Source organism: Electrona antarctica (assembly GCF_951216825.1).
Source record: "Electrona antarctica genome assembly, chromosome: 5".
Lineage (NCBI taxonomy): Eukaryota > Metazoa > Chordata > Actinopteri > Myctophiformes > Myctophidae > Electrona > Electrona antarctica.
The window spans coordinates 43,103,180-43,175,268 of record NC_136810.1 but is presented as its reverse complement, the minus strand read 5'-3'; the positions used below and the strand labels follow the sequence as shown (position 1 = coordinate 43,175,268).

General features: G+C 44.3%; 2 protein-coding genes across 2 annotated transcripts in view; both read left to right on the top strand.

Annotated features, from left to right (window-relative positions):
• Window positions 1-6,622, top strand: part of LOC306924103 (uncharacterized protein) — a 45,500-nt gene extending 38,878 nt beyond the window's left edge. Inside the window, exons 10-12 of the mRNA XM_079502452.1 lie at window positions 1,059-1,190; window positions 4,275-4,387; window positions 5,664-6,622. Coding sequence (XP_079358578.1) covers window positions 1,059-1,190; window positions 4,275-4,387; window positions 5,664-5,676 — 258 coding nt within the window. The 3' untranslated portion in view covers window positions 5,677-6,622. The remainder of the gene's footprint in view (window positions 1-1,058; window positions 1,191-4,274; window positions 4,388-5,663) is intronic.
• Window positions 6,623-14,201: 7,579 nt separating this feature from the next.
• LOC306924091 (filamin-C-like) lies at window positions 14,202-61,329 on the top strand. The gene is made up of 49 exons (XM_079502430.1): window positions 14,202-14,918; window positions 19,855-20,103; window positions 23,493-23,590; window positions 25,368-25,518; window positions 25,925-26,043; window positions 26,982-27,059; window positions 27,194-27,356; window positions 27,962-28,162; window positions 28,636-28,743; window positions 30,351-30,488; window positions 30,677-30,803; window positions 31,241-31,377; window positions 32,218-32,411; window positions 32,955-33,068; window positions 33,496-33,639; window positions 33,809-33,932; window positions 34,206-34,366; window positions 34,917-35,007; window positions 35,254-35,426; window positions 35,571-35,688; window positions 35,997-36,259; window positions 36,838-37,116; window positions 37,595-37,720; window positions 38,068-38,260; window positions 38,475-38,648; window positions 43,111-43,273; window positions 43,838-44,166; window positions 44,942-45,065; window positions 45,500-45,656; window positions 46,108-46,297; window positions 46,982-47,005; window positions 47,159-47,400; window positions 48,058-48,157; window positions 48,316-48,456; window positions 49,068-49,196; window positions 49,635-49,808; window positions 51,064-51,231; window positions 51,686-51,889; window positions 53,160-53,312; window positions 53,880-54,002; window positions 54,529-54,786; window positions 55,411-55,692; window positions 56,122-56,259; window positions 56,597-56,712; window positions 57,348-57,480; window positions 58,081-58,257; window positions 58,568-58,786; window positions 59,265-59,495; window positions 60,104-61,329. Exons 1-49 carry the CDS (start codon window positions 14,537-14,539, stop codon window positions 60,289-60,291), a joined length of 8,268 nt encoding a protein of 2,755 aa, XP_079358556.1. The 5' UTR covers window positions 14,202-14,536; the 3' UTR covers window positions 60,292-61,329.
• The last annotated feature ends 10,760 nt before the right edge of the window (window positions 61,330-72,089 follow it).

The window sequence follows — 72,089 nt, the reverse complement described above, 5'->3', positions numbered from 1 at the left end:
TGTGGAGTTACATCATGGCAAGGTAACTACACAACTCAAACCTAAAAAGAAAGTGGTCTTACCCTTTAAGCGCAATGGATTCAGCTCACGGTATACCCCAGAGTCAGTTATCAAGTGATTTGAAAAGTCATGCATTTGTTGTAAAACCTTGAATGAATCAAAACCAGCACTCCCGAGCTCAAATGTGATGGGAATTGCTTCTTCTTTTTTTCTTCTGCCTTTATTGATAGATAGACAGTAAAGAGGGAGAGAGAGACAGGGGGAGACATCAAGGGGGCAGGCAGACTTTCCAACGTTGAAGCTCTCCTCCCTAGTGGTAGGAGGAGGGACTACAGGCGGACCCGTGGATTCATGACCGGGAAACCCCGTGCAGCTGGGCTTTAACATTGAGCGCTCGGTTGCACTTCCGCATTTGACCACCAAAATTTGGTGGTCAAATGCGGAAGTAGACGTTCTGAGACGGTACTTCCGGCAGTCTTCCGGGTGCTTCAAAACGCCACTGAGCAACTTCCACTGACATGAATAGCTGGGGGGGCGGAGCTTCGCGCCAGTTCAGTCTCTATTATATATATACTCTATGGGAGACATGCAGAAAAGTTCGTCATGAACAGGCCTCGAACACACAACACGCTGTCAGGCCAGAGCCTATCTGTGGCATGCGCCTGGACCGCTAGGCCAGCTGGCACAATGGATTCAGCTCACTGTATACCTCAGTGTCCACATTAGCCAGCTTTGCAGACCCCTTTCAATGCCATAGAACAAAAGAATGGATAAGATAGGTACCCGTCTGGGCCATGGCTCAATGGTCCAGGCACCTTGGCTGGTAATCCAGTCTGGCAGTGTGCCGCGGGTTCGACTCCCGATCCCGACGGCCTTTACTGCATGTCTTCCCCCCCATCTCTCTCCCCATTCCTGTCAGCCTACTGTCTGTCCCTCCATAAAAAATATAAAATAAAGGCGAAAAAAAAAAAGATAGGTACCCGTGGATCTGACCTTGCTTATATTAACATTTGACCGAGGAGCAGAGCATAATGTTTTTTGTCCATTTTGTCTCCCAGTGTGACGGTCTGAAAACAGAGCTGCAGGAGCTGCAGGTTTTGTTCGACAGCAGCCAGAGGGAGAGGGCTGAGCTGGAGGAGGAGCTACAGCGCTGCAAGGCGGAGCTGGAAAAGCTAGCTGGGGGGACTCGGGTAAGTGGAAAACACGGGAGCAAAACGTCACTGGATTCATGGATTAAAGTTTCAGTCATTTGGATTCCATAGAAGCCAGCGAGCGTGTCTTCTGTGAAAGCATGCTGCGCACACCAAAAAATAAATAGCAGATCTACGAGCTCACAACACGTCGCAGTGCGACATGTTGTGAGCTTGTAGATCTGCTATTTTCGGTCATTAGTTATTTTAAGATGAAAGAGTATTTCAAGTGATCAAACTAGCAGTAGAATACAAGTTTAGAAGCATCTTCCAGATACATGAATGGTCTCAGAAATGTCATGATTTCTTCAGCTGGTCTGGCCTAAAACATCATCATTACATTTTCAGTCTTGAGATTTTATTTTTGCTTTATTCGATGCACTGGATTGAGAATGTAATGTGTTAATAAAAAACAAACATTTTAGTTCACGTGTGCTTAGGAAAATTGTATTTCAACGCATTTTAGCTGCTCAAAGATATTAAAGATGGACTCAAATAAAGTTATTAATTAGTTTAATTGTATTAGTGGTGAGCACATACATGTTTCTAACCTATTCCTGATCTACTAACCTTGTTCTTTGCACTCACTGGTACAACTAATACACCCATACCATGTCTGTCGAACTCACATGTTATGTGTCTAAATCTTATATTGTAGTCAGTCAGTCAAGCATGTTTGCAAGTGAACAGACTAAGCCTGTCTTATCGGTATGTGTTTCTCTTGACTGGGGTTACTGCACTCTGTTTTTTGTCTGTCTTGTCCACTCTGTCACAGCAGTACTAGAACGCTCTTGTTCTAGATTAGAATAATGTCCTAATGTTGTTCTAATGAAAACACACGTAACAGCAAACAAACAAAAAGAATCACACCTGTGTGAACTGAGCGGTGCAACTATACACTAGCCTAGTAGCTCCTCCCTGGTGTGTGTGTGTGTGTGTGTGTGTGTGTGTGTGTGTGTGTGTGTGTGTGTGTGTGTGTGTGTGTGTGTGTGTGTGTGTGTGTGTGTGTGTGTGTGTGTGTGCGTGTGCGTGCGTGATGCTGCTCAACAGTGCCATCCAGCGGTTTTGGCGAGGTGTTGCAGCTGTCCGTGCTCAGACATACAGACACAGAGTACATACACACACATAGCTGCCTAATGGAGCGGTTAGGCACCGCTCAAAAATATTTTTTAGGAATAAAAGAAAATGCTTAATTTCTCATCAAGGCACAATTAATGAGTTTCCAGGGCCAAGAAGAGCCCATAATTCACTGAAGACATGAGAATGAAAAATGTCAATACATTCAGAGAAACTCTTGCAGTTACGTGTTTTTCCCCTCTGCAACGGTACAAATATATATAGCTTTGTCTTTGCGTTGTGTCAAATTGTCTGCTCTGTCCCTGTCCTCAATACTGTCCATGTTTTCTCAATGTCCATGACTTCGCAGTCTGTCTAATGAATGAATGTCAATATCTTAAATAAATTAAATATGTAAAACATTTGCATATACAGTATAAAACAAAACAATCACTTGTGTGTTTTAACACTGATCAAGCCAGCTGGTTCATATTTTTCATGTGACATGCATTGTCATCTCCAAAATGTTTCCTCTGAGCTGTGCAGGCGTGGAACAGTCGGTGCAAAACGTTTCCTCTGAGCTGTGCAGGCGTGGAACAGTCGGTGCAAAACGTTTCCTCTGAGCTGTGCAGGCGTGGAACAGTCGGTGCAAAATGTTTCCTCTGAGCTGTGTAGGCGCGAAACAGTCGGTGCAAAATGTTTCCTCTGAGCTGTGCAGGCGTGGAACAGTCAGTGCAAAATGTTTCCTCTGAGCTGTGTAGGCGCGAAACAGTCGGTGCAAAAATGATGCGGCTAAAAGTCAGCAAATACAACCTCGTCGTTGTTGGGCAGTAACCTTGTACCTCCATATTTCGTCTTCATAAAGTTTTTTTCGTTTTTCATATAGTTCGCCTTATGACAGTGTCATGCAAAAGTATGGAAAATGGACGATCTACAGGCTTACAATATGAGCAGTGAGTACTGGGTAGTGACATAGTAGTGACATAATGGCCTTCCCCAAAAAAATCTTTCTGTGTTTTATATATATTTAAAACACAGAAACCTGTAGCCGCCAGCATGTTTCAAAATATTGGCGCTAGAGTGCCTGCCGATATGGCAGATTTTACTCTGATATGGCAGATTTTCCCCACCAAAACCGGGAGGCATAATCTTCCATTCTTACCTCGCGCTGGTCACGCTAAAGTCTCTCTAGAAGCGTTAATATTCCAAACGAGGAGCATGCTGAAGTCAGAAATTAAGACAGAACATTGCCCATCTGGTCAAAACAATGGAGAGTTCCCTAGATTAGGATAAATACGAGCCATTCTTTCGGAGCAGCAAACAAGGAAGTGAACGGCAGTGCGCATGCGTGAATCAACAAGGAGTACATTGCAGAAGTAGAGGCCAACACCACCCCCCCCCCAAAAAAAAAGGCAAGGCAAAAATTGTGTTAAGAGCTTGTGACTGCAGTAAATAATAACTACGATCCATTGGTTGTTGACTCAAGGTAATTCTGTGAGTTAAATTTGATGCCACTTTAGCAAAACACTACATTTTGTGGTTGTGATCATACTGTAGGTAAACACTCTCTCTCTCTTTCCAAATGTAAGACTCAGCTTCATTCATTTGTTTTGTCATAATAACTCAAATAGTCGAGTAATGTAAAAGCTAAAAATGTAAAAATACTCAAACTAAAAGTACCACGAAGATGTACTTGAGTAAATGTACTTAGTGACTTTACATCACTGGGTATCTGATTATTTTTAATTTGGCATAAACCTTTTGCATTGTTCTATTTAGGAAAAAACTAAATGCCTCCCTCCATCGCTGCCCTGACCTCACCCTCCCAACCTCAAATGCCATAGCCATATAGTTCCTGCATTCATATTTTTGTGTTTCATAATGACTTATGGTGGTGGTTGGTTGTTGTTGTTGCTCCATCCATCTATTCACTCCCTCATTCATTCCTTCCATGTCCATGTTCCTGTTGTGTGTGTGTGTGTGTGTGTGTGTCTGTGTGTGTGTTTTTTTTCTTTTTGTCCTCCTCAGAGCTTCATCCATTCGTCTGAGCACCCTGTTCTCTCCATCCCCTTCATAGGAATGATTATAATAGTAGCAGTGGTTTGGTGCTGGTTGTCGGAGCTGGCGTCCCAGAAAGCAAGGTACGGGTGGGGATGCAGGGATCATCAACATGTCCGTATACACACGGACAAAATGTGTCCGTGCGTGGCAAAGACTTGTCCTTGTCCATGGCAAATATTAGATTTTCTGTTTTACACGTAATGTTCTTATTTTGATCATAAGACCCAATTACTGAATGTCAGTTTCCAGGTTTTCTTCACAATATTTATGACACTTATTTACTACGACACTATGACACATTAGTGCACTAGTAGGCTACTAGTGGTGCTCAAATGTTTTATTTGCAAGGACCCCCCTTAACTCGAGTGTACAAATGGAACCAAATGGACCCATACGGGTCCATTTGGTTCCATTTGTACACTCTCAGAGTTACAGACCTGTCATGGTCATCCAGGGCTATCTCTTTACGTGTTTCTGATAATACTCATTACCAGAAACAACATTGTGTCCGTGGCAAAAATGGAATTGTGACAAAAATGTCCACCATAAGCAAACATGCCGATGACCCCTGGTGGGGCGTCTTCCGTCTTCTGCTGGCGTACAGTAATGTGTTTTACACACTCACCATGTGGAATATAATATAGGGCTTGCTTTGCTACCGTGCACACACAGAATTCATCCAGGTGCACTCGGTATATGAATTAAACAGGTGTCTTAAAAAAATGCTTTTGTAACAAAGTGCAATAGAATTACGGTGTAATAAAATATGTGGAAGGAATTTGTGGAAGATGGACATGGGACGGGGCGGGCAGCTTGGCAAATCGTCTTGTACAAACCAACATGTTAATGAATGTCCAATATACAGGGTATAGGTAGCCTACTTTCGGGCGGGCATCGATTAATGCAGACGTTGGATTACACCTCAGTAATGGCCGCGCCCAGGACACCCCTCTGTGGATTTGTCGATACGAGCAGCTCTCCCAACCCGGTTCCTCCAGACCCCTAGTAGAGGGCCTATAGCAGTGGGCTTTCTGTGTGTTTTCTGGTTCCACTGAAAAATCGACCATTCATTTTTCCCATAGGGATTTACAAAAATATCAATTATTTTAAGCCTAGAATCAAACCATCCAGGATCCTGGTGAATCATGACCATAATACCTGATTCTGTGATTCTGTGGTCATTTTTGTAAATCTATATGGGAAAATTGAATGAACCATAAAACCACTCCCACTGCTATGCCCTATAGCTGGTTTCCCTATCTATCCTGCCAGGAATGTAATGTAATTAACTTCCTTATATGCCTTAAATAGCAGCACTCATACTAACTCCATTCTAATTAGTCTCTCTTTCCGCAGGGGAGTGAGGTAGGTTGGAACCACATCTTGTCTGTCACCGCTGCCTCTGCGGTGGTGTTGACCATGGTTAGCTTGCTGAGAGCTCTTGCGCGATGCTAACTGTGTGTGTGTGGGGCGAGTCGGGCGACAGACGGACACGGACGGACAGGCGTCCACTTTGGCCCAGCGCCTCACCTCCTCCTCCTGCCACACGTCGAAAGACTACAGAACAGGAACTGTTCTGTAATCAATGTACCATATGATACCTTCCCTCAAACTGACCAGCCAAGAGGGAGGACAAATCTTATAGGAAATGAGAGGGGTACGCCACGCACAAAGAGAGTCATCTCACTTTGACACGATGAGACCGATAAATGACAAAGAGGTGGCTCCATGGGCTGGGTTGAAGCACAGATAAGCTATAGGACACAAACACCATCTCCCTCTCCACTAGGTTTCTTGTTTTTTGTTTTTTGTCAGTGGTTATTGTACTATGGGACTAGGATAATGTCTCTGAAAATGAATGTCTTGTCATAATCTTGTCATTAAGGTTCTTGTATTTGGTCATTTTTTATTTATTTATTTGTGTTTTTTCCTCATCGCAAAACATTATGTTTGATGCACTGAACACCCTATTGTACATAATAGGCCCTTGAAAGAGTTGATCAAAAGAGTAGTTTCAAATTAGTTTTTTTCCTTACAGTGCAATTTAAAAGTCACCGTTATCTCATCTATGGGCAGATTCACACTGAGTCTGTTTGATTCAAACTGTTCCCGAATACGATTGCCTGGTCCCCGCTGGCCATGATTCACATTGGTCTTGATTCTTCCGCACCCGAGTACACTTCATTCAACTGTATTCAATGCTTTCACATTGCAGCGATCCGTATCCGAGTACACTTCAATCGGTCCCGAGACTACCTCCATGCGGTCCCAGGAACGGTTGGGTGATCCGCTCCGGGGGAACGGTACGCAGCATTCACACTAACCACAACATCTGCCAAGTGGTCCCGAGTGCGCACCCAGGACCATAGTGTGATTTTTCCCTAGGGGCGATTCACACTATGGTCCCCCGTGCGCACTGGTCAACGGTCTCTGGATCGTTGATGTGTATTCGGATACGGATCGTTCCAATGTGAATGCATGCGTACCTAAAGAAGGAAGTGGACTGTTTTTTTAGAACGTGACATAATCTCTAGTCGACGAGCCAAGCGTCAACAAAAAATAAACACACCACACAGACGCTGCATGACGCGTAACACCAGCGCATTTCTCAACGCCGCCCGTCTCCTGTTGAATCTGCATATACGCGCAGTATACACGCTGATCTTATTCTGCGGCTCTTGGGCTTGGCATAGTCTCCAAAGTAAAACAAATAATAATAATGCTAAAGTAGAATCCATAGCAAACTAATCAAACACGACACTGGAGCACAGAACTGACTGACACAGTGAATAGCAGGCAGGCTGACAGTGAAGTAACGGCAAAGAGGCAATGCAATGCAGTGTGTCTGGATTTATTGGAGACAATGTCGCAGAGTTGATGGTCAGTGTCCGTGCGCGCCAGCCTTCAAGCACACCACCACCTGGAGGATCAAAGTGTGTTATGCAAGTGTACCCGGGTGCGCTGTTGAATCTCGGGCAATGTGAATCATGGCCAGCGGGAACCAGGCAACCGTCTGAGTGAATCCCGGACTGCCTGGCATTGCAAAGACCCCGATTCCATTAAGGGCAATTTATCATAGTTTTCAGTCAAATCTCACTTACCCAAAATTCTAAATGCAATAAATCCAACAACTTTGAAATACATAAAATGCTCACTAAATGGACAAATCAACTCCATCCAGCTGCATTCATTCCAGCCTGCTTGACATTTGCACATCTTTTTTTCCTAAATGCCCCTCAAATGGGTGAGAGTAAGGCGTATACCCTCCCTGCTGAGTGCTGGTCAATCCCACTGTGGCTCTTTGTACATACAGTACTGGGATCTATGTTTATCTGTGACCTCGTCTAGCAGGCCCTGAAGCTTGTTAGCAGCGTGTGTGTTTTATTTAGGTGTGACAGACTCTAAAATCAGTGGAGAAACAGAATTCATTCATTCATTCCAGGTACGCATCGAGGGAATGTGGACTGTCAGCAATCTCTTTTTTTTGGTTTGACAGTTGGTCTCACTTGGACATGATATGGGCCCGACTCACTTTTGACCACTGAGGTCGCTAATGCGATGGGAACAAGGGTTCATCCAATGCAGAGGGCATTGTGTACCCAAATTCAATATTTAGAGCAGAGAATGTGTAACACTATGTAATAATGACACGATTTCATTCATTGTCCAACAATTAATTAAAAAAAGTAGGCCTACGACAAGACTCTAAAGTCTAAACGTTACGGTGTATACATTCGTGAAATGACTTGTGACTTGGTAATGAACTCTTAGAAAGGGGTCTGCATGTTAATGTGCATAATATAGAAGAACAATATTTAATTTAGTGTTTGGTATGATGTTTGTTCCTTTTGTATTTGATGTAAATAGTCAGACGTGACATTATTGTACCATGTGAGAATTTTTTCTTAAATCCATTTGTACTAGCTTTGTAGAAAAGTTTATTCTATTTTGACAGAGTATTGTATATTTGATAGCCAAATCATATACTATTTAACTGTTTATTTATGGTTGCATTATTCACAAAATCTACTAAGAATTACTTAACATTTTCAATAGGCCTACTTCTGTGTTCATTGGTCGTGTGGGTACTGCATGCATATTATAGACTGCATTTGATCTTAGTTGCCATGTTATAGAGACTTATAGAGCAATATTACTCCTGTTCTTCCCAGACCCTTTCCCATATTTAAGGTATGCATTTAGATATATTTTCTGAAAGCATTTTGTATAAATTTAACTGAGCTCTGAGAAATAATGTATTCTCTCCTCTCGGCCAGGTGCCTCTCGTAAAATAGATTTACTATTTCTCAACGATGGTCTACCGGGTTAAATAAAGGTTTCATTAAAAAGAAGCCTCCCACTGGCCAGCCGGGGCGCCTGATGGAGGGGAAAGGAACTGGTTGGAATTACGTGTTACTTCCACGCGCTACGTCCAACCGGGCAAAACTGCGCCCTGTCAGGTGAAAAGAAGCGGCTTGGACTCTGCATGCATTGAAGGAAGCATGAGGTCAGTCCGTTGCTCTCCCCAGGTTAGCAGAGGGAGTCTAGAGCCCAGGATTACACTACTAGACAATTGACACTAGGTGAAAAAAAAGGGTTTCAAAATCGTGGGATAAAGCTTCTGAAAAAGAAAAAGCAGTTGAGTTTACATTCCACTAACTCGGTACAATGCCCCACAGGACTGCAATTATTTCCACTGTCGACTGCAAAATGTATAACTTTGTAACGACAGATCACTTCCTATAGTAGCAACTGCTGTAGTACACATTGACTCATTCAGTAGTTCACTTTCAAGCTTATTTTATGAGTAGTGATCATAAATGCATCATACTGTAGTCCCCCCCCCCCCCAAAAAAAAAGAATCGTATTTGATATATCTGGGGACCCCCCATCCTCACAAAAACTTGGAATGTAGCAGTTGAGGCATTACACTTTGTTTGACTTGTGAAAATAGCATACGTTGCGTAGCTTGTAGATCTGCTTTTTTCGCAATTTGTTCCTCTTTCTTATATTATTACAAACATTGAAGACGAAGTTAAGGACGCAAATTCTGATTGGCCGGAATGAGATGATGTATGATGATGATGTACGATGATAAGAGCGCCCCTCACTTCACACGGGTGTGATTTTTATAGTACAGTTTGTTGGTTACTTTTGATTCAGTAATGTTTCTTCCCCCCCCCCTTTTTTGAGGGGCACCAGCCCCTCCTATGCACAGCTTTGTGTGTAGGTGTGTTTGTAGCACGGAATGTGATGAATTGATTGGCTGATGTATAATGATGTATGATGATAAGAGCGCCCCTCACTTCACACAAGTGTGATTTTTATTTATTTTGGTACAGCAGTGGTTCTCAACCAGTGGCCGGGGACCACCAGTGGTCCTTGAGGGGGTTCCAACTTCCAGGTGGTCCCCAGCTAAATGATGGAGAGTTGGTAACCAAATGGACCCTTATAGATCTTTAACTCTTGTAGAGTGTAAAATGAAAGCAAATGGACCCTTATAGGTCCATATGGTTTCATTTTACACTCTCAAGAGATAAACTATTGTTAAACAGCTGCATTACTTAAGTTAATTTACAAGAAGTCTACACAATTAGAGAATGTAGAATAATTGTTATTTTGATCAACGTTTGCCTGTTATCCCTCCAACATCAATACAGCATGTGTACATATTCTTTATTCTTTTAGAGAGGCTAAATCTCATCAAATGGTGGTCCGTGGCTCAAATGCAGAATAAATAATGGGCCTTGATATGAAAATGGTTGAAAACCACTGATGTACACAGTATTAAAAGGTCCTTAAATTGTCCCTTCACTGTCATCTGGGGCTCCCCCCGAAATCTGGGGGTCCCGATGACCTGCAGGTTGAGAACCACTGCTCTGTGACACCACAGTGTTTCTTCGCTTTGCTGCTTTTCTCATTAATGGAGTTGGTTATATATATATTATAGTCGTGGCTATTTTGTTACCTGGAGGTCTATTTTGTACTGTAAATGACTTGAGAGAATAAATATATATACTTACGTTACGTATGCACTGAACATCATGTCTGATGAGTTGGTTCTTTTGAATGTCTGATGAGTTGGTTCTTTTCATGGGGGCTGACCTCACCCTATGAAGTGCCGTCACCAGCAGACTTCTAAGGTGTCGAGGAAGGAATGCCATTCAGGAAGTTGTCTTGACTGATGAGCAGCTCTTCGCTAGTGTCCCGTTACAACGCAGGTTGTATGGTTATTAATAAACGTTCTTCTCCAGAGTCATGTTATGAACTTTCCAACACATTATGTTTTACAGAGGCCAAAGATCTGCTCGTCAACACATATGACGAAGCCTTCTATATTTCCAGACTAGTCCTTACCCTGTTGCCAACAGTCATGGTTTAGTGAGTTTAAATGATGTAAGGTGTCTAAAAGTGGCCTTAGCTGCCTTATACTAACTTCCTTGTCTGTTTCAAAGGCAACTTTAGTTAATTAACATACTTATGCACTATATATGTCATCCTTGCTTGACTGTGAAATGGAAAAGGTAGCGAAAACTGAATAACTTCGCTAACACTTTCTACGAAGCCCATGTCTATAATGTATATAATACATTGTAAACATATTTACAAAGCATCGGCTTATAACACATAATCACAGGCATCAGCAATTTCATTTCATTTTAAATACAAGTAAGTATGTTTAAAATGCATTGGTCTTCTTCATAGAAACCACTGCATATTCAAAGCATTTGTTCTTCCGTGGCTTCAAGCTTTGGGGGAGTTTTTTCCACCATGAGCAAATTGATCGAATCGAATCGAATTGATCGACATGATACTGAGTCTGACATGATACTGTCATGATTTTGACCATGGTAATGACAATGATACTGACCATGATACTGTCATGATACTGACCATGGTAATGACAATGATACTGACCATGGTAATGACAATGATACTGACCATGGTAATGACAATGATACTGACCATGGTAATGACAATGATACTGACCATGATACTGTCATGATTTTGACCATACTGACCATGGTAATGACAACGATACTGACATGATTTTGACCATGTAACTGACCATGGTAATGACAATGATACTGACCATGATACTGATTATTTTGACCATGATACTGACCATGGTAATGACAATGATACTGACCATGATACTGACATGATTTTGACCATGGTACTGACCATGGTAATAAGAATGATCCTGACCACTGATCTTGATATTGACATGATGATATAGGCTTTTTCTTTTCACTTACTACTACTACTACTAACTAACAGTTTAATGTAAAATCTGATTTGGAAATCAATTAGATGTTTTCTAAATTGTAAAGCAACAATGCAATCCACCAGGGTAAGGGGCCAGAGGATATTGGAGGGGGCACTGGCCAAAAAACACTGGCTTATATAAACTGACACGTCAGTCAAGTACACATTTATCAACTTTATTGTAGCATCAGTTTACAGGTATAAACACAGTGGTTGAAATCTGTTTTTGTGCAAGCTCCATTGTTTTTGTTACTTTCAGAAAGAAGAAAAGTTTATTTTGCTAATAATTGCATATATTTTGCCTATATATTGGTAAATTAGGAATGCTTTGGCTATCCAAAAATCATAAGAACTTCTAAGGTCTAAATACATAATAGAGGGTATGCACGTGACATCATCATAATACCTGGAAGTTATGCAGGAACGCCTACTGAGTGGCAAAAAACGACTTTCTGTCCTTGACAGCCCATACATCCAAACAGAAAGGTCCTATCTGATTGTATTAAATGATGTTAAACGACATTAAATTCACTTTGCTACTCGATATGCCATTCACTTTATAAATGCGCAGCGGCATACCCTCTATTAGGCTGTGGAGTCCCATTTGACCCCCATAAGAGAAGACTGTTTCTAGATTTGGCCTACAGAATTCTAAAACTGTCTACTGTATGTGTTATTAGATATTCTCTCACTGGACTAACAGAAAGAAGAGAGAAATAAAATTGAAATTAAACTACTCCTCCTTTTGATGGGGTCCCCTGAAGGACCCCTCGACCCCACTTTGAGAGCACCCGTTCTAAAGCGACTACAAACTAAAAAGGTGTTTTTCTTGTAAGCATGATTTATGATTACCCTGGAGAGGTCCATCCTGTCTGTGTCCAGCTAGCCTGACAGTGAGTATCCTAAGCATGTCCGCATGTGTCACAGTTATTCTTACCTCCTGCCCCCCTGCAAAGGACACTACCAGTCATGTTTGGTGTCACTGCCATGTTTACTGACTGCTGAGTAACTACTCTGTTATACGCTGACATATTGTTTTTAATCATAGATAGTTCTATTAGTTTTTAATTATATCATATACTCAATCTATACTAACCCATGTGATGTACAGGCTATATGTCCTCTGAAGTCTCTTAACCTGCAGGCCTACATAACCTCATTCCTTGTATTTTTTAAAGTTGTGTGTCAATGTAAGCAACCAAGTGTCACCTTCATTTTATATTCTAACCCCCCCAACCTCAGAACCCCTAATTGTCTAATCCTACCTGAATCTTCGCCATGGAAATAATGTTGACACACACACACACACACACACACACACACACACACACACGCATGTGTGACTTTGCTGTGAGTTTAAAGGTTTCATGGCACACATTTTCATGTTTTATTATTTTTCTTTTAGGTTTTATGACCTCAATTACACCCACACAACCTGAGCTTTGAACATTGAGTGGATTTTCTGTGGGCTGGAATTTTCTTTGTGTTCTGAAGCCTTTTGAGCTGCAATGAAAACAGGCAAAACAGTGAAAACAGTGACATCTGCTGGCAGATTCCTAGGTCATATACAGTATGGGATCTGTGGGCTCTTACCTCACAATCCACAGGCAAATCAGAGCACTTGTTTGAGCCAGAAAACCCCAGACCACAGAACATCTACTGAATGTTAAAAGTTCAGGTTTTTTGGGTGCAATTGAGCTCAGAAAACCTAAAAAAAAAGAAGAAAATTACAAAAACATTTTTTTATGTCACGATCCCTTTAAATGAAAAATCCAAAAATGTTCCCGTCCCTGGCTTTGTCCCTGGCTGTGTCTGAGCAGGAAAATAGTGTTTGGTTGGTTTTCATCACCAAGTGTCACTGTTGTGCAGCCTAATACACACACATATTACCTGTATATATGATGATTTTGGGTGTGACAGTACAGCACAGTGACAGTACAGTACAGTAGAGGGACCCCCTGGGGACCCCCACGCAGTAACTGTCATTTCTTGACCGTTTCGGACACAGGGCGGCTCGCCGGAACCGGGCCGGCACCCTGGGCGCGTTCCTGTGGTCTGGAACCCACTGGGGACCCCCACACGGAGTTGCACCACTCACTTCACCTGGGTGTGATTTTTCAAGAGCAGGAGCCTATACTATAGCCACACAACAAATAGTAGCCAAATTCATATTAATAATCTTTTTGTCCAGTAGGCTTATATTAAAAATAATCATTGAGACTTAAGTTGGACGAACTGAACACACTACTGCTCTCACTTTCTTTTATTAGTGCAATTGTTCAGCCACTTGGACCCCGCCGCCCCGCGCATTCACAACAAGCGAGAAGTGAAGTCACAGCCCACCTGTCACCCAAATAGGAGCGACTAAAAATATCAGGCACTGCCACAAGTGTTGCTTCATCATGGGATCTGACCAATCCCTGCCCCATCCTTTACCAGCACCAATCGCAACTCTTACCGCTATCCTTAGGATTAGAAAATAGTCTATGATTGTAGTTATGACACACGATGATATGGCTGGGTGGGTGTGCCATGGCCCGGGCGGGGGGTCTTTTATATAAAGCCCTTCGCCTGCTCCTCTCTCACTACTCAAAGTTTTAAACACAAGCTACAAACTACAAAATACAACTGCTCCAACTCAACTCAAGCAGCGACTATATTTGCCAAGACACTGCAAATTAGAAGAAACAGCGGACCAGCCTTGCACTTGCACAGCACACTGTAAATCGGATAATTGAATTCATCACTGCCTGCTCCTGACAGTTCTAAACTTGCTCCTTCGCAAGTACATCCGAAAAGAAGCCTCGATCGTTTTAAACTCCCGGAGAGTTTTTTTGAACTTTCACCACCGAGTGCGCTCGCTTGGCAATAAGTGGCAACGACCCGCTAAAGTTCTTGCGGCACATTTTTCACACCTTGGTCTTAACTGCGGTATAAAAGTGGACACGGAAAACGCCACCATGATGAGCAACAACTACAACGACGAGGACCAGCTTCCTCCACAGTACTACCAGGAGACGGACTTCGGGGATCAGGACGAGGACGACGAGATGCCCGCCACGGAGAAGGACCTGGCCGAGGACGCGCCGTGGAAGAAGATCCAGCAGAACACGTTCACGCGCTGGTGCAACGAGCACCTCAAGTGCGCCAACAAGACCATCCAGGACCTGCAGAGGGACTTCGGTGACGGCCTGAAGCTCGTCGCTCTGCTGGAGGTCCTGAGTCAGAAGAAGATGTACAGGAAGTATCACACCAGGCCCAACTTCAGACAGATGAAGCTGGAGAACGTGTCCGTGGCCCTGGAGTTCCTGGACAGGGAGCACATCAAGCTGGTATCCATAGGTATGTTTTATTTTTATTTTATTTTTATTTTTATATAGGCTATTAAATAAGGATATTATAGTAGTAATGGGAGTATGGCAGTGGTTTTCATTTCAACCCTTTTCATATCAAGGCCCATTATTTTGGGTACCATTTGATGAGATTTAGACTTAATAAAGTTAAAACTAAAATAATTGGGTTATTGTTGGATAGGATTTTGTCCACAATTCCGTTCTCTAATTGTGTAGACTTCTTGTAAATTAAGTAGGCTAATGCAGATATGTGTAACAATAATGTAACTCTTGAGACTTTTGAACACTCTCAACTAATAAAGGTCCATTTGGTTACAAACTCTCCATCATTTAGCTGGGGACCATCTTGAACCCCCTCAAGGACCACTGGTGGTCCCCGGACCACTGGTTGAAAACCACTGGAGTATGGGACTAACTAACCAGCTGTAGCCTCATTGGTAATTGACTAATTGTAGACCTTCTAAAATAAATCAAACAGTTTATGAATACATACTAAGTAGGCCATTCTCAGTATACCACATACACAGAGTAGGCCTACATCCATTTGTCCTCAAATTCAAACTATACAACAGCAGTATTTTTAACAGTTTGCAGAATTAGGTACAGTACATTTCAAGCACAACTGTGGACGACACCATAAAGCATTACACTTGTTTACAATACGGTCCACCATTTTCATTTCATCATACAAAGCAAAGCAAGTTGTGGTCACTATAGTGGTCAGGCCATGCACTGGTCAGCATCTCTGACTCTGTAAATGGTGCATTTACGTAACGTAGCGCCTTTATCCAATGCGCTTTACATAGATTGTGCATTACATTCACCCATTCACACACATTCACACACCGAAGGCGGCGGAAACATGCAAGGCACCATCCAGCACATCAGGAGGTGTTCAGAGTCTAGCTCAAGGACACTTCGACACTAACTCTGGGGGAGCCCGGGTTCGAACTGGCAACCTTGCAGTTGCCATCCGGCCACTCTACCCCTGAGCCACTGCTGCCCCTGTCTTTCACAGTGTGTCTGCATGGCTGCATGAGCTGAGTCAGATATGGAAACAGGAAACAATGACACCAGAGTGCCATTTAGATCACTGGTTAATTTCAGACAGTCAGTGCCAGGTTTACAAGGCCTAGTTGGGCATATATCAAAATACATGATTTTACTCTGTGACTGCTGTGGTTGGGTGATAAACTTTACACTGGAAAGTGGAAATTCCCTAGGGCAGTGCTAATTAGAATCGCGCACATGTATGCAAGACAAGCACTCGACTCATCTATACATCCATATGTGTGCGAGTGTGCACGCACACACACACACACACACACACACACCGCAGCTCGCAATCACACCTCAGTGAAGGTCAGTGGTGTCAGGCCACAGATCCAGGAGCTGCATGCCGTATACTGTAGTTGACAGCCACTCTCACTTCACTAAAGCTCTCCAGACATAGTAGTGTAACCTGAGCATCCTGGATGGCACGTTAATGTCACTTAACACAAGAGTATAAAATGCCCTTCCTGCTGCCTACAATTCCCATAATCCCACATTAGGAGGAAGAACCAGCCAAAACACAGTCTTCCAGTCTCTAGTCTCTTCCACTGAAACCGTCTAGACTAGAGACTTAGAAAAATGGACCTGAGTTGGCTCTGTATAGTTGGACTGATTTTTCCCTCTACACCAATTATCTTTGCCACGGTTATCCGATCTACAAGCTCACAATACGTTGTGATCTTGCAGTTCTGTTATTTTTTGGCTATTGTTCCACACAGAATGTGGGTTCTAGGGTTCAAGTGGTTAAAGTGCCAACATTAGAAGGCTACACAGTGCAGTAATAACAGAACATGTGTTTTCAGGTCAGGATACAGTATATATCAATCAGGATAGAGAACTCAGTCAGGATCAGGGTAGACATTAAACAAGTGTAATTGGAAGTGTTGACAAAGAAATAAGACACATTTTTAACTCTCCCCTGATTGGCTGAAAAGTAGTCACCCACTTGAAAATGTATTTTCTGCTTATTAAAGAGCATTAGAATGTTGGTCAGCTGTTGTATAAGTAGGGTATGCGCATGCATCAAGTGAGTGGCAAGTCAATAAGTGGCAAATTATACTTTAATGTCAGATTTTCTGTCTGGATGTATGAGCTGTCAAGGCCAGAAAGTATAGTTTTTTGCCACTCAGGCGTTCCCACATAACTTCTGAGTATGATGATGATATCACGCGCATACCCTCTATTCCAAGGTTTCATTTTCACTGAATGACTGAGGTTTTGCTATCGATCAAGTTTGCACTGCTATCATCTGCACTGCAGTGTCAATACACTGCATTGGTGTATTTCTGTATTGGTGTATGTCTGTATTAGTGTGCAATAGAGAGAACAGTTACTGTATGTCAGCACTAGGGGCTGCTGTAGTGCATATTACTGGGAATATATCATATACTGGGTATACTGGTAGTAGGTGCATACATAGCGTGTGTCCTTTGTATACCTCCCATATCTCTGAGGAGATCCGAATTGCACGGCGACATGGTGGATAACTGAAGAGTTATGACTGCTAATCAGCCAGCCGCAGACAGATAGACCTCTGCCCCATATTTCATGCAAGGGGAATAGTTATTAAAATTCTGACAGTGAAGCCTGCGGTCCCAGTGACTGATGATCCACCCACACACTCGGGTGAAATTCCCGGTGTGGCCGAGGCTTTGAGCAGAGCCCTGTGAAGGCGACACGGTGTGTCCCATGCATCACGTGCAGTGCAGAGCGTCTGACTGCGTGCCATCGGAACATGTCTCCTCTGTGCTCAACCAGCCCCTCGATCGGGAGTGTCCTGCTGCTGCGTGGTGTTCCCCCAAAGGTGGGCAGTTGCTAACTGTTCAGGACAAATCTCCCACCGTTAGGAGGGGCTCCCCGCTAGCCTAGTGGTCTGGGCGCATATACCACATACAGTATATAGGCCTGTATGCCTGACAGTGTGTCGCGGGTTCGAGTCCAAATCCCGGCAACCTTTGCTGCGTGTCATTCCCAGTCTCTCTCTCTCTCCCTGTTTCCTGTCTATCTTCACTATATCCTATCAATTAAGGCAGAAAAGCAAAAAAAAGAAGAGAGAAACGTATAGGAGAAGGCGTGCTCTACTCAGGGGGGAGTCTTTATAGTCTCAATAGCATGGGTGCAGATTCTTGAAGATACATAGAACAAGGAATATCCGCACTCTCTTGAGTATTAACTTGTTTTTATTTTTAGAGCAGTGGTTCTCAATGTGGGGTCCGGGGACCCCCAGGGGTCCTTGAGGGAGTTCCAGGGGATCCCCAGCTAAATGATAGTTTGGAACCAAATGGACCCTTATGGGTCTGTAACTCTAAGAGTGTACAAATTTGTATTTGCATTTATACACTCTCAGAGTTAAATTAACATTGATTTGACATAAAAAATTGGGCTCCCAGAGAACGAAATGCCATTGAATGGGGGTCCGTAGACTAATCCATGTCAAACTGGGGGTCCTTGAAATTAAACGGGTTGAGAATCACTGCTAGAGCCGTAAAAATCTTCTCTTATGCAGGGTCCCTGGCATATCTCTTTAAATGGGGGTCCGCGGGCTAATTAGTGTCATTTTGGGGGTCCTTGACATGAAAAAGGTTTGGGAACCACATGTCTTAGAGGAGGGGATATGTCTGGCAGAGGGAGGGGCATCTGGCCAAATGTATCTGCATTCACAACCGCACAGCTGATGGAAACAGTACACCATATAGGCATTGACATTCTCCATATAGGAAACATAGGCCATACTATAGATAGATAACATATTAATCCCCAGAGGGGAGGAATTCGAGGTGTTACAGTTAAAGTTGTACAGGTACAAAAGTGTGTATTTTGAAACATAAAAGAGAAATATATACAATAATATATCCTAAAGAGTTTGCTTTTCCTAACAGGCATGTTTTGTGAGTCACCACAACACAGTTTCGGCCTTGACTCACTGGCCTGTTTTCAAAAAATGGTGTCACAAAGTGTAACCAGAGACTGTTTATTGGATGTTTGTTAGACCACACGTCCTAAAAGACAGAGATGGATGGATCAAAAACCCACACTGTGCCATGCTGGCCGCCCACCTGCCTGTGCCAGTCAAACCGTGACACATCAAACAGCGCAAACATCCAGGCAGAGAGAAATAGAAATGTTTTACACCCTGTATTCATAGGAATGTATGGCATAAGTTGAATTGGTAACTCTATAACCAGCCAATGTTATTATTGCTCTCAGGGAGATATCAAATTATACGACAAATTATACGACACGAAGTCCGTTGGCACATATTTTATAAGTGTGGTTGGGGATGGGTTTTGTATATTTTGAAATGTGAGATATATATATTGTATGGGGGTTTGAAAGAATTTGAAATCCAACTGGTGTTTATGCAGAGACTCAGGGATTTCACTTTGACACACATACACATGCGCACACGCGCACACGCACACGCACACGCACACACACACGCGCGCACACACACACACACACACACACACACACACACACACACACACACACACACACACACACACACACACACACACACACACACACACACACACACACACACACACACACACACAGCCTCAGCTGTTTCTGCCTCCAGTGTTACATTGTGACTGAATGACACGATGTCAGGTTGGATCACATCATTTCAGTGACTCGTCATCCTCCTCATTCAATTTGCACAGAAAATACATTATTATTGTTATTATTATTATTACAGCCAAGAGCCAATGCAATTAACAAAATGTAGGCTTTTTTTAAAGTCAACTTGATAATTTGTATACGATTACTCATATTGCTCTGAGTGACACCCCTCAAAAAAGTTCCAACTCCTGCCTGCGCAGAACCAATTTAATTTAAATCCCATCTCTGTGTCGACGATACTTCCACAGACAGCAAAGCCATCGTGGACGGGAACCTGAAGCTGATCCTGGGTCTGATCTGGACTCTCATCCTCCACTACTCCATCTCCATGCCCATGTGGGACGACGAGGATGACGAGGAGGCCAAGAAGCTGACGCCCAAGCAGCGTCTTCTGGGATGGATCCAGAACAAGGTGCCCCAGCTGCCCATCAAAAACTTCAACAAGGACTGGAGGGACGGCAAGGCCCTGGGAGCCCTCGTGGACAACTGTGCCCCCGGTAAGAACCCCCCCCCCAACCCCCCCCTGGGCCATGGACGAGTTATAGCCTGTGCCAAGTGTGCACGTGCACAGGTAGGGGCCCAGCATGGGATTCAATATGTCCTCAAAGTCACGCTTCCTACAAGCTTTGGACTGAGCAGATTGGACTCCTTTCCAGAGATAATAGCCACAACGTTGTGAAAAGGACCACTTTAGCCTTAGTAAATCACGCAGGCTATAGGAAGGTCTGACAGCGACAAACCAGATACCTGAGTAAAGTTCACTTTGAGCTGCATCCAACACCTTCACTTCAATTACCGTTAGGCTGTTAGGGGCAGTTGATAAACCCGTGCCGACCCCTTAAAAAGGGGGGTGCCTTTGCGATTTTCACTTTAATCCGTCCATGCCTGGGGCCATCACCATCATGACATTAAAGTTGACGATTAATTGTCATTGCGAAATAATTAACGATTTGATCGTGTTGTTTTAAATCAAATTGCGTTTTATTTCCTTTAATACACGATGCAACGTTTTTGTGAGCTTGTAGATCTGCTATGTTCACAATTCATGAGAGATCTTTGCCCCAAAATAGGGACACCAGGTTGAGGCTTAGAAGAGCATGAACAACGACGTGGAATTATTTATGGAAATATGGCATTTCTGTTAATGTCATCCAGGTGTTTTATGGCATTTCTGTTAATGTCATCCAGGTGTTTTTATACAGATGAAAGGAAGGGAACAATTCTAACCATTATGCCAAAAATAATTGTGATCAGGGGAAAAAAGGCAGTTACAGTATGTAATACCCTAAAGGTGGCCTTACACTAGCCGATAATCGGGCATTTTTTGACGCTCGGGGGGTGCCCGACTCAATCGATCTGCTCGGGGCCGCTCAAAGCGCGATCGGGATCGGCCCAATCAACATCAAGAATGTTTGATATTTGCTCTGCCCCGCTCCGATTATCCTGTAGTGTGTGGTGCTATCAGATTTCAGATTGAAACAAATCGGCTAGTGTAAGGCCACCTTAATTGTGACAGGCTTACGCACCTCACAGAGCAGTGGTTCTCAACCAGTGGTCCGAGGACCACCGGTCCTTGAGGAGGGGTCCCAGGTTGTCCCCAGCTAAATGATGGAGAGTTGGTAACCAAAAGGGAGGAGCGAGCTTAGGTCTCTCTAAGGACGAGAGGTTATAAATGCTGACTCAAGGATCAGGTTCTGCGGCTCGTTAAGAGGAATTACTGTATACCGTCGTTTACAATTGGTCGCCATGGAGTCCAGGGTCAGGCATGTGCCAGCCGACGAATCTGATACCGGATCTCTCCGGAGAATTTCTCTCCTTCTCTAGCTGTCTACAAGATGAGAGATATGCCGTACGCACGCACGCACGCACGCACGCACGCACGCACGCACGCACGCACGCACGCACGCACGCCGCACGCACGCACGCACGCACGCCGCACGCACGCACGCACGCACGCCGCACGCACATGTACATAACGCATATAAACCGGCCCAGGTTTGGATGTCAGCCAGACTAATCCATCTCTGGAGAGCAGGTAGTGTCAGTATGCGTATACACTATGTATTACTTAGGGGGGGCGGCATGAGGCTGCCCCAGGCGGGGATGTCTCTCTCTGTCAGCTGTCCGACAATGACTGAAGTGCTCACTCCCTCTCTGTCTCTCCGGCCCGGCCCCGGAGGCCCAAGCCATGTGGCTTTAACGTTTATAGCCTCAGTCAGCACCACACAACAACACCCCCAAATTTGGGCACCATTCCTCCTCTTCGTGTCCAGGGAGGGATGGGAGGGATGCTTGTTTGGCACTGTCTCACGAAGTAGAGCGATCTGTCACACAGAGCGTATAGGGATGCACGTCAACGTGCCTGTGACACACACACACACACACACACACACACACACACACACACACACACACACACACACACACACACACACACACACTGATGACGCAATTCCTTTTTTCGTTTTGTTTTTTTAGCGAGAGACGTCTCTTGGCTTTGCCTCTCAGAGACAAAGGTGCAGATACAGACTAATGAGCACTGTGTTTATACGAGCCAATGATCTGAGCTGAAACATCGTTCAAACACTGTGCTCAGTGTGTGTGCTGCACCATACAAGGTTGTGATTTCTTCATGTGGTCTAGTAGACACCATTAGGGGGAAATAAAGCTTATAAAGCTGCAAATTGTCTGTAGAATGAGGAGTATGACTGTGGAGCCATATTCTACCTCCAGCCAAGCCGTGTTGACACAGTAATTCTACTGCTGTCTAGTAGTTCACCGCTTGCACAATATATCTATTATAACATATACATATCCAGCTATAGCCATTTACTGTCTCCTGATAAGATAACCCATTAATCCATTGAGACCTGAGACCAGATTCTACAAATGTCTAAATCTGTCTAAATCTAATTAGACAGTTTTCTGAAAAACCTGTTGCTATGTCAGTAGTTCTCAAACTATTTCATGTCAAGGACCCCCAGAATTATCTGTATTTGGCCGTGGACTCCCATCTGAAAATATATTGTTTCAGGGACCCCCCAGAGGCTAATATTTGAGTTAAAAGCGTTCACTGTGAAATATATATTCAACGATTTTCCCACATTTTCACTATTTTTCCAACAGCTAAAGTTTAAACTACTGGTTTAAGTGGTTAAAAGCCAAAGTGACACCTAAATGGGTTAATATTACATGAAGAGTAAAATAGACTAGGGCTTTCCTCTAAACTTGACATCACAACTAATTGAAAAGCGATAATCCCTTGTGGTGGGAATAAATCATTTCAAAAGTCCACCATAACCCATCCCTTTTGGACGGCTTTAAGTATCACAAAAGTCCTCTGCTGTCTATTGATAAAGTAACATGACATACAGTACATTATAGTCCAATTCTCTTTCTGCAGAAATATGTAAGCGCCGTCTCAAATCCACTGTTTGCGCTCTACTACAGTAGCCACTAGTATCATGTCAGTATTAATTGGATAATGGTGTCCAGTGTTGTGCTATGGGGCCTTTTGAGTGAGTGAACTCTCTCCATTGCTAACGCTAATCCAATTTAGGTATTAGCAGCGTGAAGGGGTTTAGCCGTGGGTTTTTGGCCCATGCATGCAGACAGTTGTCATTGCTGTTATTGCGTGAGAGGGAGAGTCGGAGAAGAAAGATTGTTATAGTCATCCACCCTGGAACAGAGAGCATTGTGGGTAGACAGACGGCAGGTCATGCAATGTTGTAGCTCAAGGTGTTACGGAGATAGTGGTGACAGGCTCAGGGGTGTCTTATTAATAGCTACAGCAATAGGTTTCATCAGCCTGCGTGGAATTGTTTTGTGAGCCCGGCCTGTTTGTCATTGGCTGAATTTGCTGTCTTTCTTTCTTTCTTGCTGATAGGGTTGTGTCCTGACTGGGCGGAATGGGATCCTAACCAGCCTGTGGCGAATGCCAGAGAGGCCATGCAGCAGGCGGACGACTGGCTTGGTGTGCCACAGGTAAGATGGATACCTATAGAACAAACGTAAGGTCTGCACACTGGGTAATGCTCCAAATTGATTGATTAAGTGTTTAAGTGTTTAAGTGTTTAAGTTCCTTACACCATATAGTGGACATCACGTTTCAAGCCTCTCGGCTCTTCATCAGATGAAGATGTATACCTAAACACAGTGAAACACTGTTCATAACAGTGGTCATCCCAGCACTGCACTGCCTTGCTGGCCGTCAGTCTCTTTTAAGAGTAATGTAAACGCTCACCTTGTTCTATAGGTGCCGGTCAGCGTTTATATGTACAACCTTTCACCGGAGCTAAAGTGTTCTTCTTCCTGTATCAGTGTCTTTTTATGCATACTGTATACAGGAGACTTAAAGAAATCAAATGACATTTATTCATATCCATATTTACTTTGCTGTCCCAAAGGTCCCCATCATTTGCATGTAGTATTTTCCACATCACTAGGATGTGTACTGTAGGTGTAAGATGTCATTATTTCATAACACCTTCAGAGGCACTACACATGTGTAATAATATGCTTGTGCTCACCTGAATAACAAACAGAACAAACCCACCGCATGTTACCATTGCGAGGGTGTTTACCCTAACACGGGGGGTTCATATAGCTATCCTCTGTGAGGCATTACATTGGTGACATAGCTGAGAGGTGTGTGTCATTGCTGTGTTGACTCGGGGGGCGGGCTGGATTCCAAGGGGTCGGTGAAAGGGGATGTGGAGAGAGGTCTGCATGGCTCAGACTAAATCCCTGCTGGCTGGCTTACCGAGGGCAGCGGCCCCTTAACCCACGCCGTTGTGTCGTTAAATATAGACAGAGAGCAGCGTGGCTTTATACCCTGCTGTGTGACAGAGAGGGAAACTAGCCCAGAACAGGCAGAGAGAGCGAGAGAGAGAGTGCACGCGAGAGAGAGAGAGAGAGAGAGAGAGAGAGATGAGCGAGTGGGAAATAAGACGGTTTAATCCATGCTAAATGCCATTCTGCAATGCTTGACAGGAGAAATTTGTACACAGAGTCAACCAAGCTTACATGTTTAGAGAGGACCACATTTCACGCTAGAGATGCTTGCCTCATTGTCCTGACTGACTCCCACCGGAGCCTCCATCCCTCACCTCCTCTTGCTAAACTTAGCCGTGCTATACAGCCTGTGAGGAGAATCATTTAAAAGGGAATGAACTGTTTCGGACGCGGGCGGCTCGCCGGAACTGGCCCGGCACCCTGGGCGCGTTCCTGGGGGTCTGGATGTTCCGGGGACCCCCGCACGGTACACTACAATACAGTACAGAGCACAGTACAGTAACTATAACAATAATGCACCGATAAAACCCTTACACCTGCCAGCGATGCGAGCGAGCAAACGATGAAATCTAAGTAGAATACATGTTTTTCAATGAGACTGGCCTGATGTACCGCGAGCGTGCAGCGACGTCGTCCACCCCTCCTATATTCGCTCGCGGAGTCTCTATTTGAGCGAGGTTTCGCGGCACTCCCAAACACTTATTGGTTGAGATCTACATGCTACTATGTATTGGTTATTTGATTGGTTCAGGCTACATCGCAACGCAATGACCGACGCTCCATATCGGTGATATCGCTGTCGGATCAGAGCACTTGTTTGAGCCAGAAAACCCCACAGAAAATCGACTGAATGTTAAAAGTTCAGGTTTCTTGGATGCAATTGAGCTCAGAAAATTAGAAAATACAAAAACGTATTTTTTTATGTGATGATCCCTTTAATTATACATATTTTTTACTCATATTCCAGGTGATTGCCCCCGAAGAAATAGTGGATCCAGATGTAGACGACCATTCAGTCATGACGTATCTGTCCCAGTTCCCTAAGGCCAAGCTGAAGCCTGGCGCTCCCCTCAAAAACAAACAGCTCTTCCCCAACAAGGTCAAGGCATATGGACCCGGTAAGTGCTCAAAACATTGCGGTAAACACACAGGTTATTGTACTCAATCGTTGCACAAGTACAGTTTGTCGATAATAATACAAGGTTTAAGGTTTAAGTGGGATACACAGGATAACCTTTTGGCCAGCTCCTCTCTCCTTTAGTCCCTTTATAGCTGCAATGTTCCTGCTTTCAGTGTAAATTCCACTGAAAGTCTCGACCCCTTTCTTTTCTCTCTCTCTCTCTCTCTCTCTCTCTCTCTCTCTCTTCTCTCTCTCTCTCTCTCTCTCTCTCTCTCTCTCTCTCTCTCTCTCTCGTCTCTCCCCATTCCCATCTCCCCATTCCCTAAAGGAGAACTGCCTTTGCACATAATAGTTTGTGTAGCACTAGCACCACCACTCTTATGGCTTTGTATTTCCTACCATAGGTATTGAACCTGAGGGTAACAAGGTGCTGAAACCAGCTGTGTTCACCGTGGAGACTGTGGAGGCAGGGAGTGGCGAGGTGCTGGTGTATGTGGAGGACCCAGAGGGATACAAAGAGGAGGTACTAGGCTGTTCTGCCCGGCCGATACGGATGAAAAAGCACTCGTCCAGCGATATGCTAAATGACGCAGTTCTCAGTCGCCACGACTGATTTCAGTCATTTGGATTCCATAGAAGCCACCAGTGTGTCTTCTGTGAAAGCATTACTGCACATCGGAAATGCTGCGACGTGTCGTGAACTTGTAGATTGGCTATTTTCGGTCATCAGTTATTTTAAGATGAAAGAGTATTTGAAAGAGCAATAGAATACAAGTTTAGAAGCATCTTCCAGAAACATGAATAGTCTCAGAAATGTCATAAAAGCAACCTTAATGCCTCAAATCAAATTTCTTCCGCTGGCTCGGCCTAAAACATCATCATTACATTTTCAGTCTTGAGATTTTATTTTTGCTTTAACTGACTAAGCTCTAAGGCCCCATTTACACTGGCAGCCAAATCTAGCCTGAATCAGATATGCATCCAGAGCCACATCCAGATTGGAATCTGATTTGTTTAAATAAGTCTAAACAGGTCACATACAAGTCACATGGAACCAGATTTTTTCCAATGTGACTTGAGCCACATTCAGAGGTGGTTTCAAATCTGATTTCAGGAGATCCGTCTCAGTCTGAATGCATCTGATCTAAATCAGATTCCATGTGACTTGTATGTGACTTGTTTGTGTTTAGACTTATTTAAACAAATGGAATTCCAATCTGGATGTGGCACAGATCTGATTCAAGGCTATATTCGGGCTAGATGTGGCTGCCAGTATAAATGTGACAGATCCGATCTGGTCACTTGCAAATGCAGTGTGAACGGTCGCGGCCAAAAGATCAGATTTGAGAAATAAATCAGATTTGAATCAGATTTGACTGGATGTGACTGCAGTCTAAATGGGGCCTAAGTTCAGCGGTATGTAAATTACTTTTGATCTGACTTTCCTTGTTCTCCATACAGGCTAAAGTGAAGCCCAACAAAGATAAAAGTGGAACATACACCGTTACCTATGTGCCCAAGGTGGAGGGGGTTCACAGGGTAAGAAACCGCTGCCACCAATTCATTTCTACAGCTACACAAGGAAAAATCGCCTCCCAATAATGACAAGCAGCTCTTGGATTTGAACGCAATGTCAAAGCTCTTTTGCATGATGCGTCCTCCTCCCCATATAGGTGAAAGTGTTGTTCGCTGGCCAGGACATTGACAAGAGCCCCTACACGGTGAACGTGTCGAAGGACGTAGGGGATCCAAGCAAGGTCCACGCCAGAGGACCAGGCCTGGATGCCACAGGAAATCTGGCCAACAAGCCCACTTACTTTGACATCTATACAGCCGGTGAGTAGGCAATACAGTACAATCAACACACACAGGGACTCAGAGATGTTAAAGAATCATATAACCGTGGTGACATGGTGGTATATCCCATTCCCCGCTTTTGACGTAGATCTACGTCATCACAAATAGTCTGGCGCCCCGCCATTGGCGTAACACAATGGAAAAAAGCCTGCCGGCTTTCTTGTGACTGTATCCTTTTGAATTTATTTCAATAAAGTGTTCGATCAATCAATCAATCAATCAATCAATCAGATCTACGGCAAATTATATTTTATAGTGTTTATGATCGATCGAGTAGTAATGCTTTAGCATTGGGTTGCTAGGTGATGGTGTAAGCATAAAAAAAGCGTCCAACCTGATCGGCGCGTGCGTCCACGCGCACTGTTTCTGTTCCTTTCAAACGCATTTCTGGTCAAAACAAGATTTATTCGATGGCCCATAGCCAATAGCCCATGGTCGCGGTAATCCTTTGTGGCCTCCAGGCGATAGACGTATATCCAATCCGCATGGGAAAAATACTGGCTGGTACGGGTGAATGAATGAATTAACGCTGGCGTTTAATTCTGTGTTTGTGTGATAGCTGATCCGGTCATTTCTTTGCTCAGGTGCCGGTAACGGTGACGTGAGCGTTGTGATCGTGGACCCTCAGGGCAAGAAGGACACGGTGGAGCTCATCCTGGAGGACAAGGGGGACAGCGTTTTCCGATGCACGTACCGTCCCACGATGGAGGGCCCCCACACCGTCCATGTGCTGTTTGCCGGGCAGGAGATCCCCCGGAGCCCGCACAGCGTAAACATCGCCGAAGGTGAGCCCCCCTTTAGAGTGTCCAGGGGTGGACAACTTTGATGATGGAGAGGGGCCACTATATTTCCACACTCACTCCAGAGGCCCGGAACCTCTTTTTTATTGCAATCCTCAATTTGCTATTTTTAATTGGAATCCTGAAAAGTTAGTTATATTTATGTTAACCTTATTAACTTAAATACAAATACATTGTACATAAAAAAAACAATAACATTTTAATACTAGTCATTAAGCTACTAATGTAGACTGAAGTAATTAAAGTGGGTTATGATTGCATGTTTGGAATTGTATAAATGTATAATATATCAGTATTCCGATATTAACCTGATTAAATGAAGGTGGGGGTCCTCGGGCATGTGGCCCCCGGCCACCAGTTCTATGCTTTAGATGACTGTCAGTCGGTACTGGGGACAACACACGTGAGCTAGCATTTAACCCCACTCCCCCACTCACCACCCATTTGTCCATTTCTAGCTCCACCTGTCGCTCCTCCGCCCGGAGCCCCCCCTGTGCAGATAGTCCCTCAGACAGTGCGCACCCCTCCCGGAGTCAAGGGCGCTGCTCCCAAACGTGGCCGACCAAGTTAGTATGGTCTGCTGGGATGGAGCCCGTGCCTTTTTGCTCATGCGGACATGCTAGCCGCCGCCGGGCCCCAGCCTCAACCACTCTCTCTATGCTATGCCCTGCATCTAGTATGCTTCCTCCAAATGAGGTCGCTCCCATGCATCGTCTCAGTTCTGTGGTGCTATGCTGTGCTTATGGTCGTCTGCTCCCGTGCATCATGTATAGCTTGATGTTAGTTTCAGGTGATGACTTCAGAGAAAGGTGGGGTGAGGTGATGTGTAGTGTGCAGATTCCCAACACTGGTGCTTGCTAGTTGTATTACTGCTGGATAGTTGCAGATTTTAAGTGTGTTAAATGTATTCGATTCAATTCAAAGGAGCTTTATTGGCATGAGAAAACATTTGTTTACATTGCCAAAGCAAGTGTCAAAATATAATAAAAAACTGTTGGAAATGGGGAAAGTATATATACAGTTGGAGCTATGTCACATTGCATCATTCATTTATTAATTTGTCAATGTTTTTTACAGTCACTTTGGGACAAATAGTATACAAAAAACCCTCAGATTTAAGATGTGTATAGCAGCTCTGTTTACATGTGCTGTAGGTCTAGCAGTCTACTTGGTACAGATTTCATTCACTCACTATAAACCAGCAGTGCAAGGACCAGAGTTGGGAACAGTTGGAGTTTGTCAGAGTTTGCATTTGTGACCAGTCTGATATGATTGTGCTGTTGTGCTCTTTTATTCTTTGGCGTTGATTTCCGAGTATGAATGCATTCCATGTACTGCAATGCCTGCTATATCTGCATTTCTTTTTTTGTTTTGAGCAGTTTCATGGGCTACACCGCATACAGCTTTAAAGGTTTCATGACATTATTTTTCATTTATTTTTAATTTTTCTTCTAGGTTTTATGACCTCAATTACACTCCAAAAACATGAACTTTGAACATTCAGTGGATTTTCTCGGTGTCTGTGAAGCGGTTAGACATACCATTGCTCCGATATCTCAAACCCTCACCCTAACCCTAACCTCCCACGGGGCAGCATGCCTAAACCTAACCTTAACTCTCTCCCAACCCTTAATGCACCCCTCACCAACCTTAATCCAGTCGGACCAATGCTATGTCTAACCAATGCTATGTCTAACCAAAGTAATGCCTCCCATGAAAACAGGCAAAACAACAGTGAAAACAGTGACATCTGCTAGCAGATTCCTGTGCCATAATAAATGGGATTTGTGGACTCTTATCTCACAGTCCACAGGCAAATCAGAACACTTGTTTGAGCCAGAAAACCCCAGAGCACAGAAAATCTACTGAATGTTAAACGTTTTTGGGTGCAATTGAGCTCAGAAAACCTAAAAAAATAAGAACTACAAAAACCTTTTTTTAAATGTCACAATCCCTTTAATGCCAGTCGACTCACTCTACAGTCTCTCGTTTGCAGATGATGATGCTTGATTGTGATTTTCAGTCTCTTGGGTCAATGTAGACTCCCGTTTGAACGAAACATCACATCGACGCTGCTAATGCCGCCATCATCAACCAATGGCTACTGTTGGCCTGTTATCTCTCTAATACAACGTTTCTCCATTTAATTAATTAATATTCATTACTTTTACAGCCACCAACAACAACGCGTGCCGAGCCACGGGCAGAGGTCTGCAGCCCAAAGGGGTGAGAGTGAAAGAGGTGGCCGACTTCAAAGTGGACACCAAGGGAGCCGGCAGTGGAGAGCTCCAAGTCTCTGTGAAAGGGCCAAGTGAGTCTTTCTGCTGTCCCGTCTTCTTCTCAACCAGTGGTCCGGGGACCACCGGTGGTCCTTGAGGGGGTTCCAGGTGGTCCCCAGCTAAATTATGGAGAGTTGGTGTAACCAAATGGACCCTTAATAGATCTTTGACTCTTGACAAGATGCATCAAAGTTATTTTGTCAACCGTTAACATCCCCAGGTGGAGCCGAGGAGAAGGTGAAAGTGACCGATGCAGGGGACGGGGTCTACGCATGTGAATATTACCCCCTTACGCCTGGTAAATACACTGTCACCATCTCCTGGGGAGGACAGCCTATCCCTCGCAGGTAGGATTCAACTCCCAGTCCCCCACCAACAACTAAGATTGAATTAATACCGCCTTGAGCTAAATACATGTTTATTAATGCCCAAGATTTCACCACACCAAATATAAGGCTGTAGATGACACACTGCAATAGAAATATTTAGATTGGAAGATGATTGCAGAAAAGACAACAGAGACAATATAACATTGTTTTATTTGATTATCTATCCATTTTATTTATCATGCTGCTCTTTTACCTTGTTCTGTAAAGCACTTTGTAACCTTTTTTTGGAAAAGCGCAATACAAATGAATTCCTTTTATGATTATCATGAACAAAAAAAAAATCTGAACACACAATAACATCTCAAAAGCTCCTACTATTTCAAAGCCATGCAGGCACAAGTGCATTTATTACTTGTGTTTATTGTGTTATGTTATGTTTGTTTGTGTGCTTGCAGCCCCTTCGAGGTGGAGGTGGGTTTGGAGGCAGGCTTCCAGAAGGTGAGGGCCTGGGGTCCAGGTCTGGTGACCGGCATGGTGGGGAAATCAGCTGACTTTGTGGTGGAGGCCATCGGCACAGAAGTGGGAACTCTGGGTGAGTTTGACGTGTTTTTGAGTGTGTATGTCTGTCTGTCTGTCTGTATGTCTGAGTACGAGCACAGCTGCAATAGAGGGTATGCGCATGCATAAAGTGAATGGCAAATCGAGTGGCAAATCGAGTGGAAAAGTGAGAGGCAAAGTGAGTTTAACATTGTTTAACGATGTTTAATGCAGTCAGAAAGGACTTTTCTGTTTGGATGTATGGGCTGTCAAGGCCAGAAAGTATTTTTTGTCACTCAGTAGACCTTCCTGCATAACTTTCGGGGTTGATGATGATGTCATGCGCATACGCTCTATACCGCGCTGGGTGACCTAATGTGGCACTGTGGAGCAGCCTAAAAGGGCCGTTCACCCTGAGCACTATAACTATACTATAACTGCAGCCAGCCAGCGGTGTTGTTGAGCAGCCCGTACCGCTCAATTCACACAGGTGTGATTTTTGAGGGGCGCCAGCCCATCCTATGTCCAGCTGTGTGCGTCTGTGTGTACCACATTTGAGAAGATTTGATTGGCTGAGCAGATGCTGCTTTGTGCGTCTGTGTGTACCAAATTTGAGATGATTTGTACCAAATTTGAGATGATTTGTACCAAATTTGAGATGATTTGTACCAAATTTGAGATGATTTGATTGGCTGAGCACGGAATGTGATGTATGATGATGTATAAACGAGTGTGATGTTTATTGAGTACCACAAGTGCCTTCATCCTGGGAACCCTGTCTCCATCTGATGTCCTTGCTATTCCAGCAGGGACACCAGGTCGAATGCGAAGGCAGGATGAAAACAACTCTTGAATCTAAACGCACTATCAATGCCTCGAATGTTCCCACATGCAGGCTTCTCCATCGAGGGTCCGTCCCAGGCGAAGATCGAGTGTGACGATAAGGGCGACGGCTCGTGTGACGTGCGCTACTGGCCCACCGAGCCCGGAGACTATGCCGTGCACGTGGTCTGCGACGATGAGGACATTAAGGACAGCCCGTTCATGGCCCACATCCTCCTGGCAGCCAATGACGTTTTCCCAGAGAAGGTAACCCATTTTAGATTTCAGTTTTCTGAAAATGTTTCTTTATCAGTGGTGCTCACACTATTTCATCACCAGAATGATAAATATTTGGCCGTAGACACCCCCCATCTCAAAATTTGTTGTTCCAGAGACCCCCCAGAAGCATAGATTTGAGTTAAAAACGTTCACCGTGAAATAATTTTGCACGCATTTTCACGATTTAAAAAAAATAGCACATCTACAAACTCGTAGCGCGACACTCTGTGTCGCGCTATGAGCTTATAGATCAGCTACTTTTCAACAGCTAACGTTTAAAATAATGGTTAAACTGGTTAAAAGGTCACACAGATGCGTGCTCAGGTCTTAATGTGTTAATATATTAAAAGGAAACTGCAGTTCACCACAATGCTGCTGACCTTGTCATGAACAGAATATGTTGATCTGACATTGTATAGGCTCCATTCATCATAGAAGGATCATGTCGCATTGCAAAGGCCATAGCCATAGATAGTACATATAGGGGGAAAAAGAAAGTACATTGAATAATATACTGTCATTTTTTTGCAGGTGAAAGCCTTTGGTCCAGGCCTGGCGCCTAGCGGTGTCATCGTCAACAAGCAAACTGAGTTCACCATCGACGCCAGTATGGCTGGAAAGGGTCACTTCAAGATATACGCCCAGGTATGAGTCATTCCATCATGGAGCTTCTCTACTTTCCCACAAACCATATTCATTTTTTTCAGCTGATTTTTATTTAGTCTTTTAGTCTTAGTCTAGTCTTAGTCGACTAAATATCAAAATATGAATCTATTTTCATCCATGCTAAACCTCTTATTCCTAAAATAGTTAAATAGTTAAAATAGCCAATCTACAAGCTTGCAACGTGTCGATGTAGATCGGCTAGTTGAACTATTCAAAAATTATTTTCAAAATAGTAAAAAAAAGGCAAAGTAGTTTAGGGATAAGGGGTTTAGCATGGACGAAAATAGAGCCCCATGGTAATTTAGTCTTTTAGCCTTAATCTTATCTTAAAATAATTAGTCTTAGTCAACAAAATGAACACTGGCATGGGGGCTGGACCACCTGACATGCGTTGGTATTCACTCAGGACGCAGAGGGTTGCACCATTGACATCACCGTCACTGAAAAGGGAGAAGGAACCTTCCTGTGTGTGTACACGCCCACCAAGTCCATCAAACACACCATCATCATCACCTGGGGAGAGGTCAATGTCCCCAGCAGCCCGTTCAGGGTAAGACACACGCACGCACGTACGCACGCACGCACGCACGCACGCACGCACGCACGCACGCACGCACGCACACACACACACACACACACACACACACACACACACACACACACCTTGAGGAAGGCTGCCACCCAGACATACAGTATACTGTGTGTATTTCATTATTTAGGTGCTGGTTGGGGAAGGCTGCCACCCAGACAAGGTCAAGGTGTACGGGCCGGGAGTGGAGAAGAGCGGCCTGAAGGCCAGCGAGCCGACCTACTTCACGGTGGACTGCGGTGAAGCAGGACAAGGTAATAGGAGGAGACGCTCTATGTGCATTTGTTCAGTGATGGAAAAACTACTGAAATGTTTGACTGCCATTTTAGCAGTTTTGGCAGTTCTGTGGTATCGTTCTTCACAAATTTCGGCAATATGGTCGAGGGCCGTGAGAATCCCTCAGGAACTGAAGCTCACACCCATTCATCAAAAGACCTCTGACCTTTAGATCTCCCAATGAGTAAATTGTTAGGATAGATGCAACATGTTGCATTAATGCTGGGAGTATATTTCTGCGTGTCGTTTAGGGGACATCAGCATTGGAATCAAGTGTGCCCCGGGAGTGGTTGGCCCCGCCGAGGCGGACATCGAATTTGACATCATCAAGAACGAAAATGACACGTTCACCGTCAAATACACGCCTCCCGGCGCTGGACGATACACCATCATGGTGCTGTTTGCTGACCAGGTAAACGTAGCCATTTTCTATTGTAGAACGATGGAGGGATGGATGGACCAGTAGTGGAAAAAGTCATATTCAAAGTTTTTACTTAGGCCTAAGTAAAAGTATCAATACTGCAATATAGAACTACTCTGTTACAAGTTAAAGTCCGGAATTCAAAATGTACTTGAGTAAAAAGTACAAAAGTATTGGCATAAAAATGTACTTAAAGTACCAAAAGTAAAAGTACTCATTGTGCCGAATGTCTCATTAAAAAATTTCAAATGTCTAAAAATCATTTGAAAATAGCCGATCTACAAGCTTGCAATGCGTCGCAACGTGACACATTGCGAGCTTGTAGATCGGCTACTTTCAACTGGCCGAAATGTTTATAGGCTGAAGTTGTTACTGTATGTTTTGTAATAATAATCGAAATCTACAAAGTAACTGTATATATCAAATAAATGTAGTGGAGTACAATATTTGGATCCAAGATGACTTTACACCACTGCATATGACCTTCTTAATACCTTCTCGTCAATCTGGTGAATGACTCCTGTGAATATGTTATGTTCAGGAAATTCCCGTCAGTCCGTTCAAGGTCAAAGTGGATCCCTCACACGATGCGGGCAAGGTGAGGGCTGAAGGCCCTGGGCTCAACAAGACAGGTGAGAACCATGTCCGAATCACAGCTACATTCAGAACCAGAATCAGAATTTAAACTAGAAAAGCAGTTTAGAGAACTATTGTTTGCTCGCGATTCGTAGACGATAGTCAAAATGTTTATTCTTTTAAATTGCCAAGGAAATGGTAAGACTAGCATAGTACTTGGCACCTACAGTACGTCATAACATTTTTGTATTCATTTGGGACGGACGGGTATAGCCCTGACATGAAGCTTGTGTGTGTTCCAGGAGTGGAGGTGGGCGCCCCGACACATTTCACCATCTACACCAAGGGAGCAGGCAAGGCCAAGCCAGAAGTGCATTTCACAGCGCCCAGCCCAGGGGGAGAGGCTGTGCGTGACTTTGAGATCATCGACAATCACGACTACTCGTACACGGTCAAATACACCGCTCTGCTACAGGTAAATGTCTCTCTCTCTCTCTCTCTCTCTCTCTCTGAATCTGGAATCAAGTGGGGATTGTACAACAACACACATGTGTACAAAAGAAAGTTTCAATAACATTGTATTGTATGTTTTTATAAATATATTTTTCTTTCCTTGCAGGGTAATATGACCATCTCAGTGACATATGGAGGAGATCCCATTCCTAAGAGTCCCTTCCACATTACTGTGGCCCCTCCACTGGACCTGGGCAAGGTTCAAGTGGACGGATTGGACACCAGTAAGTCACACACACACACGCGCACACACACACACACACACACACACACGAGTTGAGAAAACAGGCTTGAAAGGTTCACCGTCCTATGTGGACTCTAACATTACACCAGGCTACATGTTTAAGCAATTATTTCAGTCGATTTCAGCTCAGACATTTATGTATGCGAATAGTCTCCCTGTGCTATTAACTCATTTTGGATATATATTCTTTTATAAAAGTCAGTTTTTCTCCTCTCCTAAACTTGCCGCTATGACTGTCTCTGTATCAAAAAGAGTCACTGTCATAGTATCTGACTTTGTGTCGTGCAGAAGTGGAGGTTGGAAAGGATCAGGAGTTCACCATCAACTCGCTGGGCGCCGGTGGGCAGGGCAACGTGGCAGTGAAGATGACCTCGCCCTCTGGTCGTCCCATCCCGTGCAAGCTGGAATCGGACAAAGACAGATGTGTCCACAGTGTGAAGTATATCCCCCCCGAAGAGGGCCAGTACAAGGTGGACGTCAGCTATGATGGAAACCCCGTCATGGGAAGCCCCTTCAGCGTGGAGGGAGTGATGCCCGCCGACCCCTCAAAGGTACGCTCTCTCTTCAAGGTTGCAAGTTTTATTATTTTAACAATTAGACTGCGGGATTAAAGCAGGGAAAGGCAACAGGAAAAAAGTCAGGAATGTTGTGATCCGGAAAGTGTTAAGATCTTTTTGGGAGATATTTTGCCTTTATTTGATAGATCGCAGTAGGTTGACAGGAAACAGGGAGAGAGATAGGGGGTGAATTGGTGACACGCAGCAAAGGTCATCAGGGATCGGGACTCGAACCCATCACACACTGTCAAGCTATAAATGTATAAGCTTAATCTGGGGCGAGATGGAATTGGGGCGACCTGACCTGTTACAGAAAACAGGGCAGGTAATAATGGTTACAAACACCATTCCGTGAAAATTATAGAAAAGAACCACCACATTATTACATTATTCTCTCTTCAAGGTAGCTCACTGTATAATTTTTGGGTCTTGATGGCCTCTTCAATATACTTTATTTGATTGATTTTATTTGTATTTTTTTACCAGCCACAGAGCTTTGAGTACTATGAGTTTTCCTGTTAAAGAACGTATTGTCGTTTGTTATTCGTTTGTTATTTGTTATTTATTTACAGGTGCGAGCGTACGGACCAGGCCTGAAGGGTGGCATCGTGGGCAAACTGGCTCCGTTCTCCATCGATACGAAGGGAGCGGGCGCGGGCGGCCTGGGCCTGACGGTGGAGGGGCCGTGCGAGGCCAAGATGGAGTGCCTGGACAACGGCGATGGCACGTGCACCGTGGCTTACCTGCCCACGGAGGCCGGCGAGTACGCCATCAACATCCTGTTCGCCGAGCAGCACATCCCCGGCTCGCCCTTCAAGGCCACAGTGCGCCCGGGCGTCGACCCCGCCAAGGTGAGCAAGGTTATTATAATAGTTTGGGGATATTTCATTATAGTTTTGACTTGATTTTTTTTCTAATTCAGTTAGTTTTAGTTAGTTTTTGGAGCGTGGTTTGCTAGTTTTAATTTGGTTTTTATTTCTGTGACAACGATTAGTTTCAGTGTTAGTTTTATTTATTTTTCGGCCCTTTTCAATCCTGCACCTGACGAATAAGTCAGGTGCAGGATTGAAAAAGGGCCAGAGTAAGTATTGTGTAATAAAAACTCAAGAAAAGATAGCATTTTTAAAAAGAATATTCAGTTACAGATTAAGCTTATAAATAAATTGATGAAAACGAAAACTATAGGCATTTTATCTATAATTTTAGTTCGTTTTAGTTAGTTTTGTAAACACAAAATAGTAGTTATCGTTTTTCTTTTCCTTTTCATAGAAATGTACATTTTAGTATTAGTTTTTTTGTTTGTTTTATTTAATTCTAATTTCCTTGAAGGTGACGGCCAGCGGGCCCGGCCTGGAGAGGGCCAAGGCGGGCGAGCCGGCCACCTTCACCGTGGACTGCGCCAGCGCGGGCGAGGCCGAGCTGACCATCGAGATCGTGTCCGAGACCGGCGCCAAGGTGAGCACTCCCAAATCTTCCTCCACCGGCGTAGTCTGAAAACCCAACCTCTTCAGACTCCATCTTAGCCTGTAGCACTTGCCGTAGCACTTAACCCAGCCTCGATGACCTTACAGACGTACGCAAAGGCTCAATTTATGACATTTAGATAGCATTATATGTAGACATAGCACTCTATAGTGTATGCGCATAGTTTCATTATATAGATATTCCACTGTTAGATGGATGTTCTTGATGACTGTTTCTATGTATTTGATGTATTACCATGTGTTGTTCATGCTTACTGTAAATCGCTCTGGATTAAGAGCGTCTGCTAAATGCCTAAATTGTAAATTGTAAATTGCAAGGCGGAGGTGCACATCCAGAAGACGGCGGAGGGCACCTTCTCGGTCACCTACATCCCGCCGTTCCACGGAACGCACACCATCACCATCAAGTACGGCGGCCACGTCATCCCCCAGTGCCCCAAGGTGGTGCAGGTGGAGCCGGCCGTGGACACCAGAGGAGTACAGGTCTACGGCCCAGGAGTGGAGCCCAGAGGTAAGTTGAGGGTGGCACAACAACTGATGACATCAATAATATTAACTGTGCCTAGACAGGGGTTCTCAACCTGTGGGTCGGGACCCCCAGGTGGTTTGGGGGGGGGACTGGGAGCAAAAAAACGTGATCTGGACATTAGTTGTATTCTTTATAATCATCTCATGAGTCAATTATATATTACGCTTTCCAATTGTTTACGTGGTCCAATTTGCAGGGGTCCTCCGAGAGGTCACGACCCATTTCATCGTGGATGCCCGTGCGGTCAACGTGAGCGGCGGCAGTCACGTCACGGTGCGCATCATTAACCCGTCAGGCACCAACACGGACACCTATGTCACCGACAAGGGAGACGGCACCTACCGAGTGGAGTACACCGCCTTCGAAGATGGTAGGAACACACCTTCTTCTTTTCATTGAATGAGAAAAAGAGGTTGAGCATCAGCAATGGTTTTCAGTGGAGTGCTAGACCAAAAAAGAAAAAATCCAAAAAGGTAGCACAGATTTAAATAAATGGTGGGCAAAGTACTCACATTACCATCACCATTACCATTATTTTCTATTTGCATATCCTGGGCAACGTTCATCTGATCAATTTCATGCGTGGGTGTATTGCTGAGGTCCCAAGAGAGAGAGAGAAAGAGAGAGAGAGAGAGAGTAGTGTTGAGTGTGAAATCGATTGGTTTTCTCAGGAAAGAATGCAAACCACAAGCAATGGCTTCACGGGCGCTGCACCAGTGATCTAAATTCATAATCAAAAAAAATATTTGTGCATCAGAAATTGTATAGCAGAATCCAGCGAGTGTGACTGTATATTTAGTGATGTGATATTTAAATTCCCCATTCGTTGTCAATGGGAATTTAATGTTTGTGTAAGACGAAAATCTACACTAATAGCTGAATATAGGAGGGGCTAGCGCCCTCAAAAATAGGATATTGTTGCTGTCAGGAGGAAACCATATATCAGTGCTATTGAACAGCCTTTACGTCTGTGTGTTGTTTCGAAAATATTGAACCAATGAAAAGTATTAAAAAGCGCTTGGGACAAAAACCTTGTAACTCCATTGGACCCTCAAACTGTCTGCTAAAACAGCTAACTCCACCACCTCTCCCCCTCTCATGGAAGTAATTGACAATATATACGTACAGTTACAACACTAACTTTGATGAGGCAGTATTGCTTTGTTTTATACAGTTTTCTTCATTTACTGAATAATGTTTATTTTTCTTTTGCTGAAAAGATGAACATTTTGGAGTTAAGTGGTTTCTTCCCGACAGCAGAGACATATTCATGAACCTTATTAGACAAAGACGGCTTTTTAGATCGACTGACACATCGCAGACGGACAAGTTTATATCTGTTGTTGTGTCAGGCACTATAAAGAGACAGGGAAGCGAGGGTATAAATACAAAATGATACATTTGAACAATGATGTGAAGGGCAAAGAGCATGTGGAGAGAGAGAGAGAGAGAGAGAGAGAGAGAGAGAGGGAGAGGGAGAGGGAGAGGGAGAGGGAGAGAGGGAGGGAGAGGGAGAGGGAGAGGGAGAGAGAGAGAGAGGAACACATAGAGGCTGTATTTTATAAATAGAGTGTGTTGTGGAACAGAGGCTCTTAGCCAGGCAGGTATGCATGCTGCCATGCGGGGCTGCCAGCAAAACAGCAAAATGACAGGGAGGGGGCTGCGACATGGCGGGGAGACGTGAACGTTTATTAATAGACACCTCTAAGTGAAAAGATCACAGGGTGCAGCTCTATATACTCTACCAGCCCGACACGTTCTAATCTTAACGTTGGCATGGCTGGCAGTGGGAACCAGCTGCCTGTCTCCCTATATCGTTATAAGAACTAGCTGTCAGAAAATGGCCGCAGGACAGATAATCGCGTCGAAAACATAATGTAGCATCTTGTACTCGTTATACGCCAGCCTGAGCCTCTGAGCAGGAGACAGACAGATAGACATATTTTATGAATTATAAGCAGATGTTCCTTCCTTCCCCCCCAAAAAGGGAGTCATGGCCACAGCACAGCATTATTCAAACCGAGCACAGCTATAATACAAAATGTGCTCGCTTTTTGAGTAGTGTTGATTTCGTCGCCTGAAACCATGACGAAAAATGTTTGTCGACGTAACGTTTTTCACTGATGAAAACGAAATAAAAACCATGCTATGATGACTTAAACTAAGACTGGACAATTTCGTTAACAAGTAAAAACTGGACTAAAATGTTCGGGCAGAGAGTGGTGGAAAAGAGATCATGTAGAACTAAAAGACGAGTCATTTTATGTTTGGTTGCATGCTGAAAATCACAGCGCGATGCGTTGTGCGCTTGTAGATCAGCTATTTTCAGGTTTTTAACTCTTTGAGAGTTTCATGGATTTCTATATAGTTTTTAGACTTCTCTATGGCAGAATGGCGTTTTTGAATGATTTATTGAAAATTCTCTGTTGTGAATGTGTGACAACGAAAGACCTTCAGAGAAAGCTTGGCTTGTCTGCTTCCAGGAAAAAAATGAACTGAGTTGATAAAATGTTTAGTTGTGGTGTTGGAAGCCATTTAAAAGAGCCTGCATTTACACTGGGTAGTGTTTCTAGGACAACAAAAAAAGTTATGACCGGTTGAAGTTTTATTTTCTAAATAACTTTTTTTCTGCTGGGCGTACATAGCCATGCAATATCTCATTTTAAAGGGTGAGTTGTCTAGTTCAATTAAAATAAAATAAAAAGTTTCTCACATGTACCACTGTAGATATTTTGCCATCTATAAATAGCATGGTCAGTCATGATCAATCTGACCTATCCAGCTAAAAGTCCCCCTAGCTCTGAAATGGAACATCATATAAACTCAATTCTTTTTTGGGGTAAAATTAGACATTCTAACGCACATTTTGATATATACCATGTTTACATAGTCTTACCAGTACCGTGTCTATTCATGCATGTATCTCAAAAACCTGTTGTGAAGAAACAGTTTTGATAAAAAACTCATCCAAGGACATTGTTTTGATATGACTTTGTGCCCATGATATGTATCAAAATATAGACTTGAATGTATACTGTATTATAACAAAAAAATTGGGTTCTTACCATCTACCGTTACAGAGTAAATCACAGTTGAAACTCGCTTAGTCAAACCATAAACCTCAGACTAGTGAACAAAATAGCCATGACAGGTCTAACTCATTGTAAAAGCTTGTCTTTTATTTTTTATGACTACTAACATAATACAATTATAATAAATATTACAGAAAATAAATAGGCCTACATACAAAACAGTTGTCCCCAAACTCCCCAGTGTCCCCAAACCACTGCATTCCAGTTGTTCTTGACGGTGTGTGTGTGTGTAGGCTAAATTTAAAAAAAAACAACAACTGAAATGAATGAATGCATCCGGTTCAGTGTCGGAGAACTCCATCGCAGTCTTGACTCTTCGTCTTCATCATCATCATCATCATCATCATCCTCCTCCTCCGATGCCAGTTCTAAATATATAAAAATAAACATTTAGCTGTAGTCAGCCCGGCCAATAGCCAGTTGGGGGGGGGGGGGGGGGGGGGGGGGGACGTAGGCTATCTGACATCATCGTCATCATCATCATCACACGGAGACACACTAAACAATGTACAATCATGATTGTATACAATATACAATGAATGCAATTATCATGCAAGCTCAGACGTCAATGAAACGTCATACAGATCTTATATAATACGCTACTGTTAGCTTCACTCCCCGTCCCCCCTCCGATCCTTGTAGCAACGTCATCATAACCACGCGTTGCTTCAGTAAACGATGCATGTTTGTTCTCCGTCTTTGTAGACAGTAAATAAAAGGAGCGAACATTACTCTAAAGATCAGATCGCCTATAAGGCACGCTACAATATAAAATACTTGTACTGCCATGCGTGCATGCCTGCTACGATACATTTGTACTGCAAAAACCAACCGATCGACACCAACCCCCCCCCTCCAGCCCTTAGCCAGCACCAATGCACCGACCAACACCATTAGCCAGCACCTTCGGTGCTGGCTAATGGCTGGGGGCCATCGTGGTGAGTCATTCTGGCGTCATGATCTGACTAGTAGTAGTAATTATCCAAGCATCTATTTGTAGCGATCATCTTATGATTTCTGATCACTATAGAAGGGCATTTTCTACAATAAGATTACCTCAAAACATTCCGGGTTGATCGTCTTCTTCAATGGTTTCCCGGTATAGCTCATCGGACGACGATGGGGAGACAATGAAAAAAGGAGGGAGGGAGCAGCGAGTCTCGCTGTAAGCACTGGACCAGGGCTACTCCGCCTGGAGAAGGCGACTGGGACGCGTATGGATCAATACTACTACCACAAAACTCGCTCAAATAAATAGTACTGCTTTCAACTTTTTCTGCTAGAAAATCGCTCGGGCGAGACGGCAAACAGGCAAAACAATGAAAACTATGAAGACTCCCTCTGCCCCCACTGTTTACAGGGGGTGGGACCAGCTTCCAATGGCAACACGTACACGTGTGTCACGTGACACGGGTTTTCTGGGTAATGTAGTTGGAATATAAGCTCAGGAATTTAAACAGCGCTTCGGAGCATATTAATATGTTTAGATTCATCAAAAACTGTGAAGACGCCAATTGGCGTCATTGATCATTTACGGAATTCTGATGAAGACGCCAATTGGCGTCTTTCATCTTCTAAGGGTTAAAAATCAGCCATTAAGACTGATCTGATCTGCCAAAATACATTTTAGTCGACTAAATCAACTGTAGATTGAGTCGACTAAAATCTTGTGCTATTTCGTTGACTAAAACTAGACTAACACCAAAACATTTGTGTGTGTGTGTGTGTGTGTGTGTGCAGGTATCCATCTGATCGAGGTGCTGTTCGATGAGGCGCCCGTGCCTAAGAGCCCGTTCAAGGTGTCGGTGGTGGAGGGCTGTGACCCAACGCGGGTGCGGGCCTACGGTCCGGGCCTGGAGGGAGGAACCACCAACCAGGCCAACTGCTTCACCGTGGAGACCAGGTAACAATGGATGACACACACAATGAGGACGCTCATTAAAATGATATTCCCAATCCCAGCAGTGTCTATTGAAAAAGAAAACGCAAAGACAATGCTTTGCACATGAGTCTCATGTCTTATGAATGCAATAAGAATATATTATGCCTGGCTAAGTGGAACCACAAATACACCCTGTTGGTTCCACCAGCTCCTTCCTCGTGTGCCACCTCACTAGCACCCACTTCCAATGTTATCAACATTTCACCACCAGTATGTTCATTTACCACATACTGCGTAACGCGAGTAGGCGACTAGGACATGCGGATGTGAAATTACTGCCACTGAAGAGAAAACATTGTGAAACTGACTTACATGGCCGGTTAAGACTGATATGAGGTTAAGGGAGTTACGTGGCTGGTTAACAGGGTTGGAGTTAGGGTTAGTTTTAGGTTAGTTTTAGTTGATGACGGTTGATGACAGACATTAATTAAGGAGATCCGAAACCGCTCTCACAAGAGGCATATTGAAAATAGGAAATGTATAGGCTACATATTGAAGCTAACCTGTTTTTTTTCTCCGCTATAGGGGTGCTGGTACAGGGGGCTTGGGTCTGACCATCGAGGGAGCCTCCGAGTCCAAGATGGCCTGCAAGGACAACAAGGACGGGAGCTGCAGCGTCGAGTACGTTCCCTTCACTCCCGGAGACTACGACATCAACATCAACTACGGGGGCCACCCCATCCCGGGCAGCCCATTCCGCGTGCCCGTCAGGGACCCCGTGGACCCCAGCAAGGTCAAGTGCACCGGCCCCGGGCTGGGCGCGGGTGTGAGGGCGCATGTCCCCCAGACCTTCTCCGTGGACTGCAAGCAGGCGGGACAAGCCCCGCTGGACGTCAAGCTCTATGGCCCCTCGGGTTAGTGTGATCACTTTGAATGTTTATCCTGTCTTCTCTGCTGTGCATCCGCCCTCGCAGATATCTGTATCAATAACAGACTGGTGCAAAAGGAGACTGGAATCTCCACTCCATTTGTCTTCTTCACAGGGATGGGCTGTGGATTCTTTCCAGATTCGTTATACCGATATTGATGAATGATGATGAAATAATAATGTGACCATCAATGGCTAAATTCTACATAAAACTTGTGTACTCATTTAGTAGTCATTCCGTAGTGAAAACAATTGGAAGAGTATATTTATTGATTGATTGAATGCTTTATTAAGAGGCTTTGGGCTAAGCCCCTATAGGGCCTAGGCTTGTTTCCATTGTGTTCCTCTGTATAATATCAGAATCGGTCAGAATCGATATCGGCAGATATGACCCCTACTCGTGAGTGATCGCTGATTGAAATAACCTTTTTAATATGTAGGCCTATTTATTAACCCACAATATACTGTATATCAAATTTTCATCTATGTACTTGCACAATGGGGATACGTTAATGTTGTCAAATGTCACCTCTGTAATTTAATTATTTTGTGAATCCATCAGCAACTGTTATTTAGAATGCTTCAGACAGAACATCTGATAGCTACTGCGCCGCCCCAGTAGGCCCCACCGACAGCTCATGTGATTGATGAAGACGCCCACCGACGGCGTCTGCATCAATCACATACTGTATTATTTGGTCTTCATCAATGCCATACTGTATTATTTGGTCTTCATCAATGCCATACTGTATTATTTCCAGGCACAGCAGAGCCGATTGGTGTGAAGAACAATGGAGACAGGACCCACACGGTCCACTACACCCCTGCTCAGGACGGTCCTTACACTGTGGATGTCAAATACGCAGAGCAGCAGGTCCCACACAGGTACGCGTTCCACAAATACATGTAGTCACTCATTAACCACTTTAACCATTATTTTTTTACTTTAGGTATTGAATTTGTTTTTGCAAATCTTTGAATATATACATAGTTTTAAAGTGAACCTCAAATCTTAGCTTCTGGGGGTCGCTGGAACAAACTATTTTTAAATATTGGTAGCCAAATACATTTTTGGGGTCCTTGACATGAAAACGTTTGAAAACCAGTGACGTAGAAACATTCGTAGAATCGGGTCCTCAGGTCTTAATGGGTTAACTAAAGAAAAATCATTTAAATAATTTTTTTTGTTTTCTGTTCTGTTTCTGATTGTGGTGGTGGGACTTGTGATGTAGTGTCGTGGTTTAGTTTTGATTAAATGTACTTTCCCTCTGATGTGTTCACAGTCCATTAAATTCTCTTTCCCTCTGATGTGTTCACAGTCCATTCAAGGTCTTGTCCCAGCCAGGGCATGATGCCAGCAAAGTGCGCGCCAGCGGCCCTGGCCTGGACACCAACGGCGTGTCGGCCAGCCTGCCTGTTGAGTTCACCATCGATGCCCGCGATGCTGGCGAGGGCCTGCTCACTGTGCAGATTCTGGTATAAGTTCAACCTCTTCTTCCAACCTACTGTAGCTTTTGTGCCGTTTTTCAGTTGTGGTCAGTCGGTCCTTTACACCACTGGTTCCCAGACACTGGGTCGGTCAGGACCCATCTGTGGGTTACATAAAGTTTTTATTGGGTCCCTTTGTTTTTTTCATTTCCTACATTTTGTTTTTAATTATTATTATTTCAAAACATTTTCAAAAAACATAAATAAAAAAATAATAATAATCATGAATGAATGACTCCATAAATCCATACATTAGGAACTCCATAAATTAGGAAACAGGAGTATAGTGAAAAGATCGACAAGCTTGTGGATCTGCTATTTTCACTATAGTTTGCCCGCGCCCCGGGCCCAAACCTATAATAATCTCTCTTTTGGGTCACGGAGCTATAAATAGTTTGGGAACCACTGCTTGAAATTACACCATTATTCTCTCACGCAGGACCCGGAGGGCAAGCCCAAGAAGGCCACCATCCAGGACAACAGGGACGGGACATACACGGTGTCCTACGTGCCTGACTCCACCGGTCCCTACACCATCACCATAAAGTACGGAGGCGACGAGATACCTTATTCCCCGTATCGCATCCAGTCCCTGCCCACCGGGGACGCCAGCAAGTGCCTTCTTACAGGTATAACAAAGACACTTTATGGATGGTGATGATCAATACATGATATACAAATGTATGTCATGTTTTTTTCTGAAGAATAGTCTACAGTTGAGTCTACTTCATATCGTTGCTGTCGGGAGGAAACCACCTAACTCCATTTTTTATGTTTTTGATTTGTGGTTGTTGTTGCATAAATCAGTGCTATTGAACACCATTTACAGCTGTGTGTTGATTAAAACAATATTGAACCAATGAAAAGTAGTAAAAAGCGCTTGGGACAAAACCTCTTAACTCCATTGGACCCTCGGACTGTCTGCTAAAGCAACTAACTCCATGCACCACCTCTCCCCCTCTCATGGAAGTAATTGACAATATTTGAAGTCACAACACCAACTTTGAAGAGGCAGTATTGCTTTGTTTTCAATATATAAGGTTTATATTTAATTCCCTTATAAATGCATATTTTTAATTTCCTGAAAAATTAACATAGGTTAGGTGGTTTCTTCCCGACAGCAGAGATATCTAGTTTTGCTCTGAATAATAGTCGACATACAGTCTACTTCTATATACTATAATATACAGTGTAAATAATCATAGTAATGAATGAAAACAAAGTAGACTACATGACAGCGTTATATAGTTAGTCCTTTAAGCTGTACGGCTTGTGAATCTATATTAATCTCCATGTCATGTCTTCCTTTCCAGTGTCTATCGGAGGACACGGAGTGTGTGAGTATATATTCCTTTTCTCCACCCTACACCTCACCCATCTCCTCAAACCCATTCCTTTTCTCCACCCTACACCTCACCCATTTCTTGGTCTACACCTCACCCATTTCCTCAAACCCATCTCACCACTTCTCTCCTCCCCCTCCCCAACAGCGACCCTCCAGAAGCTCCAGACATCGGTGGACACGGTGATCACGGTGGACGCCAAGGCGGCCGGAAAGGGCAAGGTGACGTGCAAGGTGCAGACGCCCGAGGGCCGCGAGCTGGACATGGATGTGGTGGAGAACCGCGACGGTACCTACGACATCTACTACACGGCGCCCTCGCCGGGCAAGTACGTCATCACCATACGCTTCGGAGGCCAGGACATCCCCAAGAGCCCCTTCCACGTGGTGGTAAGTGCAGAGTGGTGGTGCAGAGACGGCCTCAGAGAGTTGGTGAATGATGTGGCCTCCTTTATAATCCTATACCGCAAAAGTAAACGGAGGCGTGCCTCTAACCAGTGTTGATTTTGACAGCAAATTTTGATTTTAGTTGTAGTCATAGTCTTTTGAATAGTTTTCATTTAGTTACCTTTAGTCACATTTTAGTCACCTGAAATGTTTTAGTGTCGACTAAATATCATGAGATTTTATCTACAGTTGATTTAGTCGACTAAAATGTATTTTGGCAGGCCTGACGTCTCCCATGGCTCAAGTTCGCTAGAGATGGCGCCCGGGCGCCCCTCCGTCGCGGTCTTAAACTATACTTTATCAGCCCAAAAAACCAACTAGTCGGCGGTTGTTGGAAAAAGTAGTGGCGGCAGAAGGATTCAAACCCAGGAGGTGTGGATCCATAGTCTAATGATTAGACCATTATGCTAGCAAGATGGCTGGCAAAATTGGTGCCCAGTTTGTATTAGAAGGTGAAAATTGCTACAACTACTACTAGTAGTAGGGCTGCCTCCATTTGCTTTTGCGTTAGGGTTAGAAAGCAGGCGGCAAGGATCTATGTGGTGTGTGGTTTCATTGTATTAGTTGTGATAATACGAGTGGCTGTTGGTTCCCCTGCAGGCGTCCAATGAGCCGGTGGTCCCTCGCGACAGCGTGGACCCCATGTTCCGTCCTCTGAACCTGGTGGTTCCCTTCACTCCACAGCAGGGAGAGATCACAGGTGGGCTGCGTGCACACACACACTCACGCACACACGCATGCACACACGCACAAATACAGTACGACATACATACAAGCATGTGTATAGATACATACTGTACATCCACTCTATGTCAAGGCTGTGACCTCTGTTTGTGCTGTTGTTGTTACCATGTGTAGGCGAGGTGCGTATGCCTTCAGGAAAGACCATGCGTCCTCACATCACCGACAACAAAGACGGCACCATTACGGTCAAGTACCAGCCCACCGAGAGAGGCCTGCATGAGATGGACATCAAATATGAAGGCAACCACATTCCAGGTCCGACCACACACACACACACCAAACCAAATCCACATCATCTGAATTAAAAATATTGCTTTTATAATCGAAAATGATGAAAAGCTTTAAAATATATATTTAACACATGTTCTTGTCACTCTCTTCTCCAATATTGGTACTTGAGTAAACGTACAAAGTATTGTCAGCACAATGTGCTTAAAGTACCAAAAGTATAAGTACTCATTGTGCAGAATGTCTCATTTCAACTACTTTGAAAATTAGCAGATCTACAAGCTCACATCTCCGCGACACATTGTGAGCCTGTGGATCGGCTAGTTTCAAATGGCCAAAAGGTATATTGTGCTGAAGTGGTTATTCTATGTTTTGTAATAATAATCAGAATATACAGATATATACTATTATATACTATACTAGTAACTAAAGTTTTCAAATACATGTATTGGAGATGTAGTGGAGTAGAAATAGGTCAGGTCAGACCACACACCAAACCAAATCCACATGATCTGGGAAAAAAAGAAAAAAAACTGATATGCACGCTGCAATGCTTTGATGATCGAAAATGCTGAAAAGCTTTTAATTTTTTTTTTAACACAAGTTCTTGTCACTGTCTTCTCCAATCCTGGTTGCAGGAAGTCCTCTCCAGTTCTTCGTGGATGCCATGAACAGTGGAGTGGTGACGGCGTATGGTTCAGGTCTGAGTTACGGCATGGTCAACAAGGCTGCCTCCTTCATCGTGGTCACCAAGAACGCTGGCGAAGGTACGCCGTCTTATTTGAGCATTTTACCTCGATTCGATACGCACATAAACAATGACTGGATCATCATCTAGATCTGCATATATGTAGCTGGGCAGCAACTCTACATCTGACCTCAAACCTCAAACCCTTAGATCTCCATATATGGAGCTGACCTGTTCTGACATTCCATATGTTGATCTGACCTCATCAAACCCTGTACACTCAAGACAGGCTCCATATATGGCCAGTACAGAATTCATTCCATATGTTGATCTGACCCCCCCTATGCCAAAGCGCCAGCGCTCGCCCAGCAGTCTGCCGTCACCCAGGCGGATGCGTACACGCGACCTCGCCTTTCAGGGCAAGGTCGCTTCTCGCCCTCAGGGCATCTTACTGGTATTGTTGTGAATATGTTGTTTACATAGACTGTATTCATAATAAACTGTGGTCCTCTCCCAGGGGGTTTGTCCCTAGCCGTGGAGGGTCCTTCCAAGGCAGAGATCACGTGTAAGGACAATAAAGATGGAACCTGCACTGTGTCCTACCTGCCCTCTGCGCCCGGAGACTACAGCGTTATTGTCAAGTTCGACAACAAGCACATTGCTGGCAGCCCTTTCACTGCCAAAATCACAGGTAAGATAACATTCATCATGACATTCTCTCACACTATGCTCTATGCTTTATACTGTAGTTAGGGTTGTGAATAGTGATGTATTGTCAATAGTGATGTATTGTCAATAGTGATGTATTGTAAATAGCGCTGGAAATGTCACATAATGGCTCATAATACACATTTCATATGACATTACAAATGGCAATTCACAATTGTGAAATCTGTACAAAATGCCGTACAAACTAAAGAGCGGACAACAGAATTAGCGTTTATAGGTAGGGGTGCACGATTATGGAATTATGACCGATATCCGATCTTTTGCAGGGTCAGATTCTGACCGATTCCGATATTATACGGATTATCCTGCCTTCAAACATTTGAAATTCACAAAACAAAAGTGTCAAGAGTCATTGACGGTCACATTATTATTGCGTCATCAATATCTTTGAATATAATCTGTATTATTTTGAGACCGATCCGATACTGATATGCCATTTTTATGGCCGATATGGCTGATTTCGATATGCTAACGATTATATCGTGCACCACTAGTTATAGTGATTTCATATCACACCACAGAGCGAATGCTATCCCTAATGTCTTAAATGTCAATGTAATGCTTACATTAGAAAGGGAAGCCACTTATGTACAAGCCACTTACAGGAATACAAGCCTATAATATATGTCACTCTTTCTGTGGTCAGGCGATGACTCCATCACCTGCAGGACTAATAAGTAGGGATGGAGCTTGTACATTTTTATTGATAACGAGTACCTTATCAATCAGGATTATTGAGCCGGATTTTTATCGAGCCCACTATCGAGCATTTTCTATTCTTTTGTGGAAAGACGGGAGACAATACATTCTGAACAGAAACAGTATTTTTCACTAGGGCCTTCAAATTCTGTACTTTTCTAACAGACGGAAGGCAATTGACCTTATTACCAATAAAATGATATTAAAGAAACTGTTAACCGGTTAATATGTGGACCGTCACAAGTGTAATTTTGTTTACCCGGGCAGCGCTGGTTGGCAGGTATCAATACACTTTTAGACCGACATGTTTGTGCCAGCATGGATGATTACATTTATTTCTTGACCGCTTCTTGTCTTATTGTTTAAACATGACGTCATGGGCCGCTATGCTCGGTAACAGGATTGATAAGCCCAAAGCTTAACTTTATAACGGGTACTCAATAAGCTTGTTTCTTTTTGGGTATCAGTTATCAAGCTCCATCCCTACTAATAAGTGTCCCTCTTCTTTGTGTGGTTAGGTGATGACTCCATCACCTGCAGGACGTCTCAGCTGAACGTGGGCTCGTCGGCCGACGTGTCCCTGAAGATCGCAGAGACGGACCTGAGCTCTCTGACGGCCAGCATCAGAGCCCCGTCTGGCAACGAGGAGCCCTGCCTGCTCAAGAGGCTTCCTAACAGACACATCGGTGAGCTACAGCCCACAGTAACATCCTCAGTGTTCATTTATCCATTTGTAACTCAAAGAGCGTTCAATTGTAACCCTTACGGGTCCATTTGGTTACATGTACACTGTCAGAGTTAAATTGAACACTGACAATTGTACTCTTGTGTCTAACATGTGCCGTGTCACAGCTTGTAGGAAGAGAACAATAACAGTCAGACAGAACTGTAAAGCTTTGTTTGTTCTATGTATCAAATCAATTCAAACTTTATTTGCATGCCCCTTTTCATAAATGAAATGTAATGCTGTCTCAATGACCTTCTCAATGTCATTCAGAAGAAAACTAAAACTAAACTGGTTCAAAATATACAAAAGTAGTACAGATTTCTGTGCATAGGATGCAAGGATAGGATGCATAACAATAGTGCAAAATGCTTAGCAAATCCTCAAAACTCCTTCAACTGATCCTCCCCCTATAGGTATCTCCTTTACTCCCAAGGAGGTGGGCGAGCACGAGGTGAGTGTGAGGAAGAGCGGCGTGCACGTGGCCAACAGCCCCTTCAAGATCATGGTGGGTCAGTCTGAGATCGGCGAGGCCAGCAGGGTCAAGGCCTTCGGGAAGGGCCTGGTGGAGGCACACACCTTCGAGATGACCGAGTTCTTTGTGGATACGAGGAATGCAGGTACAATATGCAGCATGGACCACCAGTTTCGAATGTTCTCAACCAATAATCCTAAACATCATGAAACTGACTTACGTGGCCGGTTAAGACTGATATGAGGTTAGGGGATTTACGTGGCCGGTTAAGACTGATATGAGGTTAGGGGACTTACGTAGCCGGTTAAGAGTGATATGAGGTTGACTTACGTGGCCGGTTAAGACTGAGGTTAGAGTTAGGTTTCTGGGTTAAGAAAGGTTAATGTATAAGTACAGAACAAAGAATGTTAACTTTCGCCATCTTTGTTGAAGAAGAGTCTAGGGCTATTATGTTTTAGTTTCTTTATAGCAGTGTTATTTCTTTTTTGGCTAAGACTAGGGACTAAAAGACTAGAGATGTCCCGATACTGTATCGGTATCGGAAAAGTATCGGTATCTGCCCTTTTTGGACATATCGGGTAATATCGGTATCTGTGAATATGCCAGTCTAACCGCCGATCACACAGGGGTAAGGGGTTGACACTATGGCAGGTAAATAAAATGTTGGGGCATGTGGAGTTTGCTTTGGAGTTTCCCAAACTGCAAGTGCATATTTGAGTGAGGAGTCTAAAATAAGAGAAAAATAAGTAATTTTATTTTTGTTATTATTATAAATATTATTCTCTGGTATCGGTATCGGCTAACACAGTAATTGTGGTATCGGGATCGGATTGGGAATGAAAAAAGTGTATAGGGACATCCCTAAAAAAGACTAACGTTTTCGATTTTTAGACTAGACTAAATAGTTTAAATTGCCTAAACAGGCCTAAAGCTAAATGGTGTGTTCAAAAGACTAAGGCTAAACGTCGGACAATGGCTGACAACAACGTCAGTATGTTGTGATGTCCGTACCGGCTGCATTGCATGGTGTTGAGGGGCTGATGATGGAGATTAAATCATCTGATAACATTGGAAACTTCTAGCAGCAGAGACAGCAAATACTGTGCAGTATTTGTTTGACTATTTTGGTCATATCTTTGTGTCTAAGCAAGCATCTCTATGTGTGCTATTATGATTTATTTTTTTAACACTGCGCTCAACGCTGCACTTTTCAGAACATTTTTGAAGGCATTGTTGTTGTTGTGGGTTTTTTTTCTGCTACAGAAAATCCTCTTCCTTAGCTCTGTGTCTGCCGGTAATCTTACCGGCAGCTGTGACAGCACGCTGGAGTCAAGAGAGTTCTTCTGTCTTGTCTTAATACAGAGCGAGCAATTCACCTCTCACTGTCTCTCGATTATCCCTCTCACTCCCTGAAGGTTATGGAGGTTTAGCGCTGTCAGTCGAGGGGCCGAGCAAAGTGGATATCAACTGTGAGGACATGGAGGACGGTACATGTAGGGTCACCTACTGCCCCACAGAGCCCGGCAACTACACTGTCAACATCAAATTTGCTGAAAAGCACATCCCAGGTAAGACAACAAATGAACAGTTACTTACAGCTCCCTACTTCCGATGTTACTGTCTGATGATGCTAATGAAGGCTCTAGCTGTTCCATTCTGGTCAAACAGAGTCAGGGTGCTGATATTTAATACATGTTGGCTCACTGGAAACACACCAGTGGGTCTCAAAGTGTCCTTGACTGGCTTCTAAATGGCCCCGTATGTACGGGTGTGTGTACGGGTGTGTGTACGGGTGTGTAGGCCTACACCCTCAGAGTTATGGGGGTGCTTGGAATTAAGAAGTTTGAGAACCACTGCACACTAAATGCATAGTATCATCGGTAACACCTTATTCTGTGTTATTATATGTGCATATAGCCCATTGAAAGGTCTTTATCAGCATCATATAGGTCAAATCACGTATTCGCTTATAAGAACAGCATTGAATTGTAATCATCTATGAAAGCATAAAAAAAAGCTTTTGAAAAGCATCGATGAAAGCATTTCATGATGAACATTTGGACCGTGCTCCTGAGACTCATGTGTGCAATCATGCGACTGATTGGTTTGATACGGTTTCCTTTCCGCTGACACAGGAAGCCCTTTCACCGTAAAGATGACGGGAGAAGGAAGAATCAAAGAGAGCATTACGAGGAAGAGACAGGCGTCTTCCATTGCCTCCGTAGGGAGTGCCTGTGGCCTCAACCTCAAGATCCCAGGTCAGTGCCATCATTAATTGACCATGTTCGCACCATTTTGCTCTCACACAAAGGGGGTTGATTAGTTTGGCAGCTAGTTAGCACAAGTATCAACACACCTATTCATGCCAAAGAGACTTAGGTCTCAATGTTTTTACTGATTAAATACATGTTTATGTATACTATTACTGTATATCTCTGCTGTCTGGAAGAAACCACCTAACTCCAAATTTTAATTTTGAATTATACTGCCTCATTAAAGTTGGTGTTGTGACTTTATACATTGTCAATTACTTGCATGAGAGGGAGAGAGGTGGTGGAGGGTCCAATGGAGCATTTTTTACTGCTCTTCATTGGTTCAATATTTTTTTTAACCAACACACTGACGTGTAAAGGGTGTTCAATAGCACATATTTATGTAAAAAAAATAATTGAGTTAGGGGGTTTCCTCCCGACAGCAACAAATATTTTATACTGCAAGTGTAATATAAAGCATTTACCGATTCCAAATGGTGTCTAATGGGTGATGACGTCGTTGTCTGCGTAGGAAACTGGTTCCAGATGGTGTCCGCCCAGGAGAGACTGACCCGGACGTTCACGCGCAGCAGTCACACCTACACCCGCACGGAGCGCACGGAAGTCAGCAAGGTGCGCGGCGGAGAGACCAAGAGGGAGGTGCGGGTGGAGGAGAGCTCCCAGATGGGCGGAGCAGGAGGAGGAGGGAGCCCATTCAGAGACATCTTCGGAGACTTCCTGGGCCGAGAGAGCCTCAGCAGCTTTGCCGGCCTCACCGCTAGGCCTGAGGGTGAGAATCCATCATACATAAATGATGGGCATCTGTGGTACCACGCAGTGTTGATTTTGTCGACTGAAACTGTGACGAAAAATGTTCGTTGACTATACCTTTTTCCACTGACGAAAACCAATTGGAAACTAAATGACTAGTGGACAAGAGATCCAGTATAAGTAAAAGACACAAGTCATTTTACACATGGTTGCATGCTGAAAATAGCAGATCTACAGTACAAGCTTGTGTTGTGATCTTGTAGCTCGGCTATTTTCAGCAAGTGTAAAATCAGCCATTACAACGGCATCAAGGCTCGCCAAAATACATTTTAGTCGACTAAATCAACTGTAGTCAGTCGACCAAAATCTTATGATATTTAGTTGACTAAAAGGAGAGTAACACTAAATCTAAATCTAAAACTAAATCAAAACTATTCAAAAGACTATGACAAAAAACTAAAATCTAAATTTCCTGTCAACCACAGTCTTCATGCTGCTTGCAATGTGACCCCTTTTCCACCGGTTGGGAACCGGTTCAGTTCAGAACCAGTTTTTAGTCCTTGAGCCAGACCTCCAAAATTGGAACGTTAATTATGAAATGAGCGTCTAGCTAAAATGCCTAAATTGTAAATTGTGGTTTCAGTGGTTTCAGTGGAGAGCGGCTCTCAGGCGGCCATGACGGCTCAGGTGACCAGCCCCGGCGGCAAGACGGTGGACGCCGACATCATGGACGGAGGGAACAGCACGTACAGCGTGCGCTTCATCCCCCATGAGATGGGCCCCCACACGGTCAACGTCAAGTACAGGGGCCAGCACGTCCCCGGGAGCCCCTTCCAGTTCACCGTGGGGCCCATGGGCGAGGGCGGGGCGCACAAGGTCCGCGCCGGCGGCTCGGGCCTGGAGAGAGGCGTGGCGGGGGTTCCCAGTAAGTTTGTGTTATTTATTGGTTGGTTCAAAAAGTCCTGTCGCCTTATGGCTTTTAACCACTTTTAAAACCATTATTTTTTATGCTTTAGCTGTTGAAAAATAGCAGATGTTTTTGAAAAATCGTGACAATGTGGCGCAAATCTTTGAATATATATTCTTTCACAGCAAAAAACTCAAATATTTGCTTCTGGGGGGCGCCTGGATGGGGGTCTGCGGCCAAATACAGATAATTCTGGGGGTCCTTGACATGAAAAAGTGTGCGCACCAGTGGCACCACTGATACGTTTTTCATGAAAACTGTCAGGATTTTTTTTGTTTGTTTTTCCAAGTAAATTGGTTGTGGTCAAATTGAGAATGTGAATTGAGAATTGAGTTTTCAATCCACGTCAGTAATCCTGTCATCCTGTGCCTCTCTTTGCCTCTGCAGCTGAGTTCAGTATCTGGACCAGAGAGGCTGGTGCTGGTGGTCTGTCCATTGCTGTGGAGGGTCCCAGCAAGGCTGAGATCTCATTCGAGGACAGGAAGGACGGCTCCTGTGGGGTCTCCTATGTCGTGAAGGAGCCAGGTGAGATCAACTTGACAACGTCATGTCAAACAGACTTGATTTATAAGTTATAATTATTTTTCTCAGAAAAGCTGAAGAGGGGAAGGCCACTTATTCAAACCAATAGCACTATTCGCAACAGAACTTACACACTGGTTCTCAACATGGGGGGACGCCCAGGGGTCCTTGAGGGGGTTCCATGCAGTGGGTCCCCATGGCTAAATTACGTATAGTTAGGAACCAAATTATGGACCCTTACACTTACAGGCTCTATAACTCTGGGTATACTTTAAAGATTGACTTTCAATGTTTTGGTAATACAACTCTAGCATGTGTGCGTGCGCGTGCGTTTCTCCAGGTGACTATGAAGTGTCAGTCAAGTTCAACAACGAGCACATCCCAGACAGTCCGTTCATCGTTCCTATAGCAACGCTGTCAGACGAGGCCAGCAGGTTGAGCGTCACAAGCCTCCAGGTGAGATCACATGTGCACGTCCACACGCACGCACGCACGCATACACACAGAGACATGAATGCATGCACAGTAAACATACACACAAGCAACGACAAACTCGCATACACACATACACTTACCCGCATGCACACATGCACGCACACAGTCGCACACGCACACGCACACGCACACGATCACACACACACATACACATCCTCCTTCCCTCCTTAGGAAAACAAATCAACAGCTCAACTTAATAATAACCCTGAAATAATCACAAACAACGCTCGAAATATCCCTCCTTTAATGCATGTTGGAAAGTACATCGCATGCAGTATAATGTGACAGGTTGTTATTGGAAACTACTGCTTTGCCCTTGACATGAAAGCACATGCCAACGTTGGGCCAGTGTATTATTATAGTGTTATCCTAGCCAGCATCGAGTGACTTGGATTAACTGTGCCATCATTAATATGGATCACACATAGGTAACTAGCAACAGTACAGTGTTGTTTTCGACAGCAAATTTAGATTTTTAGTTTTAGTCATAGTCTTTTGAATACTTTTCATTTCGTTTTAATTTTAGTCACATTCTGTACACACATTCTTAGGCAATACAAGTGACTCTGACTCACTCTTTTGTATGTTTTTTTTAGGAGAAGGACCTGAAAGTGAACCAGGAAGCGTCCTTCATGGTGCAGCGTAACGGGGCACGAGGTGTGGTCGATGCCAAGGTCCACACGCCCTCTGGCGCGGCAGAGGAATGCTATGTCACCGAGCTGGACAGTGGTACGCACACCTCACCTAGCCTGTCACCAGATCATCAACAGAATACTTTTAGACCTCAGCATGTGGCTCGTGATCAAAGTGATATTTGTCAACAAGAGATCGACATACAGACAGACAACCCGGACAAACACGGTGAAATAGCACGGATTGGCATTTCGCATACACGCCTATAGAAAACCCCAAAATCCATACGTATGACACTGAAATCCTCCTCCATAGACCGCGACGGAGGGGGCCGTCTCTACCGAACTTGAGCCACGGGAGACACGACACCACCGAGCGAGCCAAAGCGACATGACAAACGTTGCTAAGTTCCGTATTTACGTTACGTACAATACTAGTGAAAGCCACGCCTCCGTTGCGTTCAAAACTGCAATATGTATGGATTTGGGGGTTTTCTAGGCGGGTATGTATGGAATTGCCAATCCGTGCTATTTCACCGTGTTTGGGTGAGATCGGGCTCGACAGACAGACAGACAAAATGTGTTGTCCCAAGAATTCACCATTAATTCATACACAACATCAAGTCTTTTTTCTACTGCTTCTCTTCTATGATCCGGCATTGATAATAATCTGTACAACTTTTCATCCCCTTTTTAGACAAGAATGCGATCCGCTTCATTCCACGGGAGAACGGCGTGCACTCCATAGACGTGAGGTTCAACGGCTGCCACATCCCAGGCAGTCCCTTCAAGGTGCGCGTGGGAGAGCCAGGGCAGGTGGGAGACCCCGGCATGGTGACGGCACATGGCCCTGGACTGCAGGGAGGAACCACAGGTACACTATGGACACGCACGCACGCACGCACGCACGCACGCACGCACATGCACACACACACACACACACACACACATGCACACACGCACACATGCTGTTCCTGTCATAATTATTGTACACATACCCCCTTCCCCAATCCTACAATTATATACCATCTGCTGATAGCAATTTTGTCCTGACATCATCTGTACAAATGTTGTATAAACCTCTCTCTCTCTCTCTCTCTCTCTGTCTCTCTCTCTCTCTCACTCTCTCTCTCTCTCTCATCTCTCTCTCTCATCTCTCTCTCTCTCTTTCTCAATCTCTGCAGGCGTGCCCTCCGAGTTTATTGTCAAGACCTGCAATGCGGGTTCAGGAGCTCTGTCGGTGAACATCGACGGGCCGTCCAAGGTCAAGATGAACTGCCAGGAGTGTTCCGAGGGCTACAAGGTCACCTACACCCCCATGGCACCCGGCAGCTATCTCATTGCCATCAAATACGGCGGCCCGCAGCACATCGTGGGCAGCCCCTTCAAAGCCAAAGTCACAGGTGTGTTATACGATTCGCTTTGGCCGTGACTCTCATTCTAATCGACATGTCTCTGATGGAAAGCATGTGTGACTGCAAAACAAACTGACAGACAAATCAGAATGTCAGAGAGACCTTTCATCAGTATGACGTATCATGTATCAATGGAATGGTTTTGTTTTAGGATGGAAACAATCACAGCACTCCATCTTTAAGGCTGCAAAGGGATTTGAGAATGTGGAATACTTTACTGTGGACATGGTGTAGAACCTTCAACAGATGTGTTAGTACATGTTGTGGTGCTTTTCCTTAGAGAGGAGAGGAAAGAAGTGGTTCTATGTTTCACTTAAGTTGTCTGTCAACATTGAGTCTCTTCTCTTCTCTTCTCTTCTCTTCTCTTCTCTTCTCTTCTCTTCTCTTCTCTTCTCTTCTCTTCTCTTCTCTTCTCTTCTCTTCTCTTCTCTTCTCTTCTCTTCTCTTCTCTTCTCTTCTCCTACAGGCGTTCGTCTATCAGGGGGCCACAGCCTCCACGAGACGTCCTCCGTTCTCGTAGAAACGGTCACAAAAACGTCCAAGGTTGGTGGAGCCTTCAGCTCCTCGTCCTCCTCGTCCTCCTCCACGGCCGTGAAGCTCTCATCGGACGCCAGCAAGGTGGTGTGTCGGGGCCAGGGCCTGATCACGGCTCTGGTGGGCCAGAAGAACAACTTCACTGTGGACTGCAGTAAAGCAGGTGAGTTACTGGGGGAGTTACTGCATAACTAATGCATGTCAAACTGAGGGTCCTTGAAATTAAACGGGATGAGAATCAACGGGCTGAGAATCACTGCTAGAGCAGTTAACATATTCTCTTATGGAGGTCCCTGGCATATCTCTTCAAATGGGGGTCCGCGGGGCTAATTAGTGTCAATTTGGGGGTCCTTGACATGAAAATGTTTGTGAACCACTGCTATAGAGCGTCCCACCCCCGATGACAGGCCCGGAAGAGAATTCCCCATTCATTTTCCCCATAGACATTTCAAAACGCATTTATTTAAAGACTTTTTAAGCCTTGGACAAAGCCAAGTCTTGTTGTGACAAATCATGACAATAAACAAAATGTTGTGGGCCGATCAAATAATTATAGAACGAAGAAAAAAAGGGCAGAGTACAACACTTTTCTTTTCTTTTTTTTCTGGGTAATTCTCTTCCGGGCCTCTTGTCGTCATGAAAGGGGGCAGGATCTGCGACGCTCTATACGCTCCATTACAGCGCCGTACCTATCATAATACTCTATGTACATAAAGAAACACACGACACACACTCACAAACACTCGTCTCCTCTGTGTGTGTGTTCTGCAGGTACCAACATGCTGATGGTGGGCGTGCACGGGCCGCGGTCTCCCTGCGAGGAGGTGTACGTCAAACACATGGGCAACAAGCTGTACAACGTCACCTACACGGTCAAGGACACCGGCAGCTACACGGTCATCGTCAAGTGGGGCGACGACAACGTGCCCGGGAGCCCCTACAAAGTGGTGGTGGCCTGAGCGGAGGAGGAGTCAGTGCACCCATGGTGGCACGACGGCACACACCTACACCCTTCTATCCCAGTTGGTTCCCAAAAAGGTTTTAGCCCCATGACCAGAAGAGAAGAGAAATGTGATGTCTCACCCCCGGGACCCATCCATCCATCCATCCATCCACCTTCAACCGCTTATCCGTAGTCGGGTCGCAAGGGCCCCCGGGACACAAACTAGCTCAGCTATTTTCACAACTTTTTAAAAACATTTGTTTTCTAATGTATGGAATTTCTCACATTTCTTTGATATCTTCATGAAAACATCAGAATTTGTTTTTAATTCGTGAAAAAGGTAGCTTTTTCGAGAATGTATTTTTTTTAATGTTTTGAAACAATAATAATTAAAAACAAAATGTGGGAAACAAAAAAAAAGAAAGGGACCCATGCACAAAAAGTGTGTCCGTGACCCACAACAAATGGGTCCCGAGTCGATCCCCATTGTTTGAGAACCAGTCCTTCTATCCCCCCTCTCCTCCACCCCGGAACCACCCCCACCCCCCGCGTAGATGCAACACCAACCTTCCTCGTCCACACTCTTCAATGGTCTACTCGTTGTGCACTAAAACCATGCAAAGACTTGTTCCTCCTGCCCTCCCCCAGTTTGATTTTTAAATGTGCCAAACTTTTGTATTAACTTGTAAAAATTTTAGACACCATAGACATTTTATCCTACATGTACATTGAGAGAGCGAGGTGATTGGGTGTCACTGTCAGGTGATGATGGGGCGTGGCCGAATGTCTTCTGAGTCACTTTGAGTTGAGTGTTCTGATTGGTCCAATTGATTGTCCCCCCCCTCCTTTGCCCTTCCAGTTTGTGTAGCAAATGAACGGCTTAATGTGTGAATGTTCAAAAAGATGCTTTAAGTATTAAACAGCATTAAAGTGTGATATTAGGCCTATATGTTTTTCTATGCTTGAAGAATGAGGAAAAAGATGACTTTTGTTATATTAACCTATTTTTTGGTTAGTCTCTGCAGACCTAATAAAGATTAAATTGCTAACTCTACAGGCTATGTTGGAGTTTATGTCTCATTGTTCAGACTGCAGGCAAATCAGGATCTTTAGGACTGACTGTCATGGTCAGTAAATCTCTGTCCAGATCGAGTCGCATCTCTACAAATCAGATTTGAACTATAGAAAAAGTGCTCCTCTGAACACAGGTCTCCGCTGTATGACACGACATACAGTAATATGTCGTTTTCATGATTTTCAATGATACAAAAAAAATCATGAAAAACGACCTACTAGTCGTTACGACTAGTAGTTTCTCAGGGTTTTCGACGATTTTTTTTTTTAATGAAAATCATGAATAACGACATAGGCCTATACTATAGTATGTTGTTTTTCATGACTTTCGATGATTTAAACCCAGAACACAGATGTGTGTGTATGGGGCCTTATCAGGCAGGGCCCTGCACACCTGTGTCTGCCTGGGCCATCCACTGCAGCTCCTGCAGATACACCTTAGAATTAGTCTGGGGTCGTAAACTCCATTTTATTCGACTGCTCCTTGATTAGTTCGTTTAGCCATTCTACCACACAAATTGAGTAAAATATCCGTAAAGTCTGTAGGCTTAAATTTGAAGGCCCTGACCTCCTCGTCAGACACTTCACTAATTCACAACATCGGCCTCATTCACACGTACACAATGTTTGGTCCGTGTGTGATGCCTGATTGCTTTTTGATTGCTGCTCCAATTCATTTTCAATGGGAGTCACATGGTTTGACCAAACATTTTTGTTTGATGAGGGGGGAGCAATCAGCAATCAGCGATCAAACACAAATGTTTGATCAAACCATGTGACTCCCATTGGAAAAGCATTGTGGTGGCCCTAAAAAAAGACCAAACATTGCTTGATTGGTGTTTGGTACGTGTGAATGAGGCCTCAGGGTATAAGGCCTCACTCAGACCTTTACTGCATTGCTGTATGCTTGTTGGATGAATGTTGTGTAGTGTCATGGCCGCCCCAATGCATTTCCAATGGGAGTCACATGGTTTTTGGACTACATTTTGGCTTTCAGCTGTGTTTCGACTGCGCCCCTCCCCCTCATACAACACAATGTTGTGTCAAACCATGTGACTCCCATTGGAAATGCATTGGGGCGGCCATGACACAACACAACATTCATCCAACAAGCATAGCGCACTGCATTAACCGTGTGAGCTCAGCCTAGGGATACAAATTGACATTCATTATCAGTGGTGGAAAGTACATTTACTTAAATACTGTACTTGACCATTTCCAATTTCCAGCACTTTTACTTCTACATTTATTTGAAAACATTAGTTACTGTAGTTACTTTGTAGATTTTGTTTATTATTACAAAACATACATCAAACTCTTCAGCCCTACAATTTTGGCCATTTGAAAATAGCCGATCTACAAGCTCACAATGTGTCACGATGCCACACGTTGTGAGCTTGTAGATCTGCTACACATTAAGAAAACTTGTGAAACAAGACATTCTGCATAATGAGTACTTTCTACTTTGGTACTTTAAAGGTATATTCAGTGATTTGACTTAATTCAAATATCACTTATTTTTTCTTTTTTTCTGGATAATCCTCCCTACTATAGAGTGTGCTGACCATATAAGGAGTTCCTCCCTGTCCCCAGTGAGCCCCTGGGGTCAAAAAACCCTAGTTTCAGTTTTGGTGGCGGGTGGCAAAACCTTCATCCAATCAGGATGAGAGGGGCCTTCCTCCAATCATGATCGAGTGGGGGCGGGCCTTGCACATGCTGTTGGCCTGTTGCACTTCCCCCCACTGTAGAGCGTGCATGTGCACATTTTGTTACTGGGGCGGACTGGGTGGTTTTCCAAATCACCCAAATCACTGAATGCTCCTTTAAGTAGCCTACATTTTGATGCCACTTTTGTACTTTTTAAGTTTTACTCAAGTAACATCTTCTTAAACGGAGTAGGCCTAGTTCGATATTGCAGTACTATTGATACTTTTACTTAAGTAAAACAGTACTTTCTCCAGCAATGTTCATTATACATGTGCCAGTGTGCCTATACTTGTGCCAAATCCAGTCACAAGATGGCAGCAGAGTCCCACTAGCTCCCCCGTGGCTCTCCGTGGCCGTACTGTACTGTAGGCCTACTGCAGCAAATAACACAAGACAAATCCCTCCATTGTTCCTGGTGAAGATTAACTAGAGAGGGAGCCTCTGGATTGAAGTAAACCACAGGCGTCTCTGTTCTGTTCTGTTGTGGGTGTAATTAATCCTGTTGCATGAGTGATGATAGGACACAGACTCCAACAAGTGGATGCAGCAGTGGCATCTTTGTCCATCCATCCATCCATCCATCTTCAACCGCTTAGTCAGGTCGCGGGGCAACAGCTCCACCAGAGTGCTGCAGACCTCCCTCTCCAGAGCAACATTAGTGACTTCCTCCTGGGGGATGAGACGTTCCAAGGCCAGTGATTTGTATTTCCACTGATGTATTTCCTCCAACTGCGCCTTGGTCTGCCCCGGGGTCTCCTCCCAGTGGGACGTGGGACGTGCACCTCCCTAGGGAGACGACCGAGAGGCATCCTAACCAGATGCCCGAACCACCTAAGCTGGTGTGGAATCTCTCCTTAAACAGGTCTGTGGATTATAACCTTATAAGACACTGGAGAAATGGCTTACAGAAGTTAGAGTTATATGTACAATTGTGACTAACCATGAAGTTATGCAGATGTTATGATTCATAATACACCACACTGGCTCATTTCCAGGCGAAGAAGCAGCGACTCTACTCTGACTCTACTCCGCATTTACTGTTTGAAAACACTGTGTGTGTGTGTGTGTGTGTGTGTGTGTGTGTGTGTGTGTGTGTGTGTGTGTGTGTGTGTGTGTGTGTGTGTGTGTGTGTGTGTGTGTGTGTGTGTGTGTGTGTGTGTGTGTGTGTGAGAGAGAGAGAGAGTGTCCACATGTAGGCTACCTGTGAATATATGGCATGTCTATTTGTGGCAGCGTCTCCCAGGTGCGTGCGTACGTGCGTGTGTGTGTGCGTGCGTGCGTTTTCCCCATGCATATATGTTTGGTTGTGTCTACGTGTGTGTCTGTCTGAATGTGTGTCAGTGTTCCCATGTGGATGTGTGTGTGTGCAACGATGCGTGTGTCTCCTTATTACTGCATGTGTGACCTCTCCTTGGTATTGTGCGTGCGTGCGTGCGTGCGTGCGTGCGTGCGTGCGTGCGTGCGTGCGTGCGTGCGTGCGTGCGTGCGTGCGTGCGTGCGTGCGTGCGTGCGTGCGTGCGTGCGTGCGTGCGTGCGTGTGCTGGTTCAGCTCTGCATGCACTGCATGTGTATTGTGTCCCAGGCGAGTTGGACCACCGGCCGCCAACACGTAAGCGTGCACACACACACACACACACACACACACACACACACACACACACACACACACACCCAGTCCACAAGGAGACTGAGGACAGCAGCGGTGGAGCAGTGGACTTTCGTCTAGATGCTGCATGGCAACCTCTTCAATATAAGGAGGCTTCAGGCTACCACCAAACTGCAGAGGCAGAGAGTCATTGAGCTACAGCAGTGGTTTCAAACAATTGTCCGGGAACCACCAGTGGTCCTTGATAGGGATGGAGCTCGTTAATTTTTATTGATAACGATCACCTTATCGATCAGGCTTATCGAGCCGGGTTCTTATCGAGCCCACTATCGAGCATTTTCGATTATTTTGTGGAAAGACGGGAGACAATAAATTCTGAACAGAACCAGTATCTTTTACTAAGGCCTTCAAATACAGAACTTTTCTAACAGACGGAAGGCAATTGACCTTTTTACCAATAAAATAATATTAAAGAAACTGTTAACTGGTTAATAATATATGTACCGCCACTTTAAAAGCGTAATTGTGTTTCCTCGGACAGTGCTGGTTGGCATTTATTTCTTGATCGCCTCTTGTCTTGATTGTTTAACCCATTCAGGCCTGACGTCGAAATTTAAAAAAAAAAGTTTTCTAAATCATGACAATTTTCAGAAAGATTTGAGGCACATTTTAACGATTTTTCAAAAATAGCAGACCTACAAGTTCATAGCGCGCCACCGAGTGGCGCGCTATGAGCTTGTAGATCTGCTATTTTTCAATAGCTAAATTATAACATAATGTTTAAAACACAAAAAGGGGTTCCCGCCCAAAATTGGTTAATGGTTAATGTGGTTAAACGCTAACGTGACATGGATGCGTTCCAGGTCTCAATGGATTAAACATGACCGGGCCACTATGCCGCTATGCTCAATAACAAGCTTGATAAGCCAAAAGCTTATTGATAACGGGTACTCAATAAGCTGCTTATCGGAATTTGTCGGGTATCGGTTATCGAGCTCCATCCCTAGTCCTCGAGGAGGTCCCAGGTGGTCCCCAGTTAAATGATGGAGAGGTGGTAACCAAATGAACCCTTATTAGATCTTTAACTCTTAAGAGAAAATGAAAACAAATTAACCCAAAACAAATGGACCCTCACAGGTCCATTTAGTTTCTCTCAAGAGTTACATTTTGGTAAAAAATCTGCATGACTTAATTTACAAGACGTCTACACGATTAGAGAATGTAGAAGAATTGTTCAACGTTTGCCTGTTATCTCTCATATGATACCACATCAATAAAGCATGGAATTGTGGACAAAATCTTGTCCAACAACAACAACAACAACAACAACATATTCTTTAGTTTTGGGTCTGATAGGCTAAATGTCATCAAATGGTGGTTCCGTGGCTCAAATGCCCAATACATAATGGGCCTTTATATAAAAAGGGTTGAAAACCACTGAGCTGCAGTATGCAGACAACTGTGCTCACAGTCTACACAGGACCTCCAGTCTGTTCCTGCTGCTGCGCTGAGAGAGCGTAGAGCAGGATGGGACTGACCGTCAACACCACCAAGACGGAAGTACAGTAGTTTGTCAGTGGAACTCCAACATCCAACATCTACACCACCTACTGTACTTTTGCTGTTTCACGGAGAACAACTGTCAGTTGTTCACCAGATACCTGGGGAGCATCCTCTCTGAAGACAACATGTGTTGACAACAAAGCAGGCAGCGGCTGCTTTTGGGAGACTCCGGTGTAGAGTCTTCCAAAACAAGAACCGCCATCTCTCCACGAAGATCTCTGTTTACCACAAGCCATCTGCATCACTAGTACTGTACCCTCCTTTACAGCATGCGGAGCCTGGGTGACTTACAGCCCTAGAGCAGTTCCACACATACGCTGCCTTCAGCGCAACCTGGGAATTATACATGGCGTGATCGTACACGCAACAACAATCACCCAGCAGCACCAGCTACGATGGCTGGGCCATGAAGGATGCCCTCAAACCGCCTGCCTCACAGAGTGCTATATGGCCTCAAACCACCTGCCTCAAAGAGTGCTATGTGTGTGTGTGTGTGTGTGTGTGTGTGTGTGTGTGTGTGTGTGTGTGTGTGTGTGTGTGTGAGTGTGTGTGTGTGTGTGTGTGTGTGTGTGTGTGTGTGTGTGTGTGTGTGTGTGTGTGTGTGTGTTTGTGTGTCTATAGTGTGGTTCCTCCCTGCAGTCCAGGGCCATGTGCCGTCACCATGCCGGGGTCTCCCACCTGCCCTGGCTCTCCCACGCGCACCTTGAAGGGACTGCCTGGGATGTGGCAGCCGTTGAACCTCACGTCTATGGAGTGCACGCCGTTCTCCCGTGGAATGAAGCGGATCGCATTCTTGTCTAAAAAGGGGATGAAAAGTTGTACAGATTATTATCAATGCCTGATCATAGAAGAGAAGCAGTAGAAAAATGAAAAAAAGAAATTGGGGGTCTGTCTGTCTGTCTGTCTGTCTGTCTCTCTCCCAGACACGCGCACGCACACACGCAAGCACGCACGCACGCACGCACGCAGAGCGCACCATTCTTCACAGATAGGAGCCTATAATTAGGAGCTAATTTTCTCGACCCTGTGTCGTCACGATGCTGGGGTGGGTGGGGGCACATGACATGCAGTCAGAGATAACAAGCCCGAGCGGCCACGCTCCATCAACGGCAGCAAGAGCACTCCTTCGGACCATCTGGCTCTGTGTGCACGTGCGTACGTGCGTGTGTGTGTGTGTGTGTGTGTGTGTGTGTGTGTGTGTGTGTGTGTGTGTGTGTGTGTGTGTGTTTGGGTGCATGGGAAGCAGGTGCAGGTGCTGGTATAGGCTTACTGGTACTGGGGAGGAGCAGGGTCTAAAATCAGAGCCCACCCACGTCAGTCTGTCCACCCCTCCTGTTGGTCCAGACGGCCGGGGGACCCATGCAGCAGAGCAGAGCGTCATGTCTCACTGCAACATGTTTACCGCCGGCGCCTGCCAACTGATTCATGGCCGCGTGGAAACATTCAGCAGCCCCTTTCTCTCTCAGACTACATAACTATAGGGAGGGATGAGAGAGGGACTGCGTGTGTGTGTGTGTGTGTGTGTGTGTGTGTGTGTGTGTGTGTGTGTGTGTGTGTGTGTGTGTGTGTGTGTGTGTGTGTGTGTGTGTGTGTGTGTGTGTGTGTGTGTGTGTGTGTGTGTGTGTGTGTGTGATTGTGTGCGCGTGCGTGCGTGTGCGTGTGCGTGTGCGTGTGCGCGTGTGCGTGTGTGCGCGCATGTGGCAGGATGAAAGAGCGAGAGCGAGATGGAGAGGATCTGGAGAGGAGAGTGGGAATGTGAGGGAGTGGGTGAGGGGAGGGAGGGAGGAAAGAGCATGAAGGGAAGAGATTGAATGAGAGAGCAAGGGGATAGGGAGGTGGGCTTGATTGGTTGAGGAAAAAGGAGAGAGAGAGAGAGAGAGAGAGAGAGAGAGAGAGAGAGAGAAAGAAGGGGGTGAAAATAATTGGATTAGAAGAGGCAAATTAATGAAGAATGGACAGACACACATGAGCGGCGGTGGGCTCAGGGGTAGAGTGGCCGGATAGGAACCGTATAAGGTTGGCAGTTCGAACCCCTAATTGCTCCCGATGAGCAGCTTGGTGCCTTGCATGGTGCCTTGCATGTAATACACAATCTATGTAAATGTGTGTGAATGGGTGATGTAAAGCGCCTTGGATAAAGGTGCTATATAAATGCACCATTTACCAAAAAAAACATTTTGAGCACCACTAGTAGACCACTATAGTGCACTCCTAATGTGTCATAGTGTCGTAGTAATATAAGTGTCATAAGGATTGTGAAGAAAACATTCAGAAATTGGGTCTCATGATCAAAATACGAACATAATGACGTGTAAAACAGAAAATCTAGTTTTAGTCTTTAGCCACGGACACATTTGTCCATGTACGGACATGGTGATGACCCCTGAGCATTATGTAGGGCAGGGATATGGCTCAGGGGTCACTCAGCAACCTTCCAAAAGTCTCTAAAAATGTCAGTATTATTTTGAAACGTTGAAAACAGGAGGAATACTCGACTATACTAAAAATCAAGGAAACACAGAAAGCCACATTTCCATCTATGAGGCGTTTGAAACATCAATGAACTAACACATTGTGATTAATGATGAATAAAATGAACATATAATTTTATTCACAGGTGAATAAATAAGTAAGTGGTTCTGCCGCGAACACGGCCATGCATGGCCAAACGTATATACAGCATGAAGTTGGTTATTCAAAAACAGCCATAAATGTTTGATGTGGTCAAAGGTGGGCGGATTATTAATACTGTTCTCTACAGCGAATCAATAGGAGGTGTAGTTGCCAGGGAGATGCTTCTCTCCCTCTCTCTCTCCCTCTCTCATATCTCATCGCTGCCCTCTCTCTCTTGCTCTCTGTCACACGCATACGCACAGATACCGACGTACACAAATGGACATATAGGCACGTGCACGCTCACACATGTGTGTGCATGCACACACACACACGCATACACACGCACGCACGCACGCACGCACGCACGCACGCACGCACGCACGCACGCACGCACACACGCACAATCAGGATTATTTTCCCAGTGAAAATGTGTAATGACATGCCCCCCCACACCCTCTGAAGTTCTGCTCTCAGGGCAATAAATCTCATTCTCTGTCCCCATACTCCCTCCCAACTGTCATATTTCCCTCTCCCCGGCTCTCTAAATTGGAATCACTCACATCCTCCACAGATAATTCTTCATCTCATTCTCTGTCTGCTCACGCCTGTGTCATCCATCCACCGTCGAACCTGTGACCTCTACATTTGACCTGTCTCTATCAGAGCACTCAATCTTACCCTGCAGGCTAGCTTTCTCTTCGTGACTCGAAGGGCGCTGTAATTTATCTTTAGTTAAAGTAGCTATAAGCAATAATATGTCAACATTTTAATGACCTTATATTTATTTATTATATCTATTCTTTTGGTATTCAGACAGCCAGCAATGAGTAAAACGCTCCCCAAAAAGAATTAGTGTCTGTGACACATCTATAGGGGCCACAATCTGCATTCAACGATTTTCCTAGAAGCTTTGTCATTTGTCGAAAATTTCCCTGCACAAATTACTAACCAATCAGGAAGTAGACAGGCAAATCAAGTTTGACATATTATTGCTTATAGCTACTTTAAAACAAAGTAAATGTTAATTCCAGTAAGAGGGCTGTCTCCAACATTTTAGTAAACAGAAAATATATTTTTAGATGGGACATCTTTTTTTAAAATGCCATTGTCGTTGATCTACGGCAATTAATAAATGTTAAATGCTTAAAAAAAATACGAGTTGAACGGGGGAAATGCTGGGGTGAAGGTTGTTAATAAATGCTGGTGGATTAAGTGTTAATGTTCACTGTTCCAGTATCAATTGTCTGCTCATCGTTTGTTTCATCACTTCCAATTTCACTTTATTGATTCTGTATCCTGTGTAATGGGTTCTCCCTACTGATTGAATTAAATTGTTATAACCTGGACTTTTATTTTGTTAGCTGGAGACTACATGAACTAACATTCTATATAGCAGGGATTATTACTATACTATACTATACTATACTATACTATACTATACTATACTATACTATACTATACTATACTATACTATACTATACTATACTATACTATATACTACTTTAAGTATATTACTATACTATTTAACTATACTACTTTAAGTATATTACTATACTACTATACTACTTTAAGTATATTACTATATACTATCGTCTGAAAACCCACCTCTTCAGGTGTATGCAAAGGCTCAACTTATACGGTATGTAATTTAGATAGCATTTTAGCACTCTGTCTGTATACTTATAGTTTCATTATAGATATTCCACTGTTAGACGGATGTTTAGGTATATGATTCATGATGACTATTGACTATTGTTATGTAATTGATGTATTACCATGTTCTTGCTTACTGATTCTGGATCCAAAACTATAAAATGAACTTCCCATTGACTCACTCCCAATCTTCCGCCACAGTCTGAAAACCCAGTCTTCAGACTCCATCTCCACTTGACCTAGGCTCAACGACCTTACAGGCGTACGCAAAGGCTAAACTTATGTAGGCTAACTTAGATATAATTTTATGTAGACATAGCACTATATAGTATATGCATAGTTCATTAGATATTCCACTGTTAGGATCTTATAGCATTCATACATGATTCATGACTTTTTTATGTATTTGATGTATTACCAAGCATGTATTTTGTTCCTGCTTACTGTAAATCGCTATGGATTAAGAGCGCCTGCTAAATGCCTAAATTGTAACATGCTCATATACTGTAAATGGTAAATGGTGCATTTATATAGCACCTTTATCCAAGGCGCTTTACAGAGATTGTGCATTACATTCACCCATTCACACACACATTCATACACCGATGGCAGAGGAAACCATGCAAGGCACCAAATAGCACATCGGGAGCAATTAGGGGTTCAGTGTCTTGCTCAAGGACACTTCGACACTAACTCTGGGGGAGCCCGGGTTCGAACTGGCAACCTTACAGTTACCATCCAGCCACTCTACCCCTGAGCCACCACCGCCCTCAGATCTACTGTAGATCTGCCATTAGGACACTTCGACACTAACTCTGGGGGAGCCCGGGTTCGAACTGGCAACCTTACGGTTACCATCCAGCCACTCTACCCCAGAGCCACCACCGCCCTCAGATCTACTGTAGAACTGCCATTAGGACACTTCGACACTAACTCTGCAGCCCGGGTTTGAACTGGCAACCTTACGGTTACCATCCAGCCACTCTACCCCTGAGCCACCACCGCCCTCAGATCTACTGTAGAACTGCCATTAGGACACTTCGACACTAACTCTGGGGGAGCCCGGGTTTGAACTGGCAACCTTACGGTTACCATCCAGCCACTCTACCCCTGAGCCACCACCGCCCTCAGATCTACTGTAGATCTGCCATTAGGACACTTCGACACTAACTCTGGGGGAGCCCGGGTTTGAACTGGCAACCTTACGGTTACCATCCAGCCACTCTACCCCTGAGCCACCACCGCCCTCAGATCTACTGTAGATCTGCCATTAGGACACTTCGACACTAACTCTGGGGGAGCCCGGGTTTGAACTGGCAACCTTACGGTTACCATCCAGCCACTCTACCACAGAGCCACCACCGCCCTCAGATCTACTGTAGAACTGCCATTATTGTCATTGACATACGGTACACGTACCGTATACCGTAGCATAAATTAGAGGAAGAAATCTAAACCTCCCATTATAGACCAAGTCAACGTAACAGGTAAAAACGTGTCGAGGCTGAGTGGCTGCGATGAGCAAAGCGACTAAACAAACGTTTGCTCAAATGAACGGTCCGCATGAATGGATTAATGAACGGCCTGACTGTTGG

What these genes read in the sequence shown, in the direction of transcription:
- LOC306924091 (XM_079502430.1), top strand. Translation starts at nt 14,537, where the DNA reads ATGATGAGCAACAACTACAACGACGAGGACCAGCTTCCTCCACAGTAC. An exon ending in AGAGCCCCTTCCACGTGGTG is followed by an intron (nt 47,401 to 48,057) that starts GTAAGTGCAGAG and finishes GTTCCCCTGCAG; the next exon opens with GCGTCCAATGAGCCGGTGGT. An exon ending in TTTCACTGCCAAAATCACAG is followed by an intron (nt 49,809 to 51,063) that starts GTAAGATAACAT and finishes TTGTGTGGTTAG; the next exon opens with GTGATGACTCCATCACCTGC.